Here is a 72,089-nt window from a genome sequence, read left to right as displayed (position 1 = left end):
TACCCTCCTCTCACTCAATCCTCACATTCCCTGGCCACACACACACACACACACACACACACACACACACACACACACACACACACACACACACACACACACACACACACACACACACTTCTCCCCAGACAACTCCCCCAATAATCCCCCCCCCATCAAATACATACAAGACACCCCCCAAATACATACGAACCACACCCCAACCCCCAAATACATAAACATGCATAACACACTCCACCCCCCAAATACATACAAAAACACCCCCACCTGCCCCAATACATACACACCTCCCACCCCCAAAAAAACACACACTACCCCCCAATACATACAAAACACACTTACCTTGAGGATGGACTCAGGGCACCAGGTCCAGCTCTCCCCAGCTGCGGGCATCCCTCAGTGTACCTTGCAAGGCCTCTCTCTGACGCTGATGCGCGCCAGGCCTTTCTGACGCCAGTGCGCGATGACTGGGCCTCACTCTGACACCAGTGCGTGTTCTGACCATGGCGGGGCCCGGTGCAGTGTGTGCATGCGTCCTCTTACCCCTCCCGGAGCCACACCTCCCGTCACACCACGTAGTCAGATGACGTACCTGGAGACTCCATGGCGTGCAGAAGCCCTGCGCTCTACCCCAACCCAATTTCTGTAATCCCAGTTTAAATGTTGTGGTGGTTAAAGTGATTTTAAATCAGTACAGCATTTAAAATGGAATTACAGAAGTTGGACCAGGGGAGTGTGCGGGGCCAGGTGCAATCGCACCACTGGCACCGCCAAATTCCTGCAGGACTTTCAGTCACACACTATGTGAGAATTAAATATGATGCTCATCTTCCAATTGCACTTTTGGTAACAGGTCTCTGCTTAGAAGAAAACATAGAATATAGCCAGAAACATTAAATGGAATATACTTTCCAAGGCATTGACCGACCATTGAGATCAATGCAAGATCGTATCTCATAGAATAGCTTCCTATAAAATGTATGTGTATATAGATTTATAAAATGTATGAAATGCTCTCCAGTGGTTTAAAAACGAGGATACACTAAAATCTCGGCTGTGAATACACTTATTAGGGTAAAGTCCAGTCCAAATAAGAGTGTGTAATAGCTCCTGGTGTCTACTGGCTGCTTCTTGTAAGAGGGAATCCCTGTGTCTCCTCAAATATTGCCAATATATTATAAAACAGAAGGGCATAGGACAAAGATCACCATAAAAATAATGCCACTCTTTAATAACAAATATCGACGATAATTAAAAACTTGCACTCAAGGGGAGTAACAAACAAACAAAAAAAAGAATACAAGCGCAAATATATACTAGTGAAAGTGAAAACACAAATGTGAGGGGGGTGTATACAAAATGCTTATCTAAGAGTAACGTCCTGTGGTAGCTAAGTTTTGTGGGCTTTGTGGATTTGTTTCCTTGCAAGCTGATGGCAAAGGGTTCCTTAACCTTTGCTGCCGATGATTGTCCAGCCTGCATGTGTCACTGATGATGGTGCCTGGGTGGCAGTCAACACCAGCAGTGTCCCTCTGCAATGCACTGGGGGTCCCTCACCCTCCGGAGCTGGCATCCCACCGCGTCGCCTAATGCCTGCTCTGTTTGGAAACTAAATCACTTAAAGGAATGCCTGCATGTACAGATGAACAATATTTGTTTTTTTCGTATTTCTATCTGCCTTGGATCGGCGGGTTCGTTTACACTCTAAAAGAGAAATCCGCAATTTCAGATTTTTTTTTCCTTTTAGCGACAAAGAACAATCCGTTCCTGAACAAATTTTGGAGAGAGTTTTGAATGGCAGTCAACCATATTGGGTGTAGGAACTCATACTGGCACTTGATGAATCTGCCCATCAGTTTGACAGTTGTGCTGAATCTTAGCAGCTAGTTTAGCTCACACTGCTGGAGCTGTGGTCTAGAAAAATATTGGTTGTGAGTTTCTAGTCCTGTTGGGTCTGACAGCAGTCCTGTCATTAGGTTGGTTCCTTGGGCTTATTATGAACCCTATATAGTTGGGATAGACATCCTTTTAGGAAGAGTGGGATAGGACTCTTTTAAATATACTTTATATACCCATTAGCATATCTCCTAGTAAGGTACCTCAGCTGTGCTTCTTTTCAGCACAGACATGTCTCCCTACCTTATTTGAGGGGATATACATACAATTGGTGACTGCTAATAAAATTAGAAAGCTCTCAAAAAAAAAACCTGTCCGGATTGTAGTCTATAACGAATTTAAATGAATCAGCTCGGATTTTGGTGTTTCGCCTTCCAACCTGCGTGCGTCCAGGGAGGATATCTCTGGGAACACCCTGATAATGAGCATCACAGCTGTTCCTCTCTCGCTGTGAAGTCACTGCGCGTTTCGCAGCCAAGTTGCCGCTTCGTCAGGAGTATATAGATTTGCATTAAGATCAATTTAATAGAACTGTCACACTACTGTGCAGATTCATCAAGTGCCAGTATGAGTTCGCACACCCAATCTGGCTAACTACCATTCAAATCAATAGGAGAGGACACCGGATCGGGTGCACTAGCCCTTACCAGGGCTTAAAGAATCTGGATTGCTATATATTTGTCTGTCTTTTTATCTTCTCCAGCTTAAGGAAGTGGCAATCATAAATGGAGAGGAGCACATTGTTTCTACTGCAATTGCGTTGCTTATCTTTAGCTATTTTCCTTTACTTTAGCCATTTTTGCCACAGTCGGTCTTGTTGTATCATCAGGTTGTTGTCCTACCATATGATTCTCATAATACAGAAACAATGGTGCATCAAGGATGACTGCAATCTCATTCAACAACTGATATATCATTAAAAAAAATCATACACCAGTTATCTGTTCATGTGTTGTTCATGTAAAGAAATCTACTACTTTAGCAAAGACCTACAAGGCCTTTTTATTTATTTATTTTTTAAGAAAAAGGTAAACGCTCTCTTGTTCGCTGCAGAAGAACCCATGTAAATTGGGAGCATAGGTAGGCAAATGGCAGATATTGTTGATTCACAAGACAGATTTAAAGTAGCTGCAACAGGAGTGGTATCCAAATATGTGCAAACTGCACGGTTTATTCAATCACATGCAGAGTGAAAGAGCAAGTACAACCTTTCGGAGGTGTATGACCTCCCTTCATCAGGTGAAAGTAAGGAGAGTGCTGATCAATGTATATATATATATTATGCATACTAAAAAGAAGGCTACATCAATATTTATATAAAACTGAAATGTTTGTATGTGGTGTTTGTCTGTGGGTTTGTGCGTTTTCTGATTGGTTGCCGCACACGCCAAGCTCTCGCTCTCATTGGCCTGACTGCGGGGCTTGGCATTCATTGGCTGACTACGGGGCGGGGCGGGGCTTGGCTCTCATTGAGAGGGAGGGCCGGTGCGCGCGTGACCCAGCCTGCAGCGGGACAGGGCCAGCGGCAACTGCTGTGACCTGCCACCGGGCTCCCCGCAGTCCCGCTAGCTCCCGCGTCCGTCCTCTTCCTCCCCCCCCCCCATCCTGCAGCACCGGCCGGGTATATTTTATATGTATTGGGGGTGGTTGGGGTATTTTTGATATGTCTTGGGGGGGGGGGGGTATTGTTTATATGTCTTGGAGGGGTTGGGGTCTTTTTTATATGTATTGGGTAGGGTTGGGGTAGTGTTTATATGTATTGGGGGGTTGGGGTACTGTTGATATGTATTGGGGAGGTTGGGGTAGTTTTTATATGTATTGTGTGGTGGGGGGTAGTTTTTATATGTATTTTGTGGTGGGGGGTTGTTATATATGTATTGGGGGGTTAAGTAACAGTTGCGTGCTAAAAAAAAAGTGTTTTCGTGCTCCGTGCGCTATGGGGTTGGGGGACCCTGCTCATTTAATTTGTCCTGGGCCCAATGATGTCACCAGCCCCCCCCCCGTGACCCACCGCAGACCAACCCGCCCCCGCAGTGACCCACCCCAAGACACACACCCCCCCCCCCGGCCCCACAGTCAACCGCCACTAACCAACTGACCCCCCTTAGTCTTGTACAGTAGGTTGATAGGCTTAGCATGAGTGCTCAGTGCCAGTTAGAACCTGCAAAGGCTTCTAGGATATTAGCATGCATGGTGTAGATGGGAAGGCGCAGGACAATTTCATACTCACCAACATTAAGCAAAACAAACCTCAGGCGATAACTATGAATGGAATTGGTGGGTAATCTTCTTTTCTCCTTGGTGAATCCGCAGTAGTAAAGGTTGTTAAGACCACCTTCTCAGATTCCCTATGCGATCTTTCCTAGATCCCTCAAAAGACAGAGAAAACAGGCAAGAAGGGGGGAGCAGTAGAACAACAATAAACTACTTACACGGCCATGTGTAAGTACAGGCTCATAACGGGTTCTTTGTCAGATGTAGCCTCTTAATATAGAGTCCTTTATTCATCCATGTCTTTCTGATGAGACGTTTTCAGATGACTAGATGACGTCACTGCCATGGGTCTCCGCCAGACCCAGGAAAGAAATTGGAGCGAGTGTTCAAAATTAAAATGACAATTTATTAGAATGACATCAAATGTCCACTCACAAGTAGGGAAAGTCTGTCAGCAACTCAAGGGATCCAGCTCGACTCTTGCAAGCTCTAGTACATCACCTCCGCGTCCGGTGTGAAGAAAGCTGCTCAGCTGGTAAAAATGAGTGTCGCCGGGTCACTACGGAAGCCTCCTCTTGACAATCCAAGAACAAAGATGGAGAAACGCGTTTCACCGTAACACGGCTTCCTCAGGCTCAATTAAAGTGCTCGGTCTGTTCGCCATCTCTTAAATAGTGTTTGTAATTAGTCCCAACAGAATCTGATGTGTTAGGAATGCATAATCAGTTCGATTAGAAACTCTGCTGCTGCAATACAGGCTCATGCCTCATTGGCTGTCCTCAGTGATGACGTCACTATTCTTTATAAACAGATTGGCAGAAAATATGTATGCAAAGATCCCTCTTACTAAATGCATGGACTTAGTCATATTGGAAGCTATTTAGAAACCTTAGAATACCTTTCACATTCAAAATATATAATAGATAAACCTACATTGAAGAACCTTTTATAAACATAAAATCGAACTGTACTAACATCCGCATCACAGTCCATTGCAAATGGAATGGCAACCAAATCATGTTGTGTAATTGTCTTCAACTCCTTATCCATAAAGTAAAATAAAAATAATAATAAAAATAAGTGAGATGGCTCAGGGAAATGTATATCCCATATAAAAATCCATTGACATGTTCGAATTGTATCTATATACATAGAAATACTTTACACAATTGTACATAATATCACAAAGCATATAAATGCGGTGTATTAGTATATTCAGTAAATGAGTAACAATAAATCAACCTATGGTAGTCTTAAACCGAGATGTTAGATAGGTCATACGCCCCCTTTTTAGTATTAATCCTCCTTGGATACATAGTACAACCGTTGATTTATATAAATAACTTAAAATCCTAAGAACTAAAATATAAAAGATCTAGATGCTGTCAATAGACAGAGCGCATAAACAAAATCATAACCAATAAGCACGCTATAGGATTCTGTTAATATAGAGCATCAGTCAAAAAAATACAAACACCCATTTTTAATCACAGGTGTACTGTATAGGATAGAATAACATGCAATATATATATATATTTAATCACTCTATCTCTTCAGGTCAAATGTAAATAGCACCTTGACGGACAAAGGGAAGCTGAAATTCAGAAATAGACAGCTCAAAACACATAGCATAAACAGATAATTCACCCAAAAATTTTCTTAAAAAACACTTTGTAAAACATTTCAAAAGCATAAAAATGCAGCGTGAAATGGTATAACGATGTAACCGACCATAAAAAAGGATAACAGAAAAGATTTCAAAAAAGGGATTAGGTTTACCAAAAACTATCCCTTCAGTATCCAGTTATCTTAAAATTAAATAAACATTGATTCATACAACGGTCTGGAGAGATCAATAAGAAAAAAACTTCAGAGTGCCAATAGGCAACAAGCGTGTGTATAATCAGATCTACCATACATGCAGCAGATACAATATAGTGGAGGGCCTCAAGCCTCATTCAGTATCAATCCAATTTAATGAATAGCAGCCCCTAGGGACCATGGGTGAACAGACACCATATAGCAATGTAAGCATATAATATATAACCCGATTCCATAAACCCATTCATAAAATGGACTAGCAGATAAAGGTTGAATAAAAGTTAAATAAAAGCCCCCAGGTCGATATCTACATTTAGTCTATTTGGGACCAGTGTCTTCAGTGTGTATATCCAATGGGTCTCCCTCTGGCAGAGGCGCCTCCTCTCCTGTCGCCTCCTCTCCAGTTGGCGGCTACTGCTTCAATACCTTTGAAGGTCAGGCCACTAGGGTTGCCTCCATGCACCAGACTAAAGTGTTGGGATACACTATGTGTCTGGAGCTGTTTACATATATTGCCCATGTGCTCCAGTATGCGGACTCGCAAAGGTCTTGTAGTGCGTCCCACATACTGTAGATATCGACCTGGGGGCTTTTATTTAACTTTTATTCAACCTTTATCTGCTAGTCCATTTTATGAATGGGTTTATGGAATCGGGTTATATATTATATGCTTACATTGCTATATGGTGTCTGTTCACCCATGGTCCCTAGGGGCTGCTATTCATTACATTGGATTTATGCTGAATGAGGCTTGAGGCCCTCCACTATATTGTATCTGCTGCATGTATGGTAGATCTGATTATACACACGCTTGTTGCCTATTGGCACTCTGAAGTTTTTTTCTTATTGATCTCTCCAGACCGTTGTATGAATCAATGTTTATTTAATTTTAAGATAACTGGATACTGAAGGGATAGTTTTTGGTAAACCTAATCCCTTTTTTGAAATCTTTTCTGATATCCTTATTTATGGTCGGTTACATCGTTATACCATTTAACGCTGCATTTTTATGCTTTTTAAATGTTTTTCAAAGTGTTTTTTAAGAAAATTTTGGGTGAATTATCTGTTTATGCTATGTGTTTTGAGCGGTCTATTTCTGAATTTCAGCTCCCCTTTGTCCGTTAAGGTGCTATTTACATTTGACCTGAAGAGATAGAGATATTAAATATATACATATTTCATGTTATTCTATCCTATACACCTGTGATTAAAAATGGGTGTTTGTATTTTTTTGACTGATGCTCTATATTAACAGAATCCTATAGCGTGCTTATTGGTTATGATTTTGTTTATGCGCTCTGTCTATTGACAGCATCTAGATCTTTTATACAGGCATACCCCGCTTTAAGTACACTCACTTTAAGTACACTCGCGAGTAAGGACATATCGCCCAATAGGCAAACGGCAGCTCACGCATGCGCCTGTCATCACGTTCTGAACAGCAATACCGGCTCCCTACCTGTACCGAAGCTGTGCGCAAGCAGGGAGACTATACGCCAGGCAGCAGATGAGTTGCGGTGTCCACCGGCAGATCAGCGAAAGGAGCACCCAGGTTCTTTGATTCCTCTGCAGCTGGGATTCCCCTGCCATATACAGGTTGGAGGGGATTTTTTGCTTCATTGCAATACACGGCTGAAAAGGTGGCAGGATTACCGGTCGGGTCAGGTTAGCATTATTGGGACTATTATTGATCAATAGTTTATGTGGCTGCGGTCTCACTGCTTTGTATCTTTGGTTCACATTTGCATATTAACCCCCGACTGGTGTGCCCATACCTTCATAGCCATCTTGACTTTATTCCTTAATACTTATTATCTCACACCTGCCTAAAGACATTCCTAGTTACTCCTGGACAGTGATTGCATTTTTTGCTTTTTTTATATGATTGCAGCATTGGAACATTGGAGTTCACTCTCCATTTTTTCTAGGGAGACTATAGAGCCTGTTACAAATGCGTTATTTACATCAGTTATGCACGTATATGACGATTGCAGTACAGTACATGCATCGCTAAGTGGGATAAGGTAGTGCTTCACTTTAAGTACATTTTCGCTTTACATACATGCTCCGGTCCCATTGCGTACGTTAATGCGGGGTATGCCTGTATTTTAGTTCTTAGGATTTTAAGTTATTTATATAAATCAACGGTTCTACTATGTATCCAAGGAGGATTAATACTAAAAAAGGGGGCGTATGACCTATCTAACATCTCGGTTTAAGACTACCATAGGTCGATTTATTGTTACTCATTTACTGAATATACTAATACACCGCATTTATATGCTTTGTGATATTATGTACAATTGTGTAAAGTATTTCTATGTATATAGATACAATTCGAACATGTCAATGGATTTTTATATGGGATATACATTTCCCTGAGCCATCTCACTTATTTTTATTATTATTTTTATTTTACTTTATGGATAAGGAGTTGAAGACAATTACACAACATTATTTGGTTGCCATTCCATTTGCAATGGACTGTGATGCGGATGTTAGTACAGTTCGATTTTATGTTTATAAAAGGTTCTTCAATGTAGGTTTATCTATTATATATTTTGAATGTGAAAGGTATTCTAAGGTTTCTAACTAGCTTCCAATATGACTAAGTCCATGCATTTAGTGAGAGGGATCTTTGCATACATATTTTCTGCCAATCTGTTTATAAAGAATAGTGACGTCATCACTGAGGACAGCCAATGAGGCATAAGCCTGTATTACAGCAGCAGGGTTTCTAATCGAACTGATTATGCATTCCTAACACATCAGATTCTGTTGGGACTAATTACAAACACTATTTAAGAGATGGGGAATAGACCCAGCACTTTAATTGAGCCTGAGGAAGCCGCTTTACGGTGAAACGCGTTGCTCCATCTTTGTTCTTGGATTGTCACGAGGAGGCTTCCGTAGTGACCCGGCGACACTCATTTTTACCAGCTGAGCAGCTTTCTTCACACCGGACGCGGAGGCGAAGTACTAGAGCTTGCAAGAGTCGAGCTGGATCCCTTGAGTTGCTGACATGGACTTTCCCTACTTGTGAGTGGACATTTGATGTCATTCTAATAAATTGTCATTTTAATTTTGAACTCGCTCCAATTTCTTTCCTGGGTCTGGCGGAGACCCATGGCAGTGACGTCATCTAGTCATCTGAAAACGTCTCATCAGAAAGACATGGATGAATAGAGGACTCTATTAAGAGGCTACATCTGACAAAGAACCCGTTATGAGCCTGTACTTACACATGGCCGTGTAAGTAGTATATTGTTATTCTATTAATTTTTTAAACCCCCCCCCCCATTGCTGGTTTTGAAGTTTCACTCTCCTTTATGTCATTGAGGGTGTGAGCATTTGTAGGTTCCCATTAGGAGTCTTATGAAGTTTTACTGCTGACCCCTGCTCCCCCCCTTCTTCCGTTTTCACCTACATTAAGGTCATAATAATAGGTACACATTTAGTTCCCGTTAATGTGGAATACAGGAGCTTACAAGCAAGTTAGCGCCTCTACTAAAGACACCAGATCAAATTTTCTTATGCGCAAAGATCATTTAGGAATAGATGATCACAGTCAGAGCGATCACGTGAGCGTGGCACCACTGATTACACAAGAAGAGTCCTCCTCCATTTCCCCTGCGCGCCCAGAAAATGAGCTAAAAACGTTTCCTGTGAGGAGCAAGACCCCCATGAACTGGTTGCTACGTCATGGGGCACGCAAAGGGTTAATAGGTACAGGATATAGATACAGTTGAAGGGTATCCAATTTGCCCCTTCAGTATACAAGTCTGTAGCACGATAAGGCCTGAATATGGATGTTAGCTTGGAGCATGGAGGAGTGGCTCAGTGAGTAAAGACACCGAGTCTGTAAGCTCTTCTGGGCAGGAACGGGCTGTAAAAACTCGTATGCGCCGTGCAATACCGTTATTGTTATCATACCATGAAAAGGAGGTAGTCAAAAAACGAGAACAAAATAGCAGAGGAACCACCAAATGTATGAATAGCACGTCTTGCTTGTAAGACAATCCAAAAAGGTTTTCCACTTAGGAAAAGAGGTGTCTGTATATTGAATTCAAATATTTTGCAAAGTAGCTTTTCGCCTTATGGATGGTAAATTAAACACAGGAGTACCAACTGCAAATAGAGGAAAGGAGATTTCACAAACAAAAAATGGTTTCTTACTGGGTGGGTTCACGTGAATAAAATTTGTTTTTGAAAATCTGAAGTGCCTTAAATTCTCCTTTTCTGGAACCCTTACAAGTAGGCCAGTGACCATGTGAATTTACTACCTGGGAATACTGTGTTGGCAGAAACATATGTTCAAAAAAGGTTGGGTATCTATTTTAGAAAGGAAAGGTACATTATATAGGCATATGCCACAGTGGTTAAACAATAGGCAGAATATTAATCAATAGAGCGTACCAATTTCCACTTATTGGAAACAGGAAGGATTTTTTCCCTTTATGAAACATTTGACAAATGTTGCCTTGCTGTGAATTCATATATACCTGGAATACAGGTACAGTATAATATAGTTGAACTCTATGGGCATCTTAACCAATATGAATCCCTCAACCCATATGTATAGATGTAGTAAGATTTACTGTCCCCCGCGCCGCGGACAAAAAAAAAACAAACGTCCGTGGCACCCACCTCCCTTTCTCTCCACCACCCCCCCTCCCCCCCCCCGGCATTAATCTTTCCAGGCCACGGCTGCCGCAATGCAAACGATTAGGTTTGGAACATCTGTAGGTTCTTTGCCGGCTGGGAAACCCTCTAAGGAACAACCTGTGGTTTTCCTGGATATGCAGTGGTGGTAGATGAAGTTAAAAGAACTCACACGTCTCTATTTTAAGTGTACTGGCAAAAAAGGGCTTGTAAAAGCTGATCTACAACTATATATCTGGAGAACTAGCATGTTGGTTTACTAGAAGGTATATATCCTGCAATGAACCTACTATGCTTCAACAGTAGCCGATGACTTATTTTAGTAGTTTGTATTCCTTACTGTTTTACTATTATGATCGTGAACGCTTCAATCATTAATTGAAAATTGAATTTATTGTATGCAGCAGATAGGTGTTTAGCATGTGACTAATTCTTCTTTATCTTTACATACTGTGTATTCAGAGGGCTGTTTTTATAAGACTTAATATCTGAAGGTAACAAATGTTGGCTTTTGTGGTATAGCAAAAAACTATATTAAATGAAAGGGGAAAAAAAGTAAAGGCGCTGGTCAACATTGATCTTTGAGCACCACCTAGTGGTTTAAAATGAGAAGAGACCGTGTGCAGTTGGAAATAATCTGCAAAGTAAACTGTGCTGCTCCAATAAAATGATTTTACAGTCTACACTTTATTTGCTTTTACATACAAAAGGAAAATGTTTATATTAGGACAGAAGGGAAACGGCAAGAAGGGACAAAAATCATATTGGGCCATATTTACCAAGTTGTGCTATTCCCAAAGACACCTTAACCTGGGTCGTAAGGTATCTGTGCTGCTGGAAGGTATCTTATAGAATAGCATGGCTTAGTGAATATGGCCAGTCACTGAGCTGGTGAGAGAGGAGTGAAAATAACCATAGATAGATGGGACCGACCATGAGCATCAGGACTAAAGAGAAAGCAAATGCTACATATTTTCTAGACTTGTGATAACCATACCTGATCACCAACACATGCAATTCTTCTTTCTTTGCATATGAGATATACAAGTTATTAGCCTTAAGTGCCTAAATCTCTTATGTAAAAACTGGAAACCCCAGGGAGTCCTTAGTATCCCTATGGACAGACCTGTTTAGAAACCAGTAATTTACTAGTCATTAACATGATCTCATTTAACATTCGTGGTCAGTGATGGCTGGAGTGGGCTACCATCTGCTAGCTAGTCTATTTAAAAAGAGATGTCTCCCCATGTCTTTCCCACGAAGTCACCGCCACCGGAAAGAAAGACTGATGTTAAACAGCTGGTTAACAGTCTGCTCTGATATTGGGGCGTCTGCTACAGTATTTTAACATATATTCATTTTATTCCTAAACACAAAATAACCAGATTTACAACCAAAATGGATTTAATTCCCTAACGGTTACCATGCAAAACTGCAGGGAAAATCCCGGGAACAACACATATTCAAGCCTCTTCAGTTTGATCATTCTAAACACAGCTTTTAATCTTGGAACAAAAAAGATCTGAGTTACAATTACAATGTAACACTGGTAGCATTGTTTAAAAAAAATTAATTGGCCAAACACAATCCAAGCAGAAAGTCAAAACTGCCCTCGGTGTTCAAGCCACGGTAAACAATAGCCTTGCAAAAAAAAGATTTTTCATTAACAACTTCCAAAGTAGAGTCAGCATATCAAAGCCTTTTGGAAGCAGCTCCCACATTAAGCTACCAAACAATTAATTTTGTCTTCTTAAAAAGTACTTCACAAGATTGTTCATTGTAGTACCCGGCTTGGTGTTTGTTCACAAGTGAATGAGTTGTAAGGTTTAAAGTGTATCCCTAAGGCCAGCTGAGCCTTTACTCACTCGCTGGAGTCCTTTACAACCAAGGATATTGCTGCGATAGTAGAAATACCACAAGGTTTCCAGTGTTTTGTACACTTTGCATCATTTTGGTCATAGATGTTAGCGGTCAGTGCAGCCAGGAAGATGTTCGCCACCAATACCAACTCCAGTGAAGCAATGTTTTCACCGTGTAAGCAAGTTACACACCAGGGTTACATGCAACAAGAAAGTTGGATAATTCATCCAAACCAACCTTTTTCATTACAAGTAACCCTGGTGTGCAACTCTTTTTTGTGGTCTGTTATTCTTGGCAAGTTTCCTGCACCCACTCTTTCGTAAGTTTTACACACTTTTTTGATTATCCTGTGTAAGTGTGCGCGGTGTATCTATTTCTTCTTGCACCTTGTAAGTGAGCCAGGGCCTCTATCCTGTGTTATGAGGCTGACTGTCTGCAGTACTGTCCCTGTAATAGGGTGGCGTGAAGATTATGCCTATTAGACAGTAAATAGCCGTGGCAAACTAGATTTCAATATCATCTTTTTATAGCTCAGATTATTGCTTTTGACCGACAGGTTATCTTGTTTTTCATGAACTGCAGAGGTTCTTTGATATGTTGCAGGCCACAGTTTGCATTACACGACTTTGGTACACTGTGTCTCTTTGGGCTGATGAAGTTGTCCTGCTGTGAAAGAGCTAGAGAATCGTACAAATAAATCCTCTGCGCTGCTTTTAAAACCATAACACACTGCAGAACACTGCATTGCAGTTACCAGCAGATCTCTCTGAAATCATTTTGAAGTGCGATTTGTGACTATTATTTGCATTGCTGCAATGAAATGGCTTGGTTGCACATAACCAAATGCAATGCATGCAAGACATGCTTTGCAATGTTTGGAAGTCATGCATACTCTAAACACAATCCTCTTGGATTTCTGGACTTGACCTCCAAGAAGAATTTCCCCAGAATTCACTATAGAGGTGGCCACCTCCTGGGACACATAGCATATGATGAATGATGCACTACACTCATTGAACATTGGCACTCGACATTTTATGAAGAATGACAGAAATAGTAGAAAATGGCCAAATCCCCTGCTGAAGTGATGGAATTAACCCACCCCAAATACTGTATGACATAGTTGTAAACTTTGGGTCTACCTTTAAAATACTGTATGAGGAAAGCAATAAACTAAGGCGGATTTGGACAAATGGAAGATATATTAGCACTGTGCTGTTTAGTACATACAGCAAATTCAAAAACTGTCTACCACGTGTATATTCAGTACTATTTGTGTTGCAACATAACATATTGTATACAGCAAGGCCCCGCTTCTCTCCGCCCCGCTTTTCGGCGATCCGCCGATACCGAGAAGGGGCCGCCATGTCTGCGCAGAATGAGGCGGTCCAAGGTCACGCATGCGCAGAATGTGTGGGGGGGGGGGGGGGGGAAGAGGTTCCGAGGTTGCGCATGCGTAGAAGGGCGAATTGCCGGTCTGCACATGAGCACACACCGAAAAATCGCCGGTTAAACTTTCCGGCGATTTTCGCTTTGCGACGGGACCTTCGAACGAAACCCGCCGCATGCCCAGGGGCCCTCCTGTATGTACAACTGCCGTAAATGACTACATTTCTATGTTTTAGAAATACTTGGCATGGCTTACAGCTGAGGGTAAATTCAGTTTGGGATGTAACGGGTCTCAAAAACCTGAGCTGGGAATTCGGAGTTATGGTACTGTACAGTTTTGCGGCTGACCGCGTTTAGTTCATGCCGTGTACATTTATACATTTTGTTCTGGCTGTGCAAATATTTGTTGCGTTAAATATAGCAAGACAGTGGTTTCTTATGCCACGGTTGAATCCTACTTCTCGCAGTTAACGCCTATTTCTGTTGTATTATTTTCGCTAGTAGAGTATATTTTAACAGTGCTTGTTAGAGTGTGATTAGAATCCCTAATAGTAAAACTTCACACATAGTGTAACACATTTTGCTTAAGTGCAATTGCCTCGTTAACACCTCGTTTGCTAGATGGGCCCGCAAAGCTCATCTGTAAAATTCATTGTGTGCCTCTCCAGCAGCAACGAGGAGGCACAACTTATTCCACCTCTTTCTCACTGGCAGAGGAATCAGTCATTAAACTTAAATGCTTCTTGCGGATATCCTCGTTCCACTTGCAGCAACAGAAGCAAAGTGTTGCACCATGTCATCTTTAGTACATTGGACAACCGTATTAGAACGTGTAATGAGGCATAAAAGGGTCCATACCAATTGTGGGTTTATAAAAGAATGGGGGGAAAAAAAAAGAAAATGAATAAATAGCTGTACTGCTGCATCTTCCTTTCAGAAAAAGTTTCACTCGTTCTCCTGTGATGTGTCCATTCAAAACAAGGACACAATATTCACCTTACAGCGCCGAATGGGCTGCAAATGATTTGGGAATCCTTTTTAAAGTCGTGCTACTGGGAGCTTCTCTGTGGGCATCAGCAGACCTACAAAAGAAAAAGGAACATGATATGGATACCTAAAATTATGATCAAATGTAGGATCATGCCGCAGAGATTTATTTTGGCTTCTTCAATAATAATTTGGAAGGAAATCCTCTGAGGTCCCAACGGACTTCATCACTTTTATATGCCGGGTCATGTAATGAAATGACAGGTTGTCACTCAGATCCGTCCCTGATCCTCACCTGGAGTTAAATCTCTGAACCTTTATTAATTACACATACTTGTCATTGATAAAAAGAAGTGCAAGCAGCCAACGGCCATTATTCCCTGTGTTATTTGTAGACATAGTGGAAGTAGGACGTTGGAGGGATGTGCTGTAACGTGCACAGTTTGGTCCAATGTACAACTATGTCAATCTGCGCTAGTGGCATATGTATGAAGTCATATTGCTTATACTTGCCACAGATTTCTTAGGAGCAAAGGTTAATAACACCTCGCATACAGATGTAGCAAGATGTGCCGTGATTGGCCACAGTGCACTGGCACAGTGACACAGTTCTCGTGGCCCCGAGGACAGCAAGCTGCCCAGGAGGATTAACTCTGCGGAGGTCCATGCTTCTGAATGGGACCCTGCACCATTAATCCTTTCCGGCCATCTGCAGGGAGAAAGAATAAACGACACTCATCTTCTAGATGAGCTGCGCAGCCATGTCCCAGTATCTCTGCCTGGAGCAGTGTACCTGCAGCGCAAGTAAGACACAGGGCTGTATTTCCTTCCCCCTGGATGACGAAGATGCCCTGAACGTGGCTCTACATCATGAAGGGGAGGCTATATGGCCATACTTGGACATCTACATCATTCAGGGGACTGGACAGTGTTACGTGTCCGGTCCCTTTTATAATATTCTATGTCTTGAGAAAGACCTTTTTAGGTCGAAAAGCTGTTATTTGCATTGTTGTGAATATTTTTTTTTATTTGGTCCATTGTGAGCTTTTTTTTTTTCATCACCTCAGATATGCTGAAAAAATGTGATGCAAAGAGAAAGAAAATTGCACCAATTACAGGGCAAATTATATCTTTCATTACAATATGACACTGACATACATATACATATATATCTATCTTTACCAATAAACCAATAATTAAACAAAAAGGACTTTGGTTTTCAACTGCACAGACAAAAAGCAAGTGGGGGAGAATTCACAGTAAATAACAGAAAGGTTCATAGGACTGACCCAATTGTTGCCCTCCCCTGGCTGTTCACCAGTGCTTACAAAAAAACCTTAACCAAATGGAACCTCACATGCTAAAAAACAAACTAAGACAAGCACCAGGCATGAGATACTGTACACAAGACTATACCATCTTACCAAGCTGTTCTGCCGTTTCCTTTATTGCTTTCTTGTCTTCGCTGTAGGTTACTCCATTGACTCTGGGAAATGAGAATACAGTTGTTATTCAGATACACACACACACGAAAAAGACAAAAAACAAAAATCAACATTAAGAATAACAGAAAAAAATGTTGAGTGCAGCTGAAAAATCCCTTCAGCTTGCTGGAGATGCACAGGGATACTTTAACACACAATTATGCCAAACTTATGAAGATTGTAGTTGATAGAGCAGGGGAGAAAAAAAAATGGCGACATCTTTAACAAAGAACAGGATAAGAAAATATCAGATTAGACAAAGCAGTTACTGAAGAAACAACATGAAGCAATTTCAGGAAGCAAGAACAAAATGTACAGAGCTGTGCCAGACAATATGCAAGTGTATAGTTGAAGATTTCACTGTGACATGGTGAAGAAGACTATCAGAGAGAACAGCTTAAAGATTATACAATAGTAACTTATGGTTGGCAAGAAGCAAAATCATAGCGCTCAAAGAAGATCATGAATTAACAATAGAAGACATTGCACTTATCCCATACACTCCAGCGGCAGCTACAGTATTCAGCAGATACACTACATGTTTTTGGGACCTGTATAGCTGTACCTATTACACAGGAAGTTTATTTTGTGTGTGGTTAGCTGCATACATTAAGGGATTTCCATAGGAATTGCTTAGAAGGGCCTCCATCCAGTACAAGTACAGAAAATACAGTGGCACCTATTTTTATGTGCAAAATGTTGGACGGTTTGTAAACATAAATAAATAGAGTTAAACACTTGTCCAAGAATAATTTTTTTTTTTTTAATAAATTCTCTTAATAGGAATAATATGTTGCAGAAGTTTTATTTGGGCCAGATAACACCTCATATAGACCACAAGGTGTGAGCACACTTCTTCTGTATATTTAATGTGTACAGCAGAGCACAAATGCCCTATGCTTCAGCTTGCCCATATGCCTTTGAGAGTCTTTAGAAATTCACAGAACTGGGAAAAAAACTTAAAGAACTATTTTAAAGCTAAATACATTTTAAAAAAAAACAATTGTAAATTGTTGCGGAGTTAAACAAAAAAAGACAAAGAATTCTGTCTTTTGGGTTTTTAGGTAATGGAAGAAGTTGTGCGTTTTATTTTTTTAAATTTTTTTAAAGTTTACGTTTCCCTGTAGGAAATGTCTTATATTTGGAGTCTATGAGAAAATATTCAGATAAGAAAAAGTTCCATGGTGTAAGCAAGCGCTCAAGCGCCGGATCCTTAAGATATATATATATAAAGAGAGAAAAATAGCGCATACGCCAAGACTCCTTGATAAAGTGCAACGCGCACGAAACGCGTAGGTCGTCTGTGACACCTGTTTTTTAATGGATGCAATAAAGAATTGTTACATTATCCTTGGACCCGCTCTCCTGGCTGTGCGCTGTATCTTCTACTTTTGCACATGAGAAAATGTATAAATGTTTTGAACATCCCTCTAATATGCAGCACGGGCAACTCCGCCCATGTTCCAAACAGCCTCTTTTTATACTTACGATTTCACACTCTTCACAATTCCCAGCTGCACAAAGGATGAAAGCGTGTTCTTCTGCATATCAGATGACAACACTTCGTAACATTCGCTGCCTCCTGTACAAGTATCATAGGGAACAGAAACCTATTACTTTCTCAATTGCTGCCCGCAAAGCACTTTTATAGTTGTATTGTCACAGGGGCATTTTACACGTGTCTCATGTGTGAGCAGCCCATGCAACCACAATTGTTTCAGACTGCAGCAGATCGTTTCCAACATATGGCAAAGCTTCCAGAGAAGAAAAATATATCATTTAATATCTGTTCTAGTAACATTTTGCCATGACAAAATCATTTTCCTTGTTGGTTTTCATTGGACCTTGAGATCAGTGTAAAAACATTGCTGAACAAATCCGTCTTCGTCCCCATTTAATAAGCTTAATTTTAGAGTGAGAACACATTGCCCAATATATTAATATTTATACCAGTCTTGCAAACACAAAAGGCACCCAGGTTATTTCACTCGGGGACTAACATGTGGACCGATGTCAACCACGTAACGATATATATATATATATATGAAAGTAGGTGTGGGCCACTTTTGTTTTCCTCAGGGGACATGACAAAATAAACCTAATTTACAGGCTAATCCCTACTGCAAATGAAAAGTGTGCTTTATTGAGATTTTGACACAGTGGTTTGCATACTGTATAACTAGTTGTATATAACTAAAGAGTAAATGTTAAATACTTTACACAATACATTTTATTCTTAACATTCAGAAACCTTTATACTACTGGATAAAAAAAAAACCAAAAAACATCTGCATGTTCTCCACAAACTCGGCCACATTAGCCGTACTGTGGTCACGTCCCACCGTGGTTAAACTGCAAAGAAGGATTCTGGGTAGAGACAAGCAAATGAGCACACACCACACATTCCCTTTTTACATGGACACTTTTGCCTGCTGCATTACAAAGCTCGTACAACTAATCCTGGACCTAGAAAGTACAGAAATCGGTGGCTGCAGCTTCTTCCCTTTAGATCAAAGGTGGCGAACTCCAGTCCTCAAGGGCCACAGCAGGTCAGGTTAAGGATATCCCTGCTTCAGCACAGGTGGCAGTCATTGACTGTGTACAGGTAAGTAATGTTATCGCAAAGTACATGGAGTAACATGGTCCTTTCTAGAGGGCATTACTGTGGCTTTGTTAATGATACACAGGTGCCAACGCATTCCCTGGCAGTCCAACAGCACTCACCTGCTACAATAAGTTGAGAAATAAAACTCCTCATTCCAGATATGTATTGCTTCTCTGTGAAAGCTTCAGTCACGACATTGGTGAGATACATGCAGGCTAACTGCGGAAAGAAACGCAGACAGAAAAATGTTCAGTGTCTGCAAGTCACTTCAAGAATCTGCATAAAAGTGCTATTTTTTTATTTTTCTTACTTCTCTGTGCTATGAATTGTATGTAAAAAGGATAAAAAGCACAGTCAAGTTTTTTATTTTGTTCTGAAAAATCAAAGCGATTTGTTTTTGCTTTAACATGTTTAAAAAAAAAATTGGAAACTCTAAACGTGCGTTGGCTCAATGGTTTCCAGCCTTTTTTGGGGTCAGGAACCCCATACATTATATGTGAAATTCTGCAGAACCCCAACCCTCTCTAATAGCGCGTCTGAGATCAGATGCATTGTAATGACCCCAACCCTCTCTAATAGCGCGTCTGAGATCAGATGCATTGTAAGGGACCCCGATCCTCTCTAATAGCGCGTCTGAGATCAGATGCATTGTAAGGAACCCCAACCCTCTGTAATAGCGCGTCTGAGATCAGATGCATTGTAATGACCCCAACCCTCTCTAATAGCGCGTCTGAGATCAGATGCATTGTAAGTGACCCCGATCCTCTCTAATAGCGCGTCTGAGATCAGATGCATTGTAAGTGACCCCGATCCTCTCTAATAGCGCGTCTGAGATCAGATGCATTGTAAGGAACCCCAACCCTCTCTAATAGCGCGTCTGAGATCAGATGCATTGTAATGACCCCAACCCTCTCTCATAACGCTCCTGAGATCCGATGCATTGTAAATTCTTCAGTATTTGGTACAATTTTCAAATGACCTGAAAATTGCAGGGAAACCTTTTAGGGACACCCAGGGGACCCAAGGATCCTAAGAACCTCTGTTAAAAAACACTGTTAGGTTGAGGTAGCAATGTTACTTTTCCCTGCATCGTTCTGATCCACTTAACTCTTTCTTCTGATCTTTATAATCTCTCTGCTTTTACAGTTAGTAACATTAATTTGTACGCCGGGATTTCTCACTATTTCTTTATTTTTGCAGGTTCAGTTGTTCAAACATGCACATACTGTATTTTTTTATTTTAGGGTACACAGCACATCCCAAAAAGACACATTCGATTAGAGGTAGATTCCACTGCATGCTTATTTCTTTACAATATTGTACACTATGTCCATTTTCACCTCTGGGGCTTCTTTCACGCTCACTGATTTGTTTAAACTGTGTATTCCTAAAAAACGAAACTAAAACCTATATTAATATGGCTGCTTATCCCCCCTCATTTAGGAAATTATTCAATCAGCCCAGAAGTGTCCTATCATGCGAAAACTCCCTTCAAAGCAATAATAGTTTTCCACGATTGGATGTGTTGGGTCAAGTGGCGAATTAACAAATCCGCCACCCATAGGCCCTTACCCTGATGCTCCCCTCCTTCAGCGTCACCAAAAAAAGCAGCGACGTCATGTTGCCATGGTAACGTGCCGCTGCTCCCGTCATTTGACGCCACAACGTCCCGTTGCCATGGCAAAGCAACGCCATTTGACGTCGCCGTGTCATTTGAGGCTGCGATGCTGAAGGAGGGAGGTGGTAAGAACTTTACAGAGGCCACACGCTCTCCCCCGGTAATCAGTGGGGAAGAGAGCGAGGAAAGGGAAATTTGCTGCCCTTGGGTCCGATTAAATTAAGCTTCTGAGGGACATTTTAATAGATCTCAAAACCTTATTTGATGAGCTTTACATAATACATGCTTTTTTCTGATGAGTCCCTTTGTTTGCTGCATGGAAAAGTTTGTGCTGCCTGGTGGAGTGGAGAAAGTGAGATCAAAACAGGAGTTGCCAGGTGAACACTCTACTGCAGGCTTTGGGCGTTTTTAAATAAAGAGCTCAACTTCAAGATAAGTCATATTTGGGGGATGTGCACCTTTAAAGCCCTAGTCACACAATAGGATATTTTCCTCTAGATTGTTTCATTATCATTTTACCCTATAGCTACACATTACTCTCAACTACTCCACCAGTTTTTATTACAGATAAAATACGGATGTGACAGATCCAAAAGTTGAATAAAATATCAAAATCATTTAAAAAAAAAAAATATAATGTGTGGTATTTGTTATTGTGCCATTTAGATTAGGTTCGTAGTTTTTGTGCGTCAAATCCGCCACAAAGAAAACCACAAATATGACGAACCGGAGGAGTGCCCTGGAGCTGCTCGTGGTCCATCGATGTGCGGTGAATCCCTTGCTTGCTGAGATCTTTGTAGTATTTTTATTGCGGTTTTGACTGGTAGGGCAACCTTCCCCTCTCCCCCAACAAATAAATATACCACTTGTGAGCACATTCTCATATCTCAGACAGGCCTGCAGCCCTGCCTTTCCCCATTATCTCTTAGCATACAGTGTTTCCACTGCAGCCAGGGATTCTGGGCAATGACATGCAAATGAGCACACCGTGTCACCTTTTTGCTTCATGTACATTTTAACATGGACCCCTATAAAATGTAAACATTTTAAAACACACATTAAACTATGTACACAAACTATACAAATGCCTTCATTTAGGCTTCAATGCCAGTGTTTCACTGTACTAGACATACCACAAATGTCGCAACTGCAAAAGTTGCAGGAAAACTGTGGGTTTAAGTTAAAACACACATTAAACTATGTACACAAACTATACAAATGCCTTCATTTAGGCTTCAATGCCAGTGTTTCACTGTACTAGACATACCACAAATGTCGCAACTGCAAAAGTTGCAGGAAAACTGTGGGTTTAAGTTAAAACACACATTAAACTATGTACACAAACTATACAAATGCCTTCATTTAGGCTTCAATGCCAGTGTTTCACTGTACTAGACATACCACAAATGTCGCAACTGCAAAAGTTGCAGGAAAACTGTGGGTTTAAGTTAAAAAAAATTTTTTTTCCAAAATTAGAAAAATAGTTAGTGGTGTTCAAAAACGTTTGAGCAAAGGTTCACACACAAAGATGGTACCTTTGCATACCTGATAGCCTTCAAGAAATGGCTGAAACATTCTGGACAAAAAAACAACAGCCGAACCGCTTGCTTTCTCCGTTATCACAATTTCATGCGGCGTTACGTGAACGATCTCACACTTGGTTAGCAGGAAGCAGCCTTCTTCAAAATCCTGCCAAGGCAAAATCAGTACTTGGTCAAAATAGACACAAGAAATGTCTCTCTTATTACAGCCTTCGTAGCAGCCTGGGCAGATCTAACATGCACAAACTCTGTGATATTCCGAGTTGTAACAGAATGTGTCATCACTTGGAACAATGAGGCTGGCTGCATCGACACCAAAGGGTAATGCACACAACATACTACATTTGTCACATAGGGGCACCTTTATAAAACGTCGGTATGGGTTATCGCACCGATTTCGGCGGTGACCCCCATTGAAGTTAAAGATACAGTGGTAAACATTTACTTCGCTTGGAACCTTTGTTTGCTTAATTTGTGTAACTAGCAGCGGCCATTTTATATTCCCAGCCGTAAAATGTTTACTAAATTATATATTTTTTTGTTAAATCCCATTACTGAAGATAACAAATACACTCAATAGTGTACAAAAACAAAAAAATAAAAATGCTTTTTTTTTTTTTTTTTTTTAAGCAAACAGAGGAGATCAAGTTGTCTAAATAATACATTTCGTTTTATCTATGCCTTTTTTTCACCTCATATCCCGCAGAGATAGGAAGAACAGGGACATTTACAGACATCACCATAAATCATTTTGCAAACATTACTCCTGGTTCCCTGGTTTAAAATCTTCAGCTGGCCAGAGGGGAGGGGGTGGGAGAGGGGAGAGGGGAGAGGGGGTGGGAGAGGGGAGAGGGGAGGGGGTGGGAGAGGGGAGGGGGTGGGAGAGGGGAGGGGGTGGGAAAGGGGGTGGGAGAGGGGAGGGGGTGGGAGAGGGGGTTAAAAAACAAAAGAGAGAGAATTGATTTGTTCTAGATTTAGTTTGTTTAGCTTAGTGCGAGGCCTATCTGGCTGCAAAGGGGATGAGTCTCTGTAAACCAACCCATAAAAGCAACAGATCTTGAAGATAAAATGGCTGAGAACACAAATATAAAAACATGGTTCTTATTTACCTTCTCTGCAAAACCAGGAAAGAAAATGAACTCCATGGAAAAAATATTCCTCAAAAAGTTAAAGGATTTGTAAACGTCCTCTAAAAAGGAAATATGAGAGATGGGGATTAGGACCATGTCTTTCAGACATACAGCCATCATCAGTAGCGGACAGCAAATGAAACAATTTGATTAGGAATAATTCATGGCAGAATCACTAATCTGCTGTATTGAATTAAGCTTTTACCTTTATTCTCTCGATTGTTTGGACATAAAATGGGCCTACAAGTGTATTTGATTGAAGTTCTACAAATGGATCTTAGAGCATCATCTTTGGTACTGCTGGCCCTGCTCCTTTTCATAACTTTGGGTTTGTTTGCCGCTCAATATGGAAAATCTGGGTATTGCAAACGTACTTACATTCAAATTAACCTACTGCATAGGGCAATTGGGCATTAACCTGCTTCTCACCATACTAAATAAGACAAGAGCTCAAAGACAGGATTCTGGCTCTGGGATCATGAGCTCAGGTCACTAATAGCTGAGGCTGTGCTGTTCCTTAAAAACAAAATGACAATGAGGTTTGGGCAAGGTCATTGGGACACCAGGGGCCACATATGTCGTTGCCTCAATGTCATTGGGTACCCATAGTGTTAAATAACTAAATCATCTTTAACATTTTTGACCATGCCAAACAATTCTATGCATGAAAAGCAGTGGGAATTAATCTCCAAATGCCCTTTAGAAGGGATTGTCGAGTTTACTTTGTTTAAATCATAAAACTGTAGTGACACCATTTGAAGTCATCCAGGCCATTATGTCAAAGTACAGAATGGACAAAAACAAAGAATAATGTTAGTAAACGTGTTAAAAAAAACTCTATGCCAGTGCAAATAAATGTGCGGTACCTTTTCTGAAACCCTGCGCCATCTTGCATGCAAGCACCACCAGGGCAGGACGTATAAAGACATTCACCATCTGGTTCCTGTAGGACGCGCACATGAGCAAAGAGACCGCTCGTTTGACCACCAGCTCCTCTGTCAACACACTGGCTTGTCTGTGCTCAAGTAAAACGACCTGCCCCTCAACAAGACTCATAAAGTTGGAATGGAGGTCAAGGCTGGACCGAACTAGCCTGCTGGCAGACAGGTTACCTGGAAGACAGACACGTGCCAATAAGCAGTTACACGTGTAAGGAATTTGCAGCGTCTCCAATAGCATAAACTAGGGCTCTTCTACACATTTTCCAAAGGAGCCAGAAAATATTCAGGATTTGAAGGGTCAGAAAAACAATGTTATTTTATTTGTTGCAAAATCATTCTAAAATAGTGAATATTTTACAATAATATTTGGCAAGAATATATATTACCGTAGCCTAAAAGGGAGTTTAAAAAGTAAGAAATATTGTACTTTTTTCCTTTCGGGCCTCTGAATTGGGGGCGTGCTGGTCCATCAAGTGTTTACTCAAACTGTAGCCAATCCTATGGGTATCCCTGCCGGATACCAATAAAGATAAGGAGGGAGGAGAAAGGGGGCTTTGCATGTACAAATGCGTTTAGCACATAGTGATCAGACCAAAAGGGAGTAGCAAGAAGAAATTAGTCCCATCACTGCTCACCAGGACCACAAACTAACATAATTTAAAAACATACTCAAATGGGTCTTATTTTAATAACAAACATGTCAGTCACTACCATTGGTTCATTTTGATGGTAGGATGGACTGTATTTAACACATATGGCGTTATATTTGTGCCCCATGCAAGAATACCATTTATCATTGCCACATACAGGATATCAAGCGGCTGAGTAAAAGACACTGTTGCTTTACATTATACGCAGCTCTAGCAGATCGTAAATTATTAATCTTCGATTATTAATTAAACATTCACGCATTTATTTTTTTAACTTCTATTTTTTTTTTTTAATCAAAGATTACTCTAAATGTACAATTGTCAATTTCTGGGTTCTTTTCCGACACTAGTGTAAGCGAATCAAATGAACTGATGGACAATTATATTTTGCTCTATAACTAAAAACAGGCTTAGGTCGGTAAAGGCATATTCTATCAAACGTTTGGTCTTGTGACTTCTTGATTGTCATTGAAAAAGCCAAATCGTATTGGAAAAAGTTTTCGTTTGAAACTGAATGGTAAATGTGTGTCTGATGGAATGAGTGGGATTCTTGGAATAAGAACCGTGCCTGAGGTTGCTGCACCGATCATTTTTGCTTCGATTATGTATTTTTGTACTTGAGTAACAGTAAGTGTTGTACCATTACACAGTCCTCTCAATGGCATTAGGTGTCCAACGAGCAGGATATTCGGCTCCTACATTAAGTTTCACTTCACGAGGAGGCATTCTGGTTGGAGTAAGACGCTTTGCTGTAGCAATCAGTATGATGATAATATAAGTATTATAAGTATATACCCGATTTGTCAGTTTTTTATACAACTGCATCGCGATCTTATAACCGTTATCCAACGCTTTGCTTTATATTACAAGATATACTTACGTTGGTAACAGCCGTACCATGAACAACACACGATTCCAATCACCGAAGTTAAGCTTGGCAATAGTATTTCTCTCCCCTCCCCCCTCTATATAGATAGTTGCAGATAGATATATAGCAGGTGAAAAATGATGGCCAGATACTGTAGCACTAACGTTATACAATAATGAAAAGCTAAAAGCCTTGCAATGCACTACTATAAAATAACAATATGAATGTGTCTGTGCATACCAGGCCAATCAAGACATCCTCCACAGGCCTCTGTTAAACCCTTCAGCCAAAGGGTTTTCTCAACTAAACGACTGTAGTTCATAGCTGGCAAATTCTGTAGCAAAATGGCTGCTACCAAGACACCAGGGCTGAGAACCATGTTGGCTATTTGATGAAGCTCTATTTTATAGGCCACGTCCCGGACAAACGCTTGCATATCCTCAGATGGCCGCTGGGGAAGAAACCTGAAAAACACAAGTCACCGAAAGAAATAAAAACCTTGTTAACAAGCTGGAAACACATCAAAGGCATTTGGCCTTCCTATAGAACGTATAGTTTATACACGTGACCATATTGAACATTCTAGAGCTTAGGCTCTAATTATACTGAGCGTTCTAGAGCACCCTTCCATTGGAGCATTGAAAAGTAGGACAGACCCCCACCAAGTGATGTCACAGCCTCCGAGCCGCACTACATTTTCAGTGGCTATATGCGGTTGCACCTGCTCTGCAGTCTCAGTGGAGCGTCACATCACTAGTGGGAATCTGTAGCTGCTTTTAGGTACGCCATTTGTACTTTCAGGTTTGAAAGCGTTCCCATTTTATTCGTTTGAGTACATTGAACTGCTCCTTGAAGTGTGACAAAATCTGAAAAAGCCAATTACATTGATAGCATGTTTAATTACTTTTTTGCCCCTGCTTGGGATTTCTCGTTCACAGCTGCAATATAAAATATGTGTTCGGACTAAACTCTGACACATGTTCTTATAAATGTGCAAACCTTTTGGTGCCAGCAGGGCTCCGGCACCTGTGTGTCACGGCTCCGGCACCTGTGGGTCGCGGCCCTTTCAGCAAATAACGCCCATTGTTCCGCCTGAGGTTAAGAGCAACTTCAAATGCTGAAAAGCCTAAAAAATTGGCAGTTATACAAAATACGCCAGCCCATGTGGTGGAGTCATTATTGTTCCTACATTAGGACAGGTAACAACACTATAAATATGATAGTATGAAAGGGATTTCTCAGCTTAATAACTAAACCAAGGGACCATTCAAATCTCTAAAGATCACCCGTGCTGCCATTTTCCAGCAATCTAACCTCGGTGGGATCGAAGACGCCCTTCTGTCATTCTGCTGTTTGTACACAAAGGACAAACGAGTAGAGATGTACCCTCAGTTTAACCTACTGGTAAATGTTTTTATCCTACTGGTAAACATGTATGGAAGACATATCTCACTTATTTAGACACTGAAAAAATAAAAAATAAATACCTGGGTACCAGATTATACTGGGAACGATTTAGTCTCCCAGAAGCCAATGACCGCAGTGACATGGGCTGTCCAAAGTAAACGTGGATACTTCCAAAGTTGTCACTAAGGATTCTTCTGGCCTTTATCAAGCCCTACCAAGAAGAGAATAGAGAAGACATTAGTGCTGTGGCAATACTGTGTTTTGAATTGAAGAGCCAATGTGGTGTTTGAAGCATGTCTTACTGATGTAGTCTCTTTGGGTTTTGGCACTCCAAGAAGCTCGTGTGCATACAGAGATTCTTCTAGAATCCTCTCATAGCTGATGCTGACCGGAATAATGTACGTGTCAAAAACCTCGCCTTTAAAGAACGGGTCCATAACCACATTTAAAAGACCTAAGAAAGAAATACAATACGAAGAGTTAAAACAATGGTGACCATGTTGAAAAGAACAGCACTGGGTAATGATGCAAATAAAACAATATCAACCCACAACCGTTAGGCTGCGGGTATAGTGCCGGCGACGGTGACGCCGCGGCAAAACAAATGCATTGCCGCCGTCGCGTGCGCTTATAGTAAGCGCGACGCGACGGATTGGTCGCGATCGCTGGAAGTCATCTCTATTTGATTTTCCAGCGACCGTCACGTCGCCGGCACTATAAGCATGGCCTTATACTGTATGCTCCACCCTCTCAGCATATGCTTTTATTGATGTCATTATTTCTTGTTCTCTCTATTAACCAAAATGAGATGGTTCTTGACAAATTTTGCATAATTCACAGAAATTAATCAATTTTGCTGTAATTTAAGAACATTAATATCGTGAAAGTGCAATGTGGCATGCATTTTTATCTTCTAATACAACAATCCATCCTGTGCTTGTTTTAATAGAGGGATAACGTCCGTGAGTAACAGTAAATGGATGACAGCGGTATACAGTATACAGTACACAGTATACATGTACCAAACCGCTTTTTCCCATAATGGGACTGTAATAGAAAAAAAAAAAAAAAAACTGGCCACCATGTGTTTTATTTTATTTTTTTTTAAATGAAGAGAAACCTATTTTACTTGGCACTAAATAAATGATAATAAAGTCAAAACTCATTGGAAATGTATTTTCCCCCTTGCAGCTGTTGAGGCATTTCTCAAATGCAGCAGACTTTTAATCGTAGCATGGCAGGGCTGGCTATGATGTGACGGCCCTAATGCTTTTCACAGCTCCTGTGGAAATAAGGGATAGAGTACAAAACAAGACGAGTTACTCTGTGATTAGAGAATTGTAGTGTTCCTAATTCTTGCTCAGCAGCAGGCCCAGAACCTTTTTTGTTCTATTATCAGGAAGCGGTTGGTGTAATACATCCAGATGATCCTCTCAGGAATACTGCTGCATTGTAGGATAGAAAAGAGAAGACAGCAGAACATAGCGTAGTACGTCTAGTCCCAACAGGAACTGCTCACTCTCACAAGTGTGTCCTTACACTTTGTCTATCTTTGATTATGGCATTTAAGAATTAAGAATCTCTTAAAAGCAGGCTCGGCTCGACTCCTCTCTCTGTCGCTTGTACTCCTGACGGTATGACTCAGGAACGCTACATCTCCCACGCTTTAGCGCTTTAAAAGAATTGCCGTCAGCAGTATGTGGTGACTTGTGCTGTTGCAGTTCCAGCAGGGGTTGGTGGCGTCTGTCTCCTCAGGTGGAGCCCAAGCACGTAGCAACACGTCGGGACACGTGGTGATTCAGTGAGGTCATCATGAGTCATACCACCAGGAGTGCAAGCGACAGAGAGAGGAGCCGAGTCTGCTTTTAAGAGATCCTTTAGTCTTAAATGTCATAATCAAAGATAGGCAAAGTGTAAGGACACACTTGTGAGAGTGAGCAGTTCCTGTGGAGACTAGACGTACAGTACTATGTTCTTTTGCCTTCTCTTGTCTATCCTACAATGCAGCAGTATTCCGGAGAGGATCATCTGGATAGATTACAACCAACCACTTCCTGATAACAGAACAAAAGGAGGAAATTCGGATCAAAGCATCAAAGGACTTATCCGTTTATATCTTTCTTCAACAATCCTATGCCAGAGGGAACCATCTTTTGTTAAGTATATGACTTTTGGGGTTTTAGAGAATCTATGGGTTCCCCATAAGTGACTTTCTACAGTTGTTTAGTATGTATGATAAAGATATAGATATATATCATATGAGATTTCAATTTTACTTTCTTTAAGTGGGCATTGTTTACCCCCTTTTTTTATAATAAATCCAATATTTTGTGAGATATCGATAGAGATATATATATATATATATATATATATATATATATATATATATATATATATATATATATACACACACACACACACACACACACACACACACACACACACACACACAGTGGTTGACAAATCACCAAAAAATCTACTCGTCACACAAAAAAATCTACTCGCCACCTAGTACCAAACGTGTGCTGCTTGGGCCAATATTTACTCGCCCGGGGGTTAAATCCACTCGCCCGGGGCGAGCAAATGTATAGGTTTGTCGAACACTGTATATATATATATATATATATATATATATATACAAACACATACACATATATATATACACAGTGGTTGACAAATCACCCAAAAATCTACTCGCCGAACCAAAAAATCTACTCGCCACCTAGTCCCGCCCCGCTTGGGCAGCCATGGGCCTGTAGGTGAATGGATTTGTCGAACACTAATACATACATACATACATACATACATACATACATAGCCAAAAGGGTACTCAGCGCTACACAAAGAATACAGTACAGGGAATTATAATACAATAAAACACAGCAAAATCAGACAATAGGAAAGAAAATCCCTGCCCCGAAGAACTTACGATCTAAGTGGTATGTTGGGAGACTCACAGGAGACAGCAGGTGAGGGAATAAGTGCTGCAGATGGCAGTGCTTGCCCACAATGGGTGGTAGGAGTGCCTGTGGGAATAGCCATGAGTGCAGGCTGTTGGGATGCTTCATTTGTGAGGCGAGTTTTAAGGTTGGTCAGTATGAAAATCACCATTAGCAGGGGAAGAGGTGGCAGGGAGGCGTATTCAACTCAATGCCATTTTTAAATGAGTTTTAATATACTGAGCATCCTTTGATTTCTATAGCAGGTTTTAGCCCACCTCCCCAGCAGTCAAGATATTTGTAACGCTTTCCTGTTTGGGGTAATTTGTTGCCAATATTCCCAACAGTTTGAGCTGCAAACTGTAACAATAGATAATGTTACCTTGGTAATATAAAAATATATTGTAGCTGCTGAATTACACAGACTGAAGGATTGATTGAAACTGAAAAAGGCAGCCATTTCGTGAACCCTGTGAAGCAGAATCTTTGCTGAACTAATTGATCGGCAGCTTAGGTAATTAGTTTTCAATAAAGGCAATCAAAGGCTTCAAATATCTAAAAAAAAATATATATATATTTTCTATTAAGTGCCGCTTGGACTGCCCCTTTAAGGACTTTCCAAATGGACGTTAGTGTTTTAATTTTAAATATCTTGTAATATTTGTCACAGGATGATCACAACACAATTGTGGTAGGTATAGTGCCGATTGTATATTAATCGTTCTCTGTTCGTTCAGGTATACGTTGGAGTACATGATCTGATGGATTAATACTATTTAGCCTTTAAGTCCTTAGTATTTTACAAAAAAAGTCATGCTGTACATACCAAACTTTGGATTTAATGTCTTGTTTGTTCTGCTTCTTTGCCCTTCAACAAAGAATTCCACTGGAGCGTACCCATTCTAGAGAGGAAAGCTTCAAGTTAGCAAATCCGAACAGTGACCAGGACAAGTTACATGTTATTGTCTTACTGCTTCACCACATTTTCAAAGGCACAGTCCTACTTTGCAAAACATGCTGGATTGTTTTCATGCATTTACGTTCAAGATTTTAAAAACCTTTGGATACAATGTTCACAGTTACTATGGCTCAGACAGCGGTGGTGTGGAAGCCCGTTGGGGGCATGGGGACACGGAGAGGAGAGACATACAGTACCCGTGTCAGTAGGAACAGTTCCATGACACCAGGGGGGGTCTCTGTTGACTCAGTTATTGCTGTGAAAAGGGAGTGCCTCAGAGAGAAGCAGGAGTCCCAGTGCTCAAAAAGATGAATGGGTAGCAATGACAACGAGATACTACGAAGGGTTTATGCAGTGCAAATCTAAGCCCAAAATCCGGTCACTGTAAAAACAATAAATAATAACACAGTTCCTGCTTACAGACTCTGCTCTATCCATCCTGGGATTAACGAAAGTGTGATTATCAGAATATTTTCTTGCAACTTTTTTAACCTTAATATGCTTTCAAGGTGCAGTGTTTAGTTTACAAAGTCCTAAACAACTTTGCATTACCACGGCTAAACAAAAATGTCTACTGGTCTATATAAGATGGGACCACAGTACAGTTAATATACACACACATATATATACACACACACACACACACACACATACACGTGTTAGTCCAGTTGCGATACTGCAGAATAAATGAGTTCAGTATTAGGTGATACCTTTTTATTTGGACTAACAATTTATGTCATAGGACTCTCGAAAGCTTGTCCTATGACAAACTGTTAGTCCAAATAAAAAAAGGTATCACCTAATTGTCACCTAATACTGAAGTACAGTACTCGTTTATTTTATAAATATTTTTTATATGATATACAGTAGATATAGAGATCACTACAGATGGCCGACGTATCAGGTAAAACCAATTAACTCAATACAGAAATAATTGCATTTTGGTAGAACCTTCCTCATTCTTATTATAACCTTCATAGTTAAAATTACCAGGATCTCCCCCTTGTTATTAATTACTATTTTTTGGCAAGATTCCCAAGTAGCCACCATTAGGATTTTCTATAAAATGCTGTATACGGTAACTCAAACCCTGATGAATGCAGCACTGGATTTTCTTACATACAATATAAGCTCTTAACTAACAGTATGTATTGAATGTTTTTCTTCTTGGTGTGGCACTTTCCACAGGTCTGCAGTATTTACCAATAGAGTTAAAATTGGGAAAAAAGTGAATACAAATAAGAGAACGGCTACATGGCAGAGTGCTTTTCATTTACTGAAACTATAACAGATGTTTCTAAATCAGCACAGTCAAATGTAATTATTTTTCCTACCAGCTTAACTCTCATGTTTGTAGACTATATCGTAGCAGTACAGTGAAAAAAGTGAAAAATCAACCAAGTTTAATAAGGATACCAATTTTAATATACCGTATTTATATGGTGCGGCAAGCTTGGTTGACGGTGGTACTGCTAATAAGCAGACATATTTGTATTTAATGCTTTCAGTGAAATAAAGGCAACTATAAAAGGACTATTTCAGCCCAATTGTTTGCAACCATGTACGGTATATGGGATTCCGATCAGAAACCCCATGAACAAAAAAAGCACCGGTAATCACCATTTATCACGTTCAAACATTAAGCCACTACGGAATCTGGGACACCCACCACCGCTGACGCTGCCTCGTTCCCCGGCAAGAAAGGAATTCTCATGTCACAGGACTGGCTACTGGCATGGCAGAACTGCCACTTGTTCACACAGCCATGTCCTCTACATGGCACCATCTTCTGGCACAGTAACCACACCCGCAAATCCTTCACCACCACTTACAGGTCCCTATTTAATATGCAGTCTTCAGCATGCTAGGGAAGATTGTAGCTACCTTTGAGAGGAGCCTACATCTTCTCTAGCAAAGAGAAGATTGCTTCACAGCATATTGAATATGGATTAGTGAGCCAGACATCAACTTTAAACAGGAGTCTCCATGAGTCCCACTGACCATCACCAGTCTCATACACTTTAATTAAGCCTCACTAACAAAAATCAGTACTTTCCCACAAAAGGTGCAATTTGTGGCTCAGAATCCCCAAACCAAACTTAGAGACCTCTCTGCTGACCAGAAGCGGCAGTGGACACGGATCAGCTTGCCTTTTAATCCGTTACGGTTTGTCATTTTAGATGTGCTGTGTTGATCTGCACAGAATTTACCATACATTTGTACTGCGACGAATGTTCGTTTTGATACTGCTGTAGCCACATAGTACACAGCACAACTGTGTGATGCAATGGGAAACTGTTCCTCCTCTACCATACGGACTATAGCATTATACTGACCCGAAGTATCGTCTTCACGTACTCCGCAAAGACTGCCCAGTACAGCTTGTTCCCTCGGAACGAGCGGCGCATAAAGAAGGCACCAGACATGCGCAGCAGCTCTCCCACTATTTTCATGTCCATGAAGTCTACAGCAAAAGAAAGAAACACAAACTGGTTACACGCAAGCCAATTTATTACGGGTTTTTTAAAGCTGTACCCCATCAGCCGATAACCCCACACCAGCGACTCCTCTAATGTACGGCTGTGTTACTCCTACCCCCGGAGTCCCACTGTTTGTGCAGACCTTTTATTAATTTAAAAAAGGTGGGCATTTACCCTATTTCAAAGATTTATTTATTACATGTTTTACCAGGAAGTAATGCATTGAGAGTTGCCTCTCATTTTCAAGTATGTCCTGGGCATAGAGTTATGATAAAACATGGTTGCATTTAGTGAACAATGGTAATACACTCAATGTGCAGATATTGCATGGACAGTTAGAGGTAATATATGATTATGGGCGTGTGTAACAGTTACAGACAAGGTTAGAATTGTAGAAGAGGGACCTCGCTCAGACCCCTAATAGGTGGAGGCGTGCTGCCTGGGGAGGGGCTAGATAGACAAGAATGTGCACCGAGAGTGGTACACCAAAGAATCCCCTTTAAATAGGCGCACTGCAGACCTGAAAATATAGACGGTCAGGGGTGGGATGTGGTGTATAAAAATAAAAAACAACTTTAATAAATATTCATATAATGGTGTATATAAAACCGTATATAGTGCTGTGCTATACACTGAGTAGTAATAGACTACTGTTGGTCTGTATCAAACTCCGTCATGCGTCTCAAACTATGCTCCCATTAATATGTCTCCCTTGTTGTTTAGATGAAACTGGATAGATGCTCCTCGTATCAGAAGTCTAGGTAAGTATATTAATCCTGTGGTATATTAGTAAGTATAGGTTCTACCGAGACTTACAAAGTATTCACGCAGCACATTCAGGCGATATGTACACTGCGCATGCGTCATGTAAGTTAAAAAGTTGGAGTCTATTTTATGTACGTGTTGCGCATGCGCCGGAACGGTGCGTGAGATTTAACTGTTTGGATGGCCCGTTTTAGGTAAGTAACGGGTAAAGGGAGCACTGGGTATGATAGAAATGTTTAGTAGTGATTGAACATAGTGACACACAAAGCGCTGTGCCTATGGATCACTATAGATCACTTTATTAAATTGAACCCAGTGTATTACGGGATGCGTATTAGTAGTACATTAGTGCGTTCATGCGTCTCACATTGTGATGTACTTGCTCTAGTAATATGTCCTCTGGTATAGTATGCGTCTCAGTTTGGGCGCCGGTACAAGGGTGCTGTACACCTTTATAACGAGGGGTCTTTTAGCTATATAGATCTATAGTGATCCATAGGCACAGCGCTTTGTGTGTCACTATGTTCAATCACTACTAAACATTTCTATCATACCCAGTGCTCCCTTTACCCGTTACTTACCTAAAACGGGCCATCCAAACAGTTAAATCTCACGCACCGTTCCGGCGCATGCGCAACACGTACATAAAATAGACTCCAACTTTTTAACTTACATGACGCATGCGCAGTGTACATATCGCCTGAATGTGCTGCGTGAATACTTTGTAAGTCTCGGTAGAACCTATACTTACTAATATACCACAGGATTAATATACTTACCTAGACTTCTGATACGAAGAGCATCTATCCAGTTTCATCTAAACAACAAGGGAGACATATTAATGTGAGCATAGTTTGAGACGCATGACGGAGTTTGATACAGACCAACAGTAGTCTATTACTACTCAGTGTATAGCACAGCACTATATACGGTTTTATATACACCATTATATGAATATTTATTAAAGTTGTTTTTTATTTTTATACACCACATCCCACCCCTGACCGTCTATATTTTCAGGTCTGCAGTGCGCCTATTTAAAGGGGATTCTTTGGTGTACCACTCTCGGTGCACATTCTTGTCAAGGTTAGAATTGTGTTAGAAGAGGTAGGATGGGCCTGCAATGTATTGTGTTATTAGAGTTTACCCAACCCAGTAACCAGTCAGCTGGAAGACACCCTTTGGTGTTGAGCTGCGTTAAGCCTTTGAGCTACATCAGGAATAGCGACACCCACAAGTTCTAATAATTTGTTAAATATATATATATTGTGTGTATACATTTACATTGTTTACAGTAGTTCTAAACTATTCCAAAATGTAGGTTTATTTAAACTTGACTTTTAAATAAGTTTTCCTGCTTTTGAAAAAAAAGACGTTATTTAAGGATTCTTGTAATTTTTGTAGAGATGTCTATTTATATCACAGTTTCTATTTAGTGAAATAGTGTTGTACACTGCATATGCAAGTTGGCTGTTGTGTGTATATATTTATAAAGCGCCCACAGGTGCAAACAACGAAATTAGACAATAGGAAAGGAAATCCCTGCCCCGGAGAGCTTACAATCTAAGTGGTATGATAGGAAACTTACAGAGACAGCAGGTGAGAGAATAAGTGCAGTTGATGGCAGTGCTTGGTCACAATTGTTGGTAGGAGCAACTGTGGGTGTTGGACAGTAGCCATGAATCTAGGATATTGAAATGCTCCATTTAACAAGCGAGTTTTAAGGTTTGACTTAAAAGGTGGGGATAGAAGGTGCTTGGCGTATACCGAGTGTCATGGAGTTCCACAGGTAAAAGGCAATGAGGGGAAAAAGGTTTAAAGGTGATAGAGAGCAGTAGAGGTGAAAAGGATGGAAAGGAGAGTTATGGGTAGAACGCAGGAGACAAGCAGTGATAGAACGAGAGATCAAAGCTGATATGTAGGGAGGAGCAGGAGGGGAGAGCCTTGAAGGTAAGGAGGAGAACTTTGCGGGTGATCCGAAACCTGATGGGAAGCCAGGAGAGGGATTTAAGGAGTTGATGAGTAGAGACTGTCCTGGGAGAAAGTGAAATTATCCTAAAATTTGGATAGCTTGTAAGGGAGAAAATTCTGAGACCGTATATGTTACAGTAATCCAGACGGGTGAGGATAAGATCATGCATTAGAGTTTCAGCAGTAGATTGACAGAGGAAAGGGCAGATCGCGGCAATGTTAGGCAGGAAGAAGCAACAATTTTTAGCCATGTCGTGAATAGAGAAGGAAAAGGAGGAATCAAATGTCACTCCTAGGCGACGAGTTTTGGGGTCACGATAGATGGTAGTACCATTTACTGTGATGGAAAATGGGGATATTAGACCAGGTTTAGGGAGATATATGAGGAGCTCAGTTTTAGACATTAAGTTTAAGGTGGCGGAGACCATCCACAAAGATATAGCCAGGAGGCAGAGACTCAGGACTGGATTTCAAGTGTGAGGGTAAAGGTGGATAGATATATCTGCGGATCATCTGCAGAGAGAAGATACCGAAGGCCAAAAGAGTTGAGGTGGTCACCAAGTGAATAGCGTGTGGTAGAGGGAGAAAAGAAAATCATCTTACAGACTTCCAACACTGTTAAAGAAGAAAAGAGTCAAGAGTGGAAGTAGTTTTAGGTAGAAGCAAAGAGAAGGAGGAAGGGACAGAAAGGATCTCATTGTGGATAGCAGCCACCTGGCATTTAAAGTGGTCGGCAAATGCATGAGAAGTGAAGGGAGGATGGAACGTGGGAGAAGTTCGGAGGAAGGAGTCAAATACTGAGGAAAGACGGCATGTTTTGCATTTGTGTGAGTGTTGATGAGTGAGAAGTAGTGTTGTTTGGCCTTAGGCTGAGCTCAGACAGCAGGCGATGTGACGTGCGCGCGCACGTTCGTCGCAAATTTGGTTTGTGCAGTGGGAGTTTTCAAACTGAAAACTCCACCGGCGGCAAAGTGCAGCGTTGTCGCTGCGACATTTTGCCACCATAACCCAAATTGACATTTTGGGCAACAGTCGCGTGACGCGAGCTGGTTAAGCCACAATCAAGGCGAACCAGCTCCGTAACGCGTTTGTTACACGCCCCCGCCACAGCCCCACCTGACTCCTGCAGTTTGAGCACAGATCGCTGTGCTGCAGGGGCGCGAACGCTAGCAAGCTGCCGTAGCAGCCTATCTGAGCGAGCCCTTAGAGAGCAGAGTTAAAAAAGGAGAGGAGAAATGTATAGTGCAGCAAATCAGCCGGAGCGTGAGATTTCCTCCATTGGCAATCAGAGGAGCAAGTGCGAAGGAAGAGTTTGTGAATTGAGAAACGACTGAGGATTAGAGGGATGGGTGTGTCAGAGCAGAGAAGGGACATATAGATCAAGTGAGGAGGAGAGGATACAGGATAGATGATAGAGGGAGAGAGGGAGATTACTGTTCATGGTAGATGTCAGAGCAAGGAGGTCAATGGAGCCAAGTCCCCTAGAGCAGGGGGGGCGCAAACTTCTTGAGCTGCGCCCCCCTGCCCGGGAGCCGCAGTGTTTGCGCCCCCCCCCCCTCTCCAATGACCGCAGGTCATGTGATGTCACCCCGCTGCCTTGACGGCGTGTGACGTCACATGACCCTGCAGCGTCAAATGACGCGTGTTGCCGAAGACCCAGCTGGCAGCAGGTGAGTTACAGAGGCCTCACGCCTCCCCCGGCATTTAATTTAAATGCCGTGGGGAAGAGCGCGGAGCCTCTGTAACCGCCTGCGCCCCCCCTAGAAATTCTCCCACCCCCCCGTTTTCGCACCGCTGCCCTAGAGTAGCATGGAGGACAGGAGGTTGAGCACAATAAGTGGTGGTGAATGATGGGAGGTGAAGGTCAGAACAGAAGGGAGGATATAGAGAAACCATTAAAGGGAACCGCTTTTAGTAAAGACCATATCTAAATAGTGACCATCCTTGTGGGTGCTGAAATTGGTCCATTGATGGAGGTCAAAGGAGGAAGTTACAGAGAGAAGGCAAGATGTCCAGGAGACTGATGCATCATAATATGGCAGTTGAAGTCCCCAAGTAAAAGGATAGGAGAGTCAGGAGGAAAGGAAGAACGAAAGCCAGGATTCAAAGTCCGAGAGTAAGGTGGAGGTAGAGCATGTAGAGTTAGGCAGTCTGTAGGTCAATGCCACGTGCAGAGAGAAGAAATTCTGGACAGCATCAACCTCAAAAAGGAATAGATAGAAACAGGTGGAGGCCTAGGGCGGAGGTGAAATTGGCAGCAGATCTAACCCTGCAAGCTGGCCATTGGGGTGTGGAGTGATAAAGAGACCAGCGTAGGAGATGGCACCCGCCACAGCCGATTCATGTTGTAAGTGCCAGGCCTTTAAAAAATATATATTTTTTTCAAAAGTTAATGGAAGCATGTCAAACATTTCCTCTGGTGGCAAAGTTTAGAGAGACTCTTCATTTGGGGCAGGAAGGGCAATTATTCCAGTCAAAAAATCCATTTAACAAATCTATAAATGTATCCGTTTTTGGTCTTATTTCAATAAAAAGTTGCACAAAAGTTCCCAAACTTGATCTAGTTTCATTTTTATGCGAAAAGGTAAATGAAAAAAAACTTTCCCTTGGGTCATATTATTGAAGGATAGTTTGATATTGATCAGAATCTCTAGGAGTGTAGGACATACAAACAAGAAATACATTGTATAGTTAAATGGAATTGAAGAGCTTATGCGCATTACTCCTACCACTGCCGTAACTGCAAAACACGGATGTATAGATTCCATATAGACTTTTTGTAATAGATTCCCACTCCACGCCTCTATTTTAGAAATCAGACCAGGTCATGAAGACTAATAAGGTTATAGACTGATTTTGGAAACTACGCCTAGAAAAAAAATATATAACTCGCTTTTTTATATTTGCAGGAAAACTAATTTTTAAATATGCAGAAGCCAGAAAAATACTGGCATAATATTAGTAAAGAAGCAAATATATGACAAATCAACGTGTGTAATACATATTCTTCTTCTGCATTTTCTTGAATAATACGCCTCAATGTATTCCTATGTAAACCCAGCACTTGCTAGAGTGAATACTTGCCCATTCCTGCAGCAATGACCGGCAGTGCCAAGTCATATGTGTACAAAATGTAAGACATCAGCAGAAAGTCGATATAGCTTCGATGACTGGGCAGCAGCACAACTGGATGCTCCTGAATAGCTTGAGTCAACTAGGGAAAGGGAGGGAAAGGATCTACAGTTTAGGAAAGCACGTGACACACAAAAAGACAGAGGACATTGATAGCTTATCCCAGTGTTTAACCTATAATTATATTGTGAAATTCTGCAGAACACCAACCCGCTTTAATAGTATCTGAGATCAGATGCACTGTAAGGAACGCCAACCCTCTCTAATAGCACGTCCGAGATCAGATGCATTGTAAGGAACCCCAACCCTATCTAATAGCACGTCTGAGATCAGATGCATTGTAAGGAGCCCCAACCTTCTCTAATAGCGCGTCTGGGATCAGAGGCATTATAAGGAACCACAACCCTCTCTAATAGCGCGTCTGAGATCAGATGCATTGTAAATTCTTCTGTATTTGGTACAATTTTCAAAATACCTGGAAATTGCAGGGAACCCTTTGGGGACGCCCGGGGAACCTAGGAACCTTTGTTGAAAAACACTGGCTTATCCAGTCTTCTATTCTGATGCATTAAATACAGATGAGGATGTGAGGTTAAGTAGACCATAAGGAAATACTGCTAGTATTCAATGCCTACAAAAGGGTCCTCTAAACTGATAAAAAATCCCCTTCCCAATTAAAATGAACTGCAACCCCATTTTTTGTGGCCGTCTATGAAGGTTTAAGTTGGAGAATTCACAGCCAGTCAGGAAAAGGGCAGTGAACAGCATTTTAGCCGGGAATACTAGACTACAAAACAGAGTGAAATATACAGTATTTTCATTTCATGGAGCAAGATCTGCAGTCTTACACAGTTAGTAATTATTGCTTTAAAAAGGGCCCACTGTAGATTGTAGAAATTAATTCCCTTTGAAAGCAGCTAATGATGCAAGATTACACAACATACTGCAATAGCCATGTCCAACAGCAAGATCCAAGATAAAGATTTTGCAATAAGTAGATGTAAACTGACACAGAGAGAATGCCAACAGTTACTATAAAATCACTTTGACAAAGATAACCAATATTGGGGGGGGGGGGGGGGGTGCAGCCTGCCTTTAAAATCATGTTGCACATTATCTTTTTTTTATTATATATTTATTTTTTCAATATGCTGAAATGACAAATAATAAAAAAAAAATAAAAAAAGAGAAAAGAACAGACGAGCTGACATGTCTTTTTGGTGATGTCATTTATGGTACAGAAAGTTCCAGGGATCATAGATATTAATGCAATTTCACACAAAAGTTTCATGATTTCCATAGGTAACAGATTAGATACCTCGAACACTGGAGCTACATCACTGCTAAAGAAATTCAGTCTTAAATGTAATTTATATTAAAATCACAGCCTTTTAAACATCCAATTCCTGCTACAAATACTTCCCATTTCACAGGCAGGAACATAAATGACATCTTGGAATGTGACAGTCTTGCAAGAGAGACATGCAGAACACTGCCCATGGCTGCACACAGAGGAAACTATAGAGCAGGGCTGTCAAGCATCCGGCCCGCTGCTCCCGGAACATGAGGAGAGAGCTCGTGTGAGGGAGGGGCCTGTGCTGCTTCTTCCATGCTGCTACCACACTTTACTGCAGCAGCAACTCTCGTGAGGCTTGCCGGACCAATAGGTGTGCCCCGGTTAGCCTGTGTGTGGGAGATCCTGCTGCAGTCGGGTGAAGTAGAAGCATGGAACAGGCAGCACAGGCCCCTCCCCCCCACATCAGCGCTCTCCTCATGCTGCCTCACCCGGTAAGTGTGAATGGGGGAATATTAACTGTGAGCGGGGGTATTAAGTGAAGTGTGTGTGAAGGGGGTGGGGGTACGTTAAGGCTGCGACCCCGCTGGCGCCGACCGCGCTCATGCTTGAGAGCGGTGACGTCACACTAGCTCTCAAAGCATGAGCGCCCTGTGTCCTGGCTATTCCGCAAGCGTGTGCGGGGGGGATAGGGGGGCGTTGCGGGCAAATTGAAGCGTGTTCAAAGTTAAAAAAATTTGTTTACTCAAGCGCCAAGCTTGAGTGAGCGTGCATGCCCGCGCACCGCGTGAGCGGGGACTTGCAGATATACATTTATGTAATTAAAAGCGGCAAGCACCTCACGCTCAGCGCGGTCAGGGCCGCAGCCTTAGAGTGTGGAGGGGGATGGGGGTATATATAGTGGTGGATTTCCCATTAGGCCGAGTAGGCTATAGCAGTAAATTTTGGGGGGGGGTGGGGCAGCAATGTTTTGGGGAGCAATTGGTTTGTGTGTGGTGTGCGTGTGTTACCTTTCCTAGAGCAGGCCCTCTCCTTTAGCGTTGCGTCATAACACGGCGCCACGACATCATATGCCAAGGAGGGCCGCCCCGAGGCAGGTAAGTTCGCCACTGGGTCTATGAAGAGTGTGGAGAGGGGGTAGGAATTATGAAGCGTGGGGGGGGGGGTGATATTAACTGTGATGGGGGGAGGATATTAAGTGTGAGGAGGGAGGGATATTAAGTGTGAGGGAGGTACAAGAGTGTGGAAGGTGTGGAGAGAGAGAAGGCAGGGAAGGCAGGGAAGAGTGAGCTAAATGCTGACATCTAGCATACAGCCACACTACTTCCTGTATGTTTTATATGCGTATTTTGAAAATGTATGGTAGGTATGGGCCCGAATTAAGTTTATGAAATCTAGTCAGGCACCTCATATGAAATAAGTTTGACACCCCTGATATAGAGTCTACCACTTGGGATGATTTACATTGATTTTCTTGATGTTTAGGTATTTCTTCACATATTAAATACACACCATTATTAACTTAAATGAAAACTTTTTTTTTTTTTCAAAATTTGCGGTATCATCTGCTTTTAATGGAAGTCAATCTAATGTGAGATGTGTATGGTTCCACCTTTTCTGCTGTGCAACACATGGCATTGCATATTGTATGTTCTTATAGCAGTAAAAGTGTTAAAAAGTGGGACAAAAAGGGTCTTCAACACAGAAACACATACAAATCTCCGTCACCCACAAAAACTTTGGCAAGAAATACCCCGCGTTTGCCAGCTAAAAAACTTACTCTCTGTATGCCTTCCTCATTCACACACACTTTCTGGAAAAGCCTTTTGAAGATCTTACTCAAGCTGAGGGCAAACAGCCGGACGGCACTCAAGCTTAAGTTATGCCCCATTTCCTCCAGGATCTCAATTGCCTGCTCCTGGATAACTTCAGTGGGCTCACCAGATTCAAACGACAACTGCAGAACAGAGAAGAGAATACAGGCAGATTTTATTTATTTATTTATAAAAATGTTTTACCAGGAAGTAATACATTGAGAGATACCTCTCGTTTTCAAGTATGTCCTGGGCACGGAGTTATAAAAAATACATGGTTACAATAAAATAACAGGGTTATACAGTCACTTCACAGACATTTCATGCACAGATAAAGTAGGAAAATTGGGTACAGGGGATAAAGGGATTGTGAGTTTCTGATAGAAATAGAGCAGCTTTAACATCAACTAACATCAGCGAACGGCAGCAAACGGCTCACGCCCTTTGGCTGCGCCAAAGGCTGTGCGCCTTTGGGGCAACGCAGATGTACGCTGGAGTGAACAAAAAGAAGATCTTTCCTTTGTGTCCCCTTGGCTCATTAACATTCCAGTGGGTGGGGTTGCCGATTCAACAAAGGACAAGCACATGTTAACCCTTAGCACGCTGGTCCTGTGCAGAGGGGAGCAGTTCTTGGGGGGGCCCCCCCATCAGGGTGTGCGCCTTTGGGGCAATGCAGAAGGGGGAACAGTGCTCAGAATTCCATGGGATAGACAAGTACCCAACAGGGTAAGACAAACAAACAATGTAGGTTAAGATCAGGTACATTCTATGTTACATCAGGTACAGATTATGGGAAAATGAAGTAGAACCTTTATTTTGTTTTTGCTGTCAACTTCTATATATCTAATATCTGTGATACATGGTAATCACATGGATATCTACAGCGTAACAGATGTGTTGAAGTGCGTGACAATACGGTACAATATGAAGAACCAATTAAATGATAAAGGTTTGTTTCTTGCAATCAGCTGCAATTGTCCAATGAAACACCTTCATATTTCATTAACCCCGTCAGGGACAGAAGGGGCCTGCAACTGGGAAGGGGTAAAACAAAAGGAAACATTATAGCGACATGGTATAATTCAACAACAAAAATAGTCCATCAAAAGCTGCAACACCTTTAGCCCAAACGAGTCAACGTTTTCGGGGGATCCTTGGTTTGAATTGAAAAGCTGCTGGGCACATTTCACAGCCAGTTAGGAGAGCGAGTCGTATTCAATAGATGACATCCTCACTCATTGTATGCACCAGTAATCTGTCTCGGAAGTCATAGCCCTTCTAATAAAATTGAATTTGTTGTAAAACTGATATTTGGACGTGCCAGACCATTTAAATATCTTCACAAGATTGATAAACATGTTGATTCAGCCTCACGGTTACAATTTACTATAATAAAAACAAAGGGTTTCCCCCCTTCACTAGTAGGCAGCTTAGTACCGAAATGGGAAACTCACCTGTTTAATGACATACTGCAGTTGATCAGACTGTAAGACAAGAGTCTTGAGGGCACTTGGCTTGCAGGGGGTAAGGCTCTTGTAAATCACAGGTGTGTAACATTTCATGGCATAGCTCAGGTCACTGTACTGTCGTCGCTCCTCCAATATGTCTTCAAACTGCTCTTTTGTCTTGCTTCTGAGCTCTTTCTGCTGTGCATACATACAGGAGGTTAATTACAGCATGTGAAGCCAAGTGCTAACATTTTCAAGTGGCATTACAAATCAACTTTTTGGGACACTTCAATCTGGATTATTCTAACATACATAATCTGCGGGTCCCTTTACAATTTGAAAGTTTTAGGATGACCGGACTCCCTCAGACAGATGTTTGGAAATCCAGTGTATAACACACCTGATCTTGGGTCACTGAACATCAAATCTAATTAGAACATTTTACTAGAAAATTCTACTGGAATCTGTTCGCTATGCATTTGGACACCTCTTAAGATATTGTAACCACATTTTGCATGATGTTTCCTAAAATCAAGAAGCAGGCTTTTGTCTATGTTTGGATACAAATCACTGATCCAATCACACAACCCTCAAGCTACCAATTAATCTTGCTCACTCTGAAAATCCAATTTGCAACATCAGCAAAAGTACAGCAGCAGCCAAAGTTCTTCGAGTGTGAGATCATTGTTTGGGACGAGAGTACAATGTCCCACAAACACGTATTAGAGGCTCTGGATCTAAAACTTCCGGACCTGAAAGGCAATGAAACTATTATGGGTGGAGTTGTCGTTTTATCAGGCGTTTTCGCATTAAGAAATCAAAAAGGGGTTATTATCCATTTAGAAATCGCGGTATTTTTTGTTTTCTTAGAATTCCCGAGCAGCGGCGGGTACTTTCAGCTAGTGTAGTATATTTGACATTCTAGTCATTATAAATAGATCAAGAGAACCTCATGTGTTATTGTTGCAGACCCATACAGTAACTCTTGTTAATATGTGTTAACATTGCTGACTAAACCTACCACTGATCCCTAAGGCACAAAGTTTAATGCCACCTCAGACCAGGTAAATCAATAGTGCGGATTACTGATTACACAAACACTGATCAGTCTCACTAAAAGATTGACCCTAATAAATACTGTCAACACCACGCAGCTCACGTATGCAATGTGAAATGATCCATGCATTGAATTGCACAACAGCCATTTACAATCCTTAATATGTAGAATCATAAGAAGGATATGTAAAAAGCTTCATGGATAGGAAGCAATCAGAAAAAGGACATGTAAAGTAAGCTGTATTGATACATCAAGGTACATGGTGGTGAAGTGCATGACAATGTCCTTCCAGAAGGGAATAGATTCCGTCATAAGGCCTTGCCCCCGCTGCCTACTACAGCGTCCGCTGTGGCGGACCCTGCACGCACGACAGCCGTCCCCTCAATGGCGCCGGGCCCGCTGCGAGGGGGGGCCGCAGCGCTCGGGCGAGAGCTGCTCCTGCTCTCAATAGAATTGAGAGCAGGACTCGCGTCGAGCGATACGGCACGCCCCCCGGCGGTTCAGCCAATGAGGGCGAACCTGCCGGGTGACGTCATGGCCGCGCCCCCGTCACTCCCCCGCCACGCCCCCCCCCCCCCGGTCTCTCCTCCTGCAGTGAGCTGCAGACCGGGGAATCGGCTGAACGCGCCGCCAATCTCGCGGGCGCGCGTTACAGCGGCGTGACCGGGGCCTTAGCCAAACACAGAAAATCACTGAGTTTCCATAGGATTCAGTGTCAGTGCTGGGGCAGAATATGACAACATGTATTCCACTATTGTTCCAGAGGGGACAATGAAGTCTTCTCATCTTGAGATTCATACAGGCTGTAGAACATTTAGGTGTTAAAGTTAAGCTAAAAATGTACTTCCATGTCCATATCGCAAAAAATTAAGGCGTTTAACGCAATCTTGGTAACTTTTACTTGATTTTGTTATTGAGGGATTGGTTGTACAGAGCAAAACAAAAAAGGGGGAGAGAAAAAGAGTTACTGATTTGAATCTTTTGATAATGTATATGGATTTCTGCCTTGCGTGATACCATTTAACATTTCCTTTGAGTTACTTACTAAACGTAAAATCTAAATTATTAAAAGGCAACACTAATATTTCTTATGTATGGTGCACATACTAAAAAGGAAGAAAATAGAAGATCATTATTCAACCCCATGGGATCAACGGTCAGCCCAAAATGTGGTTGCTTTAATCTCAGCAAGCAATATGGGGAGCAGATACACGGTATAACAGAAAACGGAAGAGGCAGCTAATGGAAAGATCTAATATCTGTATTAATTGCTGCCAAGTCTGAGCTGACATTAGCTTACTTTGTCCAAGTTCAACACATGCAATTATGTTAAGCAACTCTATTAGGGAGACTTGGTTGGGAAATAAAGGAGATTTTTAAGTATTGCACCGAGATGTATTGGGATAAGTGACCGATCAAGAAAAAGGCAAAAAGAGATACTTTTCAGATAATTAACAGAGAGAATAGAAAGAGAATCAGTACCCTTCATACACAAGATAGCAGCATCAATTGCAAAAAAAGAGTTGTTTCATATCCAGAAAGATTTCTGAAATACAGAGTATTAAATAGGAATGCACAATATTTGTTTCCATCTGTCACGGAACCCATTATTTTTCTGGTTATCTGGCAACTGGATTAATGGTTAGGAGCTTCAGTACGGCTGCAACTTAACTTTTATTCTCCAATAAAACACCATTAATCCATTCACTCCTAGTTTATAAACTCATATCTTAAAGCAGCAATCCCTCCTACAGATGTTTTTCGAGACTCCCTCCCCTTTTTGGGGAGAACCAGAGGGTCCATTGGCGCTGAACTATGCTATATTCAGATTCGGGCATCCCCTAATTCCACAGATATTTAAATCCAGGAACTTCAGTAGTAAATCTTCCTCCAGGGGAAACAAAATGGCCAACGAACCATAGGCCAATTGGATTGGACAGTCACATAAAACCCCTGCGAAAACCTGGACGTAACAGACATGCCAAGTGAAACACGATTTTGAACCCCTACTCACGCTCCCGAGAAACCATGGGAAAAAAAGACGGGGTGTGTGCCGAGCACGCGCGTTGTAAGTGAAACTTCTCTGCACATGAGCGAACGGCGCTGGCCGCTTCTGTGCAGGTGGAGCTGGCTGCTTCTGCGTATGCATCAGGTAAGGGGCTGGCGCGTGCTCGTGAACACGCCTGATCACTTTTTTGTCTCCAGCAAACATTTTTAGTGCTGTGAGATTAGCCAGCTGGAGCCTTTACTTCCATTGCGCATTTTCGTCTCCATGAAGGAATTTTGTCCTATGAGAATTTAGTAGGTGCCAGCAAAGAAGTTTCACTTCAAAAGGCTTTCTACAAAGGGTAAGTAGGTGGACGTGTTTGCAATACCAGTGTAAAACGCGGTAAGTATCGCGGGATGAGAAAGCACCTAAGTGGTGTGAAATGCTTGGGAGATACTGGAGATTTTTATCTTGTTACAGTATATGATTTAATAAAATATTTTATATTTTTTTCCAATACCGGGCTCCCGTGCCATTCTCCAATAGCAATAGCTCCGCATTTTCCAGTTTTTCTGCTCATGCTCCATTTTAAACCGGCAGCACGCACAGGCAACGGGTTGTGAGACTAAACTTACAGCCACATTAGAGATCCATAGCCCACAATTACAAACAGAAAATGGATGGGAATCTTGGACCAGAGACTCCAGTTGCGTTGTAGGAGGTAAGTGCATATATGTGCTCTTTTCCAAGTTCATAGAGAACACCTACCCAGGCCCTATCAATCTCGTCCTTAAATGTCATTATATATCCGGATAAGGGCTGAACAAATACTTTCCCTTGAAAAGAAGACACCGTTCTTTCCTGGGTGGGGGAAGAAGGTTGATAGGTTTTAAGTAACACTTAAGTATCTCTGGAACAGGAGAAAGAAGTTCCCCAGAGATTAAACTAGCAGGGTTTAGCTCCAGGGGACCCTATACCAAACATATCGAGGGTGGGGGTAGGGAGAGAGAGGTTTGTTAATATTCTGAGATTTCGAGTTTTAGTAACCGTCCTTTAGAAATGCAAGTTTACCAGACGCTGAGATTAAGTCTAACAGCTGACTTAAAGGGACGTTATTCACGGATGGCCAAAGCTTTTAACACTTCAAGGTCTCTTGGTATAGATCTGCACTCACAAGTTCACATGAAGGGACCTAGGAGGTTTTTGAAAGATCCGCACACACATTTTACACAGATCATCAACTCTACTGTTAGTCTATGAAATAAGGTAAATCACAGCAAAAATACAAAATCTGAGATGTGTGCTCTTGTTAGAAAAAGTTAGAGCAAAAGTGCCAGAATGTCAACAACGAAAAATAGTGACTGGACCACCTGTGACAAGACCCACACCTGTCAAATCTCTCTGACTTCCACTTTATTTGGAGTCAGTCTCGGTCACTGTTCTCATCAATAGCCTGAGAGACTTCAGTGGTGTCATTCATCACTGTTCCAGCGAAGTGTCACTGTATCGCTACCCTCCCGCATGCGTTGTAGGTGGAGATATCTCTGCTGCAGCAGCAGCAGAGAGCTGCCGTCAGACCCGCCCCGGGGTGGGCTGTGCTGGTCAGACGAGGACTACTTACTGAATACAGGCTTCCCATGGACCCCGCCATCACCGCAGACAAAGAGCAGCTCCCCCCAAACACCTACAGACGCCCCATCGCCCAGGCGGTACTCTCCCCCTCTACACGGGGTGTGCAATAAGTCGTTAGGCAGAGGCACAGGAAGAGGCGGAGACTGACGCCATTGGCAGGGCTGAGTCCATTTTGGCAGCTACGGAAGCCTCTCAGGATAGAACCCCGCCGTTCGCAATGTATCAACACTCGCCACCTTAAACTACGGAAGCCGCACGGGATCTCTTTTCGCGATTCAGAAATGTGCTTCCGCCCTGCTAGCCAGGTTCTCACGTGGTGCGGGTTGGTGGTTGCAGTATCTAGGGGTTGTGGAAGCTTGTGTCCCGCAACGTTCTGAGAACGCTGTTGGGGGTTAAAAGGGCGTTGTGTCGTCACAATGCCTGAGGTGGGTGATCAGCTGGATTCGGTGCTCAGCAGCCTGTACGATTTTGGTGAGTGCGAAGTCCGATCAAGTCTGTATGTCTGCTGTAATCATTGTGATCTTCTTTACAGAGGACCAAAATCTGTGAGATTTTGGACAGAAAATAAATCGATGTGAATGGAAATATTATGGCCTCAATCCGAGAGACTTCATTAAAGTCTATGTCCAGCATTTATATGGATATGAAGCCCCCTTTTCCTGTTCAGCTCCCTTCAAATAAATGGGATTAAGGCAGGAATATTGTTTTATTTATTGCTCCGAAGACACCTTGGTTATCGAGATATACTTCCCGGTGTGGATACTGGTGTGCTACTCCCCTTTCGGGAGTACAAGTGAATGGCCATTTAAATATCATAGGAGAATGCCGGAAACAGAGGGGCAACTGGTTCTGAATATATATAATCGACAAATTATACAAAATGCTACTCGCTAGATAAAAAAAGGGACTCGCCTCCCTACATTTTTTTTATCCCAATGTACAATTGAGCATACGCATGAATATATATATATATATATATATATATATATAACACTGAATTATTTTTTATATTTATAATCACTCCCCTGCACATCACATCTCCTCTCCCCACCCGCTGTACTTGTCGTCTCCGCTCTCATCTCCCCTGCACATCACCTTTCCCCTGCATAACTCCGCCCCCCAGCACATTACATCTCTCCCCTGCACATCTCCCCCCCAGCAAATCACATCTCCCCCTGCGCATCTCTCTCCCCGCCCTGCGCATCTCTCTCCCCGCCCTGCGCATCTCTCTCCCTGCCCTGCGCATCTCTCTCCCCGCCCTGCGCATCTCTCTCCCCGCCCTGCGCATCTCTCTCCCCGCCCTGCGCATCTCTCTCCCCGCCCTGCGCATCTCTCTCCCCGCCCTGCGCATCTCTCTCCCCGCCCTGCGCATCTCTCCTCCCTCCCCTGCGCATCTCTCCTCCCTCCCCTGCGCATCTCTCCTCCCTCCCCTGCGCATCTCTCCTCCCTCCCCTGCGCATCTCTCCTCCCTCCCCTGCGCATCTCTCCTCCCTCCCCTGCGCATCTCTCCCCCCTCCCCTGCGCATCTCTCCCCCCCATCCCCTCCTCCCTCCCTCATTACTTTTAATTCTAATTGCAGGGGATGATTTTGAGGCCCGCGGCAAGAAAATAACGAAGAAAATATCCGAAACTTTGCAAAGCCAGGGACTCTCCGAAGCCAAGGAAACCGGAAACACAAATGGTTCAGAAGAACCGCTTTTGCCCCCGACACCGGGCTCCAAACGCAAGAGAAAAAACGTGTCCCTGTTCTTCGATTCCCTAAAGGATGAACTGCGGGGCCGGACCGAGCATGTGGAGGTGTCGGCCACGGGTGCTCGTAGTGTCCCCGGCTCACAGCAAGGAGGACCACAGAGTGTAGAAGTGGTGACTTTCATCAGTCAGAGAGGCAGGAGGAAAACCAAAGCACAAGCCGAGCAGGAGAGGGACTCTGAGGTAACCAGAATATCATGTAGCCTGGATTGCATGGCGCGCTCTGTACAAATGGAGGAAAGACGGAGGGACCTCCATATGTTCAGCTTAGAGCAGAGTGGGGATGTGATTGAAAGTTTCAATACATAAAGGGTTTCAACAAAGTATAGGAGGGACTCACAGAGGTAAGAATGAAGCTGCAGTCTGCTCAGCAATACAGTAGCACCCTGTTTCAGGTAAAGTTGAAAAAGGAGCCGTGTCTGCATTATAAAGGGAGAGGCAAATCGGCAACTAAAACACCAATCTGCACGACCACGAAAGAAAATATATACAAAATCTTATTCCAGTGGTACCTAACCCCGAGTAGGCTGATCCTCCAACAAATCAGGGGAGCTCGTCTCGTAGTTATGAAATAAAGAAACACTACATAGTGTAATACTGTTGTGAATACATTTGTGCAAACAAAGCTCAAAAATGACTACTCACAATAAAGCAGTCAAATTCAGGCAGTCATCCAACTTAAGGGGTGGATGTTCCCTGTGTATACAGCAGTCACCAGCCCCCAACCTCCAAGGAGAAAAAAAAAGAAGAAAAGAGACCATATAGTGCAGATGGTATTTAGTATTAAAATTGATTAAAAAATGCAGGCTTACACTTCATATGATCGAGGTAGGTAGTATGATATTATAGGTAGTGGGTGCTCATCTGGTCGCGATCCTTTTGAGTTCCTCACTATCCTCTGCTCCACCGCAATACTCTCGCGTCCACGCCAGGCACTCCCTTTGCGTCACTTCCGGTTGTTAAGCGAACTTCCGGATCTGATGACGGGTGGACCTCAGTTGTTCTTCCTCTTTGGTATGGGCTGAAACACTCTACATGTTTCGCCGTTGTTACGGCTTCATCAGGAGTGTCTGTTGACTGCTAAACTGGGTATTAAATACTCTAAGGCCCTCCCTCTCTGTAACATTCTATTGGCCAAACAATTATGACTCACAGGCAAACAGATAGTGGGTGTTGATTAGGTGCATACACCTCCATTCATTTAAAAAAGGGGCATTGTTTACATACATTTTTGCCTAAATCGGCACATATGATAAAAACAACCTCTTATTATGATTCCAAAAGGAGGTACAATTTATACAAATAATAGCCTAATGTGGCATATAAAAACAGCATAATAAATTATATAAAATTTATAAAAATAATTGTTAAAATGATAAAAACTCAAACCTAAATCTAACTTTATTTTTAACTTCATTAACGACGATAGTGGTATTTCTCAAAAAAAGGAGACATAAAAGAAAACATAATTAATATAATATCACACATAATGTATATTTATAACATCATAAGAAATCTTTATATATCAATCCTTAAAGAAACACTCCCAATTCAATATCCACATTGAGCCCCCCTGGAGTTAGGGTTTTCAATGTGAAAATCCAATAGGTTTCTCTTTTTGTTAACTGGACATTGCGATCCCCTCCCCCTCCAATGGGGTAAAACTTTTTCTGGGACCGTAAATGTCAACCCTGTGGGATTTCCTTGATGGCACTTAAAACCTAGTTTAGCAGCCAACAGACACTCCTGATGAAGCCGTAACAACGGCGAAACATGTAGAGTGTTTCAGCCCATACCAAAGAGGAAGAACAACTGAGGTCAACCCCTGTCATCAGATCCGGAAGTTCGCTTAACAACCGAAAGTGACGCAAAGGGAGTGCCTGGCGTGGACGCGAGAGTATTGCGGTGGAGCAGAGGATAGTGAGGAACTCAAAAGGATCGTGACCAGATGAGCACTAACTACCTATAATATCATACTGCCTACCTCGATCATATGAAGTGTAAGCCTGCATTTTTTGAATCCCTTTTAATACTAAATACCATCTGCACTATATGGTCTCTTTTTTTCTCCTTGGAGGTTGGGGGCTGGTGGCTGCTGTATACACAGGGACCATCGACCCCTTAAGTTGGATGACTGCCTGAATTTGACTGCTTTATTGTGAGTAATCATTTTTGAGCTTTGTTTGCACAAATTTATTCACAACAGTATAACACTATGTAGTGTTTCTTTATTTCATAACTATGAGACGAGCTCCCCTGATTTGTTGGAGGATCACCTGGTGCAAGACGAGTGGAACAGTCTTTATCAAGGGTTGCAGTTTGTTTCTAAGTTTCTTAATTTTTTCTTTAGATCATTTGATTGTTATTATTATCACATTGCTTTATTATTTACACATATGTGGTTGAATTGTATATTGTCACATTTAGGGTGTGTTAGAGCGCTATTGTTAGTTTTTTTTCACCCGAGTAGGCTGAGCCAGATCTTCCCAGGCACACCGGATCTATGCTGGAGAGGGTGTAGCCTGAGAGGAGATATGGCACATATATGGTGGTTCTGGCCAAAAATACAACGATTTTGGACGCATATCCAAAATATGCTGCAGGAAACCACAGAGCTGAGAATCCCTTTGGACCCGGTGACATATTTACTAGGTAAACCTATTGAGGAGGTTCCTTCTCCAGTGGGCAAACTGATTAGATTTATACTCACGGCCCGGAGAGTACCTCCAGTTGAGACATTTCATGTATTCCCTTTCCCCCAATCTGAAGTTCCCCAGCCAGTCAGCCTTTGAAGATTTGTGTAGCTCCAAACCCCATCTCAAGGGACTGATATCCCACCTCTATAATGAGTTGGTCCCTATTGAAGGCCCATCCCCCACAAAATTATATGTTGCACTGGGCAGCAGATTTCCAAACAGAGATCCCATGGGAGGACTGGATCGATATATGGGAAAGGGCCTCTAAAACCTCAATATGTTCGTCAATAAAAGCAATATATATATATATAAGATAATGTTCAGGTGGTACATGACCCCAGTCAGACTAAAATCCTGTTACCGTGGCTCCTCCGACCTTTGCTGGAGGGCCTGTAATGAGGTGGGAACACTGTCACAGTCTCTGGTCTTGCCCGATTATCCAACCATTCTGGTCTCAGATTACTGCTATCTCATGGAATCCGTTTAAGAAATCAAGATCCTAAGGGATCCAATAGTATTGATATTAGCAAAACCAATTGAAAACTTAAACCCCTATAGCCAGTCCCCCCTTTCACACATCCTCACAGCAGCCTGTTGTTTTATAACATTAGACCGCCTTCAATAACCCAACTAACAAAATGAACGAAGTAATGTTAATGGAAAAACTAACCACCATCCTCAACCAAACCATCCCAACATTTCATAAGATTTGGGATCCCCGGATTAACTCCACATAAGAATAAGTCCAAAAGGTAGAACCCAGGAAAAGTGATACCCGGACAGCAGAAGGAAATGCCCTTTGCACCCTAGTATTGGGACGCCCATGATGTGAAAATGGATTATGATGATGTAAATTCCCCAAATGCCTTAACCGAATGTTGATATGCATACTGTAGATGTATCCAATCCCAAAAAATATGGGGGAAAATATATATATATTTGATATTTTTGTAGATGTGTCCAATCAAAAAAAAATATGGGGAAAAAATATATATTTTTATATAAAAGAAAAGTACTAGTGACTATTTCTTGGTAGCCTTGTGGTTAACCAAATGTCAGCTGCTTGATGTCTGTCTCCAGTTCTGATGAGTTTAAATCGGCATTGCAGCTACCTAAAGTCGGGAGTGAAACTATGCAGGATTTAGAAAGCACTGCAGGGTCGCCATACTTAACTTTGGTGACTTTGAGGACTCGCGAATGGACATTGAATAAATATTGTAAAAATATTCCAAACAAATGTTCAAAAAATAACATATTCATACTAGTCTGATTTTTGTTTTAACCCCCTCAGTGCCCCAGTGATATACACCATACACCAAGAAACGTGCCACCCCAGGGGGCCCTTATGGCGTACACTGTACATCATTGGCCTTTGCTCAATTTTTTTTTAGGGGCTGTATGCAATCAGGACTGATCACGTACCGCACTGACAAGGAGCCTCTCTCCCCCCCCCCCCCCCCCCTAATGCATCCGGCCAACGGCTGGAGCAGAAAACTGATCATGTGATTGCACCGATGAGCGGTCACATGGTGAGAAAGTGCTGGAGGATCCGTGGTCATGGATGTAGCACGACCCCCTAGCACTGAAAGGGTTCCGAAAGTATTTCGGCTTCCTCTAACCTACAGTTTTTAGCATGCCACTTATTTTACTTTAGTCTTAGGAAGGACTGCCACTTTAGGTTTTTTACCTAGGCAGGTCACTTGTTTCCTGTCGCATGCTTAGCAATCTATTTACTAAAGCAGGGCAATGATTTTCTGGTTTCAAGTTCCTCATTTTTTATTTTATTATTACTCTTTTAAAAGTAAATAATCAGTCTCTTATTTTTATTTTCTAGGTAAAGCTGGACCTGAAGGAGACAGAAGAAAGTAGCCACACGTTTAATTTTGAAAAGGTATATTCTTCTTCTGTGATCTTGTGTTTCTTTTTGATCCCATGTGTAACTTTATCAATATTTTCAAAAAAATCAGTGCTCAAAGAAATATCTGTTGCTGACCATGGCCGCTAGTCATTATACCATGGAACAGTCTAACACAGACTGCCGAAGAGTTTACTCCACTTCGTTTGACTAGAGACAAAGCCTTCTGCAGTAGAGCTGTGTGAACTTGCTGAGATTCGCTTTGGCCCTGTTTCGTGCAAACGTTTCTCAAATTTGTGAAACGTTCCTTTTTTGACCAAAAAGTTTCAAACATTTAGCTGGAACTTGTCCAGGCTCTAGAGACTAGGCGAATTTCATCAGCAAATCTATACTCAAACATCCAGACCCTGAAATAGGGCTTTCGTTCTCGGGGAAAAAAAAACTATTTCAGGCTATGGCATTGTCTTTTACTGGGCGACTGTTTGCAAAGTTTTAAAATTCCAACTTGTTTATTTGGCAAAAAAAAAAAATGGGGGGAGGGGGAAGCAAATTTCGCATTAGTTTGCGAACTTGGGCACATCTGTATTCTGAAGCATTTCAGAGCACATTAAATAGAGGCCTGTGACCCAGACTTCTCAAACCATTCGGATGAATGTAGAGAGAGAGCCTGGCATAGTGTGTCAGGTGATATTAGTCAAACTACTTGATCTCCCTGCAGGTTTCCAATGTGGTTTAAAAGTGTCAAGTGTTACAAGTTTAAGGAAAAGAATGGACAGGGAAGCAGTTTTAAAAAAACCTTTACACTTGAGTTCTCTTTTTTGTGTGTGCAATTTCTCCAAGATCAAGTATCCACAGGTCCCTGATTGTGTATGAAACAAACAAGTAATAAAATGGAGCTAATAATTTTTGCAGCAGCGAGTTATTAACAATTGGTTTCTTTTTTTTATTTCACCCTTAGAAATAATAATATTCATGAAAAAGTAGTAGGCAGGAAAACCGTTGGCTTCTATGACAGACAAGAGTAACTATTGTTATTACTGCCTGATTACCTACATCGCACAAGTTGACTGAAGCTGCAGCTTAGAAAAGTTTGCGGAATACAGAAAATGTTACTTTGCTACGCCATCCCATGCTTGCGCTTGCCTTTCCTTATGTAATAAGCGTCACTGAGGAAGGGTGAGAACAAGAATGAATCGTGGTGGGAGTTACATCCCTCCTTATTGCTTGAATGTCCCCTAAATATCATGAACTCTCTCCGATAACAAGGCAGAACTAATGTCTGCTCGTGGCCCTTTAGGTTTTTGAACTGTGGCAGGTAGAAGGGATCCGTCTGTGACTCCAGGGCAAACTGGTAAACTATGGCCATGCGAGCCTGTGTAATGAGGAAATATAGCGGAGCATGTAACAGAGTTGTAAGCCTAGTATAGAGGTAAGTGCGGGGATGGAATGGGTGCAGACCCACGTCTGTATGTGGCAGCAAGTGTCCCAATTCCTAATTGTAAACGGGTATGGAGTCACGCTTGTACTCACAATTGATATCGGTTCCCCCTGCCTCCTGGCTCGGCGTTCCACCCGAAGCAGGTGTCTGGCGTCCGTCCGATCGTAGTGGCACAACAGTAATGAGAGAGACCATTTTGGTTGAAATGCGTTGGAGGAGGTTTCTTTTTGCGTTCGTGGATTGTATCCGTTTTATGTAGATTAATAAATTACTTTTAACTTTCCTTACTGGTGAGTCTTGATCTTGGTCAGGAGTGGCAGGACTGCTGATAATTTGTTCTACTTTTGGACTGTGGCCCCTAGAAATTCTCTTTTCTCTCTCCTGCACTTTGTGTATTGCACTTTTTTATATTTCTATTATGACTCCGTATAAAAGTGGTGAAGACTTATTTTTTTTTAAACCCAGGTGCAGTGTTTCTTAACCAATCAGATCTAAATAAGCTAATGAATAAATTCAATTGTAATGATAATCAAAGTGATGATTAACACAGATATTTTCTATGATTTAAAAAAAAAGAACTGTTTCAGAACCCCTGCCCCAAAATATTTCAATATGTTTACTGATCCATTTAGACACCAATAGGGGGAGATTCACTTGCATCCGAGACGGGTTGCCACACACGATCTCCCATGTTAACCGGCATGCAAGTAAATAGCCGTTAGCACCGTATCATGGTGTAATAACCCGTATCGGGGTTATTGATTCTCTGCAATAGCGTTATGTTAAAAGGGCCTGATCAGTAGGGCTCCTGAAACAGCCATCATTCCCTTTGCGTGAATGTGGCACCATCTGCCACAAATGTTGAGGGAGAGACTGACCTAGTCCCAAGGTCAATATATATGCCCTCAAACCAGTCTTCAAACATGTGGCGACACCTGTGCTCAAAAACGAGCACACCTGGGAGATGTGCTAAGAGGAGTCATTACAATATACTATACTGGCACACTGTACCTCCCAGGTACCCGAGGTGTGCTCTTCTTTGAGCACAGGTGTCTCCACGTTTTGTTTGAAGAGCACACCTGAGGTACCTGGGAGATGCAGTATGGTAATATAGTATACTGTAATGACTCCTACTAACATCTCCCAGGAATGCTCTTTTTTTGAGCACAAGTCTCTCCGCATGTTGCTTGAGGGGAGATATATATATATAATCACTTGGGACTCTCCCTCCCCAGACAAAAAACCATATTTCCGGGTCTGGCATTTCTGGGCAAATGGAGTGAGCGGGGGTGGCCGGTGGTATTGCATACACACGAAGGTAGGCAAATGTCACTTTTTAAACCCAAGCCCTGACCGCGAAGAAACTGGATAATCGCTGCGTAAAATTCACCTGAATACTCACAATGAAATAGTAATATAGTTAGAGGTCAAATACAGGAGCACTGTGTATTTTATTTTTAATTCTAAATGAATACAATGATACAATAGCTTTTAGCACTTTACAAACGGTTATGTGGTTGCGCGAGCCAGAGGTCGAAGGCCGTGGGAGGTTTTGAAGGCGACCGTTCATCATCAGATAGATAAGGTAGTGCAAACCCTCTTCTGTGTGGTACAAAAGCTTGTATTGCAGTACTTGCATCATTTGGGTTATGTTTGAAAGAGGAGGCTTGGCGGCATTGCTCTAGCGATAGGCTCTGTGCTGGGGCACCCGCTCATTTATTGAATTTTAAGCAATTTCTCCTTCGAATGAAATATTAGCAGTAACCACAGCATGAAACTCTTGTTTCTGTATAAACCTCACATTGATTGAACCACATGGGAAATTGAGCTGGTGTAAGTTTCATGGCTGTTGATTTCTCTAACAAGGAACTAGCATATGGAGTGGATGCGAGGGTTGTATTTGCATGCAATTATGTCGCTGTAAATTAATCTACTCTCCATAGTGTCCCATGACACTTCAAATGAGATCCAAGATTGGTAATTGGGAGAATGTTTGCATGCAAATTCTATGCACATTGATTTACCCAAGTGCCTCTCACCATATGGTATTTAAAAGACCTGCACAGATTTTTAACCCACGCATTATCAACTGTTAGAGGTAGAACTGCATCATAAATCTCCCTCATCTCTCATCTGAATGTTTTCATTAATTTAAACGAGAAAAGCTAATTATACTCGGTAGACTGGTACTAAAACTTTTTAGAAAAAACAGGCAATTCGACATAGGGTAATTTTTTTCTTTTAACACAAAAATCACTTGACAGTGTGACACACAGGGCCTGCTTCTGTGTCAGCCGAAGCCACTATTTGGGCTGTAATCGGCAGAAAATCCCTATTGAAATCTATGGGGACTTTCGGCCGCTGCAGCAGATATATATTAATGTTTACCCCTGCACGGAACTACAGATCTAGTGTGTGGCATTGCTCCATCTATATATTGCCCTGTCTGTTTATTTACCCTGTGCAATTAATTCTCCACATCTCCTGTCTTAGATTTCCTGTTGTTACCTCTGTATTTAAGCTCATGGAATCTGTGTAAATCAGTATTGCTGACCTGAGGAAGAGAGGAGAGCTCTCGAAATTGTGTCTTATAATATGAATTGTTAATCCAACTACAAAGAGGTGTCACCTAATGCTGACGTATTCATTTACTCTGCACTATCACACGGCTGTGTGTACTTCATTCCATCAGATAACGATAAACACATGGGAGTTTCTATAGGATTCAGTGGCAGTGTTTGTGCAGAACATCACTTGAAGTTTTAGAACACTCCTAATTAAACATCCAACAGAAACAGTCTGTAAATACCGCTGCTCCAGAATTGGAGGTCAGGCCTACTGCTGTACATATATCAGATAGAGGAATGGGCATTATGGATTTTCTCCACAAGATTTTCTTAAACCCATTAAAGCTGCAGTTCAGTCCTTTATATATTTTTTTTTTTTTTACTTCAATAGTTTCATGTGTGCAAGCTCTAATTACCTAAAGAACTGTATAGCTGCAGGTCAATTCGTTCTCCATGTATTGATAGGTCGAAATTTGGTGACATAATTAGAGCTGGCATATGTTTTTCTTCTGCTTCTGTCTCTCAGTGGAAGCTCATGAATATTCATAAGCACTCCTGCACTGACATGTGCTAGAGGGAGGGCAGGGCTGACAAAGGGGTGTGCCAGGGCTTGTGACAGGACATGAAGGGGCAGTGCCTTAGCAAATGGCTGTTAAAATAGATTACAAGAAAATTGGTCTTTCAAAGTTGTTTTTTTAAAAACAGAAAATGCTAAAAGTATTATTTCTTACTACAGAACTGATTTATTAAAAAACACACATGCAGGATATTGACTGAACTGCAGCTTTAAGTGGACCAATGTTTCGGCTGACACTTCTGACATCATATCAGAGAGCGACAGGGAAGCCCAATGCTACATCCAATTTGTTTGTTATATCAGAGAGAGAGAGAGACCGAGACCATAGTGTCCGCCGAAGCGTCGGACCACTTTATGGCTTAACCCCTTAAGGACGAATGATACGTCCTGACGAATGAACGGAATCCGTTCTGGAGGTAGCGTTGAATAATAAAACCGTTGTAAAGTGAGTCCCATGTTAGTCAGTGGTGGTGAGAGTTGGTTAACGCATTCCGACGTCGAAAAACGACCCATAGGGTTGCATTGTAAAGTGTTGGATATGCCATTCGTTGTAAAGTGAAACGTTGGATAGCAAGGACTGCCTGTGTGTGCCGTGTTCATTGTTATGGCACAGCGAGTACTAATATTCGATGATACGATACGATGACTAATGATACGAATTCGCCTCATACCATTCAATGACTTTTTCATCTGATGATGTTAAAAAAAAAAAAAAAAAAAAACCTTAAGGGGTTAATAGAATTTTTAACAAAATCCGTAGTGGTCACTCCTATTTCTGCATCCAGTGCGAAATCTTACAACTCATCCCACCACAACACATTGGAGGCGACATTGCAACCTGCTACATCTGTATAATGGTTTTGAAACAATTGCTGAATCTGAATTTCGCAAAACTCTAATCTGCAAGATACAGATAGAAGGTACTCTGTGTAAGGGGCTTGCAGATCTCCACCCTCTATATGACGTGCAGTATAACTTTTATTCAGATTTGTACAACGCCAGCACTAATGGGGGTAATGTTTTATTTTTGGGGGTTTTTTTGCAGGCTCGTTTGGAAGTTCATAAGTTTGGAATCACTGGTTACAAGAAAGAGAAGCAAAGGACGTTTGAGCAAGAGAGAGCTATTATGCTAGGAGCCAGGGTATGTGTGTGTACCTGCTGCTGTACCTGCTACACGGTGGCCTATATTCAATATGGGGAAACATATACTGTATCGTTAATAATGCAGCAACTTTCACTCTCTTGAGTGGAAGTTGATTTATTGTTAATTGTGTGTTACATCGATTCAGAATACATTGAATAGAGACAAATGCACGTTATTTCTAACTATATATTTTGTACAGATTTTCTTATTAATGCGTTCACTTATAAGCAACACATGCTGCATGACCAATTTTGGGTGAGATGTTAAAGTACCCGCAATGAAAGCCGGGTGAAAACGTAGGGGCACGTTTGTGTTACAGCTTTGCCCGGAATTATTAGGCAATTTAGCAAGACAAATGACAGCATGACATGATAGCCATGATAAAGCGTATATATAAATTGACTCGATTCTATTGTTATGGAGGATACCTTTCTAATGGACCAACTGCATTTTTTTTTTTATTTTATTGATTTACTATGTGATAAGTATATCTGAATGGAGAAGGTAAAGTCATGATAAATGTAACGCACAGATTTATAAGGGACTAACAAGTTATGCCAAAAGGACCAAACCAGATCTAAATTAATTTCAACCCATCAACTCCATTATGACCATTATGTGGCATTGCCTACCTGTGACCGTTTCTTGAGGATGCAGTAGCAGGTGTCCACAAGATGCATATGGAGATCAAAGACCCATCTGGTTCTCTTGATTTCTTTTCCACTGCATGAATTGACAAGAATTTCAGGAGAACTCCTCCCAGCCATCAGTAATATTACTGACGTCCCATCACTCTAGGGTGTCACAAAGGGATCGTGTGGATCGCTGGTTTAAGTTCAGTTGGCATATCTTTTCTTGAAAGGTGGAAGCTAAACCAGGGCTGCAACACTTCATTGATACTCTCAGCTGGTGCCAAGTATTTTAAATCTTTTGCTCCATGTAACCGCTACCCCATACTGATTTTCTGGGTCTGGCATCATAAAGTATTTTGATTCCTTACGTGCCAATGCGGATTATTGCACCTCGATCCCACGTTGGCTGCCGTTCAAGTCAATGGTAGGTAACCCTGGATTGCAGTGTGATCAACTTTATTGCACCTTTTGTGAATCTGGATTTGCCATGACCATTATTTATAGGCCTCCTGATCCCATTCTGTCTTTAGAACTTCCCTGTTCTCTTACGAGTGGAAATACGTTTAATTAAATGTAATGCAGTACGTTTTTACGGATAACTGTATTAGGAGCAATATTTTCTGACATGTGCATGCGTCTTAGAGACACTAACGCACTAAAAGCCTAAACCTGCAACTCCACTGTTTTCCTTTTCAGCCTCCTAAAAAGGAATATTTAAATTACAAAGTCTATCAAGAAAAGGTCAAAGAAAGGGGAATAACAAAGCAAGAAGAAAGCAGAAAGGTTTGTATAATGTATCTTTTTTTCTTTGTTTAAGTTCATATGAATTAATATTTTTCCCTTTTCTAAACATAACTCATTTTTTTACGTTTATTTTTATGGAATCGCCTCATCTGACTGTTTTTAATACAAGCTGCCCTTTGTGGTTCATAAAAATAATGTAAACAATTGATAAGTGGAGCAGTGTAGTAAATACGGTGACGGAAGAATAAAAAAAAATGAATGTCACTTTGTTGTATATAGAAAATAAGTATCTGTTTCTCTACGCTGTGATGTCTTAGGCCTCGGCCAGGCTCCCTGCTTGCGCGCTGAGGCTCAGGGAAAGCGGGTGCTTTCCCTGGCCTTGCGGTTGCTTACCGCACGCACTGCAGGGGGCGGGTACGTCACTGGCCGGGGGCGGGCCAGTGACATCACTGAGCTGGTTCGCCCTCATTTTAAATTCCCCTAAGACCTGCGAATCCGCGCGCTTGCGGAAGCATAGGTGAGCCCCTACTAAAGCCGCTCTAATTGCGGCTGTAGGGGCTCAGTGCTGAGCGCGCGCTCCCGCCAGCAAGCAGGGAACATGGCCGAGGCCTTATGCATATCTGGAAGCATAAGGAAACAATTGTGCGGGTTTATACACTTTTTATAGGCAGCATGTATGTCATGTTTGATGCAAATTGGTATGGATTGAAACATCTTTTTGCCATGCAGTCCCAGTTCTAGCAAATGCAGATGGAAGACCTAAGGGAATACTGTATGTACGGAAGCAATTTTCTCTAACAGAGCAAAAAGATTTAATTTTAGTTCATCTACGTTTCTTACATTTTGAGCGGTTAATGGCACCTCACGCCTGGCAGATATAAAATGGTGCAAAGAGAGACAGAAAGAACTGCACCACTTATGGGTGCAGACGTTGATAAATCCCCTAACATTTCACCCAGCAACTTTCCCCTAATTGCTCTGAAAGAGAAACCCTCCCCCACTCACTGATGCTCATGGAGCAAGTTTGGTGCCAACCAACGTAATGCTTTGCTGTAAACAGGTACAACATTAAACTTAATGTCAGTTTAACATGGAAAAATAGGTAGTACGATGCAGTTGGTGAATATAATGCCAATTTGCCAAGCAGGATACATTGTTGTTTCTTGATCCCTCTGCTTGGGACATTCCAGCCAGATCAGATTTTAGGACTAATAGATGAATTCCAAGCACACGTTTACACTTTTGTGTGTAAATGTGTTAAAACCGCCCGCACTAGGAGTGGGATGAGAAATCCTTGTGGGATTGACTCCCTGCAAGTGGATAGTTGGTTATGTAACCATTTCCTTTTCATTTCATAACAAGTGTATTCATTTTCATTATTCATCGTTAAAAATTGCTGCTTTTTTTTTTTTAAATTAGGAAAAGGTATCGGAGCCTGCAAAGAAAAGGCGAAAGCGAGGACAGGAAGTGAGGTGAGTATCCAGGGGAGAGTGATCCAGACTATATAAACATTGATACAATATGCATTCCACTCGCCCTCAATATTAAGGTTATAAACCACATAGGTTTGCAGAAAGCGCAGCTGCCCAGTGTAAGAAAAGAAGAAAAAAAACCCACAGGAGTAGGACCCTCTTATGCAAAACATCATAAATGTGCAACTGTAAAATGAAAAGAAAAATACTGAGATACCGAATAAATGATTCCCCATACATATATTTTATTATATATAAGTGGCTGGCAAAAGGCACCGTGGGGCACAGCTTTGAATGCTCCCGCTGTGATTGACAGCTATGCCTGTGCAAACTGTACATGCAGTGTGGTTTGACACCTTAACAAGCACACGGTCTCCTTGTGGGCTCAGGAACCAACTATACTGCCTGGGATCAGTCAAATCTAATTTAAAAAAAAAAATATATATATATATATAGGCATACCGCGCATTAACATACGCAATGGGACCGGAGCCTGTATGTAAAGCGAAAATGTACTTAAAGTGAAGAACTACCTTTTTTCCCCACTTATCGATGCATTTACTGTACTGCAATCGTCATATACGTGCATAACTGATGTAAATAACACATGTGTAACAGGTTCTATAGTCTCCCCGCTTGCGCACAGCTTCGGTACAGGTAGGGAGCCGGTATAGCTGTTCAGGACGTGCTGACAGGCGCATGCGTGGGCTGCCGTTTGCCTATTGGGCAACATGTACTTACTCGCGAGTGTCCTTAAAGCGGGGTATGCCTGTATATATATATATATATATATATATATATATATATATATATATATATATATATATATATATATATATATCTATCCTACCATATTTTTGCCACTCGTCTCCCCTGAATTTATAATAATCAGGGGTGAGTGGATTTTTCCAGGCCTGATGAAAAGTAACCGTTTGAAATCCTTATGTGCTGAACCTAGGACATGGTGCAAGTGGGTGCTGAAATAGCCCAGCATTGTGGGTACAGGCAGTCCTCGGTTATCCAACGGAATCCGTTCTGGAGGTAGCGTTGGATAATAAAACCGTTGTAAAGTGAGTCCCATGTTAGTCAGTGGTGGTGAGAGTTGGTTAACGCATTCCGACGTCGAAAAACGACCCATAGGGTTGCATTGTAAAGCGTTGGATATGCCATTCGTTGTAAAGTGAAACGTTGGATAGCGAGGACTGCCTGTGTGTGCCGTGTTCATTGTGATGGCACAGGGAGTACTAATATTCGCCTTGATTTCCAAGCTTGCAGCTTTACTTTTTTGGGAAGCTAAAATAATTAATCACGTACGAAAAAGTACCTTTTTCATAAATATGCACTCGTTATCAAGCACTGCTTTTTGATTCACTTTAGACGAACAATAATATTGAGTAGTTCCTATCATGCCAGAAAGACATGGCTAGATCAGGTCGAGGTATCCAACATTCTACACTTCTTGCATGTTTTTACACAAGATCGCCCGATAGTTGGCTTCCTCAATATATACACAAGTGTTCAGCAATTGCATGTTCAGCAATGTAGTTTGCTTTCTAAATAGGCACCTGCACTTTTACAATACCCATCTTTAATTCCATACAAACAATTTTATATCACTTTCATTTTCTAATTTGGCCATAAAGTTCTTAAAACTACCAGTCACACCTTGGTTAATTTTTACCATGTCAATCTCCTTCTCGGTTTTGCCACAAGAAGCATAGCTGTGGCTTTGTCGTACATAGATTACTTTTTTTCCTAACCATCAAGTAAGTGGTCACACTGGCAGATATTCAACTCACCAGTAATTATAAGGTGGCCACTTTTCAAAGACTTCTAAATTGGCGTCTATACGGTGATATGGCAGAACAGTCATACAGTATGATGATTAAGCATAAGAGTTTCTTGCAGGTTTTTCAGTGCCTGTCTTTATGTTTAAACTTTTCCTCTCCAGGAGGCCAAAGAGAAGCAAGTCTGGAGGTATTATTCCAACTGGCCATGTTGGGAAGTTTAAGAACGGGGCATTGATTCTAAGCGGCAAAGACATTAAGAAGATTAAGCAATCCAAAGTCATCAAATGATGAGAACCAAAGAAATCCTCCCTGGTGACAGAAAACAAATGCAAAGAATTGTGACTCGCGCCTCTGGAGACTGGGACTTATACGGCCTGCTTGGCACAATCTTTGCTCATTTTTAACGTTCACTTGGAAGCTCAAATTCGGTGTCTGCAATACTGTACTTTGGATGAATTGTTATGAGAAATGCAATTCTGGCAGCTGACCAGTCTGGAATAGATATATTTAAGCAGGTAAACCTCACTGCCAGGAGCATTATGGGCCAATGTCCCTGAGAAGAGCGTGCACAATGTCACAAAGTGATGCACTCCCACAATACCTCTTCCAGCGCCAGAAGACGTCTTAAGATCCGTTGTCTTGTGGAATAGCACCACTTGTTAAATATCAGTCATTATGTATTCCGCACAATTACGAGATGTTCACGAGTAGCTGCTCACTACCGTTTTGTATCCACTTATGCTGCACCAACTGAATATCTAATAAAATACTTTTTTAGATCAATATTGTTTTCTTATTCTGGTGGGGCCTGCCACAATATGAGAAGTTATTAATATAAAAAAGGATCACAAAAGAGCGGTTCCATGCTCGGCTATATAAATACTAGTCAAAATTACCCAGAGACAGGTGCTATCTGGGATGGAGAACTGCTGGGGAAAAAATAGATACAAAAGATCCCACTATGCTGCACTCTGAGAGGGTCCTCCTGTACGCTAAACATTTTCTCTTAATGATATAGATTTAAAAAATAATGCGAGGGAAATAAATTGACTTAAAATAAAGGAGAACAAACGAGATGAACCCGCTCTACCCACAGTGACCAGAGGTCAAGCAGACAGACAGGTGCACGAGGGAAAGCAATAGATACAGAGAGGAGAACACCGTTGGAGCATAGACGTTTCCAAAACGGATAAGGCTCTGTTGCATGCACTCAATGTCTGTGTGTGTGTGTGGGAAAGTAGCTTCACATGTAGACTATCACATAGGTAATGAGCAGATATACAGATACAAATCAGCAGTACTGGTCCTGTGTGTAAGGTATAGTGAGTAAATTAAAATCCATTTAATTGATATGCATTAAGATAATGGGGACCAGACTGTGAGTGAGGTGGCGAGAACAATTACAAATATTAAACCAAGCACAATGTACTATTATCCTATAGAGCAGAGTTTCCCAATTAAATTTAGTCGTGGAACCCTATTATATTTTGTACAACAGAATGGAGCCCCTGAAATATTTTTAGCGTAGCACATGAAAAAAATAAAAGAAATGCGCGGCAGGCGAAAAAAATTCTTGGTTCAAGATCAAATACCTTTAATGAAAGTTACATTTTTCCAGGGGGAAGGCAACTACACGTTTTGTCCTCATTCACGTCCCATAAATAAATGCAGCCACCCCATATACGTGCCCATCAGGGGGAAAAAATAAGGTTTTACTCTTAATTGTGCAAAACAGAAAGTGAATCCCTGCGCTTCTCCCATAGGGATAGCAGTCAATGGGGAATATATATATATATATGTATGGTGTAAATACCTATAAGAAAAAAGGAGACTTTTGGTATACATCCTTTGATCAAATAATGCCAAGCCTGCTAACCACGTCAAGGTAAGTCTCTTTAGCAGGTCCCTACGCTAAATGCATACTAGTGTTATGTGAAATAAGCCCAGAAGGGGTTAAAATATCAAAGCATATGCTTATATAACCTAGTGCAGTTAAAAACTGGTATATACCAGTAGATACTCACATGTAAGTGAAGTGGAATAAGGGGACCTTGCTAGGAGATTATATACCTAGAAGAGGAGGGGCTGGCCTGCCACAAACTGCTCAATAAGCTGACTGCTTATTGAGCAGTTTGTGGCAGGCCAGCCCCTCCTCTTCTAGGTATATAATCTCCTAGCAAGGTCCCCTTATTCCACTTCACTTACATGTGAGTATCTGTACTGTTATATACCAGTTTTTAATTGCACTAGGTTATACAAGCATATGCTTTGATATTTTAACCCCTTCTGGGCTTATTTCACATAACACTAGTATGCATTTAGCGTAGGGACCTGCTAAAGAGACTTACCTTGACGTGGTTAGCAGGCTTGGCATTATTTGATCAAAGGATGTATACCAAAAGTCTCCTTTTTTCTTATAGGTATTTACACCATATATATATATATTGATTGCTATCCCTATGGGAGAAGCGCAGGGATTCACTTTCTGTTTTGCACATTTGTATGGCCAATTCCTTCACTAGCTGCATGCTCTTTACATGGAGAAGCACAGTGATTATATTTGTTTTACTTTACTCTTAATTAAATGATAATTATAGTATCATATTCTTTATTTTTATTAGTATAAAAAAAAATACAGAAAACGTCCCCAATACATTTTTAAAAGACCCCCCATGCCCCAATACATATATCTCCCCAAGCACCCCTCAACCTACCTCAGGTGGGAGGAGAGGCTGGTATCCTGCCCTGGTGGTGCCGGCGGAGGAAGCGACGGTGGTGCTGGCGGGGCTCACGGCAGGTGAGGGCAGCGGTGCTGGCGGCTGGGGGGATTGTGAGGGCAGCGGTACTGGCATCAGGGGAGGGGGTGAGGGCAGCGGAGGTGGTTGAGGGCAGCAGTGCTGGCAGCGGGGGAGGGGGTGAGGGCAGCGGAGGTGGTTGAGGGCAGCAGTGCTGGCAGCGGGGGAGGGGATGAGGGCAGCGGTGCTGGCAGGGGAGGGGGTGAGGGCAGCGGAGGTGGTTGAGGGCAGCAGTGCTGGCGGCAGGAAGGGGCGAGGGAAGCGGCAGCAGTCCTGGCAACGGGGAGTTTGAATTTAAGCGGCAGTGGTCAGGGCTGCACTCAACACGCGCTCTAGCAGGCACCGGAAGTGCCGCACAGCTAGAGCGCGCTCCTGCAGTCCTAACCTGAGAGCGTGCTCAGTGGCGGGGGGAGGGGGGAGGGTTTGAGGGGGAAAGCCATGGCAGCGTGCTAGGAGAAGCCAGCACAGTGAGGCGGAACCCCATTTGGGAAACGCTGCTATAGAGGCATACAGTAACCAGCATACTTCCCACTAGCCATATCCCTCACACACTGCAAACCTGACTTAGGGGCCTATGCAGAGAGCAGCGCTAAGAGGAAAAGCGGCATTTTTAGAAAGGCAGATAATGGAGAGTTTTGAAAGAAGCGCCTTTTTTTTTTTTTTTTGCAAATTTCGCCGCGCGGCTGGAGAGAACCTAAATCTCTCCAGTGTTGAAAACTGCCGTATTCAGAGAGGCGCGATCGCCATCTAGCGGCTGTTCGCGCCAAAAAAATGGCGCGATTTTCAACATTTTGCTTCTCCAAAAAAATTTGGCAAGAAGCTGGAGCTCGGCGGCCGGTGGGGGAGAAAAAAAAAAAACGCGATTTTTTTTCCACAAGTTTCAACAGCGCTCATATCGCCGGTTGAAACTCTCCATATGCAGACAGGATTCTAAATGCAGTTTTCGGACCTTTCTGCATATGGAGAAAAAAACTCTCCATTAAAGCTACTTTTTATTCCCCTCTCCAATTTTAAATAGCGCTGCTCTCTGCATGAGGCACTTAGACTTTTTAAATCCACACAGCCTTCTGTGCTATTAAAACATTATTTTTCTAAGTCCCAAAGTAGAATGAAAAACAGCGTAGGTTCATTCTCAGGGCTGTATCTCATTCCCTTCTTGAAAACCGGACTTAGATTTCATAAAAAGACTTGCAACCTTATATATGGTTGGAGTACCCCCAAAACCCCTATATCAGGTTCTGGGTTATCAGGGCATTAACTGGCCATCCCCCTTATACTAGGGAAACCTTTACCATTTCAGGGATACCACACATCCCTATGCCCTATTTACATTTCTGGTCTGTGCTGAAGCAGGGAGCCCTAGCCGCGAGTCGCGCAAGCATTTTCAAGGGGAGATTTTGCCGGAGCAATGTGTCTCAATGTATCTGACAATCCGACCCGATTCCCGGGACATTTTTGGGGTATCCAGCAACTTTGGAACCCCGCTACCTAGACACATTCTGACAAGACTTTCTCCGTAAACCCCCCCTTAAAACCCATAGCCTAGCAATCTCTGCTTGCTGGCACTCCTGGAAAGGTAAAACACAGAACATTCTTTATTGTCGCACAATTATATACATTGCATGTACAACAAACAGGTTCAAGAGCTGACACTCTAAAACCTCAAATATGGATCAGAGGTAACCAGCCGGGCATAATACCTTTATTGATGGCCTGGTTACCCCCTCACCATCACAACCTTTCAAAGAGAGAGTGTTAGAACACATGAGACTGATATCCAAAAAAGGCCATCCTGTGTTTAAACATTTCAGTATCTGCCAGTCCGGCATCCTTTATAATTTAAAATGCATAGCAATAGAGCATGTTAGACAACCTCTACAAGGGGGCAATAGGACTTCTCTTTTATATCAAAGAGAAGCCTATTGGATTTTTACGTTATATACTTTAATACCAAAGGGTTTAAATACCGAATGAGATGTATCATTTAAATCCCTACAACACATATTGCTTCATAATATCTTTTTATTATATTTTTTTATTATATTAATCATCATTGTTATTTTTCTTACCCCCCCTCACTGACTAAATCATTTGTTTTATATATTCATTTGAACTAGCTCCTTGGATATAATTTAACATGGCGAAGATGAGTCCATTTCAGGGATCAATATACTGCAAGTACAAATACAGGTTAAGTATCTGTCATCTAAATTTAGCATAGGCGGAACTTGATGGGCGCATGTCTTTTTTCAACCTCATCTACTATGTAACTATGTAACTATTTGCAGGCAAAGTAGTAGGAAAGAGAAAACTACACTATATCCAGCCATCCTAAATCATGAACACCAAATAAAAATGTCTAGAACCTAAATACAGTCTTTCCGGCAACAACTATTGTGCACTCAAAAGAGTTCATAGAAAGGAGAGGGAAATTAAAAAACTTCATTGCATTTACATTATTTTCCACGTTTTGGAGGTTATGTAATATATATGTAGCCATGCATAATAATGACTGCGTACATCTTCCCTGTTGGCAGTAAGTCCTGGTAAGTACAGGCCTGCCAACAGTAGTTATGGAGGTTTTCCCTCACACCCTGGTGTGGTGCCCTGTGTAAGGAAGGGAGTGGCTGTATGCTCTGAGTCCCTGGATAGTGACATCAGAGATGCGCCTGCCCCCTGAGGTATAAAGGGCACAGCACTGTCAGTTAGTGTTGTTGCAAGTGTTAGCCAGCAGTTGTGTGAAGCAGCTGGTAAAATGTATGCTACGGCATAAAGGATTGGAGGAATACTTTTGTGACCCTAGTGCTGTAACTAGCGGTGGCAGAGTGACCGATCGAGTCTGTCTAAGCCACACTGTGTCCAGGGGCCTGGCGCAGTGGTGATCTCCCTAGGAGAAAGGGAATCCCACTTCAATACGGGAGGGCGTACCTGGCAAAGGGACAGTACGGAGAGATGTGCGGCTAGAGCCGGCAGCTGCATGGGGCAGTCTGCTACATCCCAACCTACAATAAAGATGCCCTGTTCAAAGAAACCCCCACTGTGTGAGTGTGAGATTACTCTGCAGTGGCAGTCACCACCGAGAAGGAGTTCCTCACCAGGACCATCTCCCTGCGGAAGCATAGATCCTGATGAGGTGGAGGCGCTGCACGTGAAGTAAGTTGGACTCGTAACCACTACCTCAGATACCTGTCCTGATGATATCCTCTATAACACCAAGCGGGAGACTCAGGAGTCCTGTTACTAGCAGGTGCACCACCACACACGACCTTGTAATGGGGACCGGTTAGACCACACACGGGCCAATGTGAGATTGGGTGGGTCAGACAAGGGGGGTCCAGCCGTTACATATGGTATATTCAGTCCTTTGGCAGAATACGGAATACCCTTTTTCCTCCTTTCTCCTCTTTTTGTCCTTTATCATTTGATAGTATATAGCTCGTCGTTTTTTTGTATTGTTCTAAAGTGCTGCTGTTTAAGTTTACGCTAATATAAAGATATTACACGTATGTTTAAAAATGTTTGTACACAAAGAGTAACATGCTACCATTTTATTTTCTGTACGCCTCCCACCTTTTTTCCATAAAAAAGCTCAAATAAAGTACAAGTTTAAAAAAAAATAAAAAAAAAGTCGATAGAGTTCATGGGTTTTAAAAGAAAATGTTAAAACGACAGCCCTATCTATACCCCCAGCTGGTAGTCCCGGCTTCTGAGAAGTTCTACCCAGATCTCGAGCTGGCAAGAACTCTACAACATGGAATCGTGACACACTCACCAATATCTGTAACTTCGTAGTATTTTGCTTGTGGGGTTCAGCACAAATCGAGGTGGCCATCAAGCCAAGGCCACAAATGTAAACATTCACAGCAGAAAGGAAACAGTGCACATTCCAGTGTATTTACTGGAAAAAAAAGTATATAAATATAATATTGACGTTAGCAGTATACAGCACGGTATTCTGTTATCTTTAATAAATAGGCTCAGTTAGAGCATTAAATACAGAAAGAGAAAGTGACAACCGCTCAACTTTTAATACTCAAAATAGTATATATGTTGTGATTATTTTCGCTTAAGATATTACAT

General features: G+C 41.9%; 2 protein-coding genes across 6 annotated transcripts; one reads left to right on the top strand and one right to left on the bottom strand.

Moving 5' to 3' along the window:
- Positions 1–12,070: 12,070 nt before the first annotated feature.
- On the bottom strand, positions 12,071–48,760 carry GNPAT (glyceronephosphate O-acyltransferase). Of its 5 annotated transcripts, XM_075597008.1 has the most exons (17): positions 48,540–48,760; positions 43,881–44,072; positions 42,393–42,569; positions 39,271–39,400; positions 33,307–33,434; positions 30,839–30,914; positions 27,376–27,527; positions 27,154–27,284; positions 25,907–26,130; positions 24,074–24,319; positions 23,187–23,266; positions 22,082–22,225; positions 19,038–19,137; positions 17,802–17,895; positions 16,254–16,315; positions 14,839–14,924; positions 12,071–13,130 (listed from the first exon to the last, which is right to left on the bottom strand). In XM_075597008.1, exons 1-16 carry the CDS (start codon positions 48,567–48,569, stop codon positions 14,881–14,883), a joined length of 2,010 nt encoding a protein of 669 aa, XP_075453123.1. In that variant the 5' UTR covers positions 48,570–48,760; the 3' UTR covers positions 12,071–13,130; positions 14,839–14,880. The 5 variants fall into 5 exon arrangements, with proteins under 5 accessions (XP_075453123.1, XP_075453122.1, XP_075453124.1 ...); XM_075597007.1 differs by having other exon boundaries at positions 12,071–14,924; XM_075597009.1 differs by having other exon boundaries at positions 12,071–14,924; positions 43,881–44,069.
- Positions 48,517–66,000, top strand: FSAF1 (40S small subunit processome assembly factor 1). Its single transcript, XM_075597012.1, has 7 exons — positions 48,517–49,021; positions 50,130–50,482; positions 54,830–54,886; positions 60,478–60,573; positions 61,905–61,991; positions 63,372–63,424; positions 65,376–66,000. The coding sequence occupies exons 1-7, from the start codon at positions 48,967–48,969 to the stop codon at positions 65,500–65,502; spliced, it is 828 nt and encodes a 275-aa protein (XP_075453127.1). The 5' UTR covers positions 48,517–48,966; the 3' UTR covers positions 65,503–66,000.
- Positions 66,001–72,089: the final 6,089 nt, after the last annotated feature.

Source organism: Ascaphus truei, chromosome 4, assembly GCF_040206685.1.
Source record: "Ascaphus truei isolate aAscTru1 chromosome 4, aAscTru1.hap1, whole genome shotgun sequence".
NCBI classification, from domain to species: domain Eukaryota; kingdom Metazoa; phylum Chordata; class Amphibia; order Anura; family Ascaphidae; genus Ascaphus; species Ascaphus truei.
This window is presented reverse-complemented; position numbering and strand designations above follow the sequence as displayed.

What these genes read in the sequence shown, in the direction of transcription:
- GNPAT (XM_075597007.1), bottom strand. Translation starts at nt 48,569, where the DNA reads ATGGCGGGGTCCATGGGAAGCCTGTATTCA. An exon ending in ACGTGAAGACGATACTTCGG is followed by an intron (nt 30,915 to 33,306) that starts GTCAGTATAATG and finishes TTTCCTCTCTAG; the next exon opens with AATGGGTACGCTCCAGTGGA. An exon ending in TTCTCAACTTATTGTAGCAG is followed by an intron (nt 17,896 to 19,037) that starts GTGAGTGCTGTT and finishes ATACTTGTACAG; the next exon opens with GAGGCAGCGAATGTTACGAA.
- FSAF1 (XM_075597012.1), top strand. Translation starts at nt 48,967, where the DNA reads ATGCCTGAGGTGGGTGATCAGCTGGATTCGGTGCTCAGCAGCCTGTAC. An exon ending in AGCAGGAGAGGGACTCTGAG is followed by an intron (nt 50,483 to 54,829) that starts GTAACCAGAATA and finishes TTTATTTTCTAG; the next exon opens with GTAAAGCTGGACCTGAAGGA. An exon ending in ACACGTTTAATTTTGAAAAG is followed by an intron (nt 54,887 to 60,477) that starts GTATATTCTTCT and finishes GTTTTTTTGCAG; the next exon opens with GCTCGTTTGGAAGTTCATAA.